The sequence below is a fragment of the Hylobates moloch genome, unplaced genomic scaffold, assembly GCF_009828535.3.
Source record: "Hylobates moloch isolate HMO894 unplaced genomic scaffold, HMol_V3 SCAFFOLD_1, whole genome shotgun sequence".
Taxonomy (NCBI): domain Eukaryota; kingdom Metazoa; phylum Chordata; class Mammalia; order Primates; family Hylobatidae; genus Hylobates; species Hylobates moloch.
In genome coordinates this window covers 17,419,066-17,469,818 of record NW_026652276.1, presented here as the reverse complement: position 1 = coordinate 17,469,818, position 50,753 = coordinate 17,419,066, and the positions used below count along the sequence as shown (strand labels likewise).

General features: G+C 42.6%; 1 protein-coding gene across 2 annotated transcripts; it reads right to left on the bottom strand.

Annotated features, from left to right (window-relative positions):
• Nucleotides 1-23,768: 23,768 nt before the first annotated feature.
• FAM124B (family with sequence similarity 124 member B) lies at nucleotides 23,769-47,481 on the bottom strand. Of its 2 annotated transcripts, none has more exons than XM_032754253.2 (2): nucleotides 46,422-47,481; nucleotides 23,769-25,365 (listed from the first exon to the last, which is right to left on the bottom strand). In XM_032754253.2, exons 1-2 carry the CDS (start codon nucleotides 47,151-47,153, stop codon nucleotides 24,730-24,732), a joined length of 1,368 nt encoding a protein of 455 aa, XP_032610144.1. In that variant the 5' UTR covers nucleotides 47,154-47,481; the 3' UTR covers nucleotides 23,769-24,729. The 2 variants fall into 2 exon arrangements, with proteins under 2 accessions (XP_032610144.1, XP_058280475.1); XM_058424492.1 differs by lacking the exon at nucleotides 23,769-25,365 and adding an exon at nucleotides 45,803-45,889 and having other exon boundaries at nucleotides 46,422-47,348.
• Between the last annotated feature and the right edge of the window lie 3,272 nt (nucleotides 47,482-50,753).

Here is a 50,753-nt window from a genome sequence, read left to right as displayed (position 1 = left end):
ATACATATGTAACAAACCTGCACATTGTGCACATGTACCCTAAAACCCTAAAGTATAATAAAATAAAATAAATAAAATTCTGATAAAAGAAAAAAAAAAAAAAAGAAGAGCAAGTTCCAGAAAAAGAGAAAGCTTGTTAGGAAAAATATAATAGATACTCACCGCACCAGTTAAAGCACAGGTTTCATTAGCAGGGCACTGAATAGTTTGTCTGGTGAACTTCTAGTCTTAGACTGGTTCCCAAACAGACTCTGAGGTGGAAAGTTCAGTGTTTTCAGGAGCACTGTACTCTCCACCTCACCCGCAAGGAGGTGAATAAGCTGCTTCAGCTGTAAGGAGGTGAATAAGCTGCTTCACCTGTAAGGAGGTAAATAAGCTGCTTCACCTGTAAGGAGTTCAATAAGGCAGGAGGGGGCAGAAGGAGAAGCTGATTGCAAAGCAGTTGCAGCTGAGACGCCAGCCCATCTACAGGAGGCTCTGGGTTGGGATGGCCCTGCAGAAGTTGCTCCAAATTGAAGCAAGCAGGTAGATGTTTGTACAACCACATTAGCCAAGAGGAGGCATAAGCTTGGGTGAGGCAGTTACCTGCGGCCGAGGTAAATCACAGTGAAGGACACAGCTGTGAGCCTGGGTATCCCATCCTTTTAGCAGTCACGGAAGTGCCAGCCCTGAAGAGGGAACTGGGTTGGGGCACCGCAGTGTGTCAATATAGTAGAGCAGAAGTGATCTCACTCCCACCTCCTTTCCAAAAGCATAGTAATGAGAAACTTAAAATATTTCAAAGGTATAGCAGTGCTCAAAAATAAAATAAGTTTATCTGTGACCCAGAAAAGAAAATCTAGAGACAAGCAACAGCGGAAAACAAAGACCTACCTACTGGGCTTGGGGATCAAAAACAGGCAATGCGGCCGGGTGCGGTGGCTCACCCCTGTAATCTGTAATCCCAGCACTTTGGGAAGCCGAGGCGGGTGGATCACGAGGTCAGGAGATTGAGACCATCCTGGCTGACACAGTGAAACCCCGTCTTTACTAAAAATATAAAAAATTAGCCAGGCGTGGTGGCGGGCACCTGTGGTCCCAGCTACTCGGAGAGGCTGAGGCAGGAGAAAAAAAAAAAAAAAAGACTTAAAAATCATTTTTTTAAACTAGTACATTCTTAATTCAAGTAAATCATTGCCACCTGACAAGCTTTTTAGCCTCCAATAGAACAAAGTATGAGTCTTTACTGCACACAGTTCCTTCTAAGAGTGAAATGAATCACGAGAACTTGTTATAGTTGGAGAGCTCAATTATATACGTGGGCAACTTACATTCTGTTGCCAACTAACTTGGCCTCGTGACAATCTAGTAGGCTGCAAGTTTGCTTGGCATAAAGTTTAACTAGGAATGAAAATTAGCAAAAGTAGAAATTTTTTATCCTTCTATTATATAGTTTGACTGCTTCTGTGGATTATTGTTTTTCCACTTAAAGATAATTTTTATGATCAATAAAGTATTACACAAACAAGAATCCACTTAACACTAATATCAATTAGGCATCAGCACGTCCCTGTGATGTACATGAGTCATCTTACATAAAAATGACTGCAGTGATTTTTAACAGGAATTCTAGGTAGTCCCACTAAGACTGGGACTTGTGAGGCTCATATGCAATGACAGGTGTCTTTCTTGCCTTTTCTCAGTTGCTGTCTTCACCTCTTCCAGGTAAAAATGGCCTTGATAAGGCCATTGCTTTCTGCCACTGGCCCTTTCCCACCGTGTCTGTGCAAACGCCCTCATGGCCTCTTGTTAGCCTATATGGCATCCTTGTGTAAATTAGAAAAAGGAAAACTTTCTTTGAAACTTTCAACTGCCCCCTCTAAAAAATTATCTTAACAGACATGAATCCAAAAATGCGAAAACAATGAAGGTAGTTCCTCAAGTGTGCACACCCAACCTGTACAATATGATAGGACCCTGGTTGCATGTGCAAAAGAGAAATGTACCTTCTTGTCTATCCCAGTGAACACTGGATATCTGTGTCCATGGCTGTTTGACAAAATGCTAGTGTTTTACGATTAATAATATAGAACCAAAGTTTACAGTTTTTATCAATTAATATTCCAGGTTATTCCAATCATAACCCCACTTCCCATCACTTGCATTCTGATCATCTTAGTTCTGAATTAGAGCTAAAGGATACAGTTTATGCTGGCAGAATGAAAACATCTCTGGACCCCAAGCTCTAATGGTGACCTGGGATTGATGTACAGAATTGTGAATTTTGTTTTTCTGTCCCTTTTCCTCATCCTTCTAACTGTGGATACATCTTTATTAAGAAAAGGACAAGAGGCCAGGTGCAGTGGCTCACACCTATAATCCCAGCACTTTGGGTGGCCAAGGTGGGTGGATTGCTTGAGTCCAGGAGTTTGAGACCAGCCTGGCCAACATGGCAAAACCACATCTCTACTAATACAAAAATTAGCCAGGCATGGTGGTCCACACCTATAGTCCCAGCTACTCAGGGGACTGAGGCAGGAGGATCAATTGAGCCCAGAGGTTGCACAACTGCACTCCATCCTGGCTCATAAAGTGAGACCCTGTCTCAAAAATGAAAGGAAGGAAGGAAGGAAGGAGAGAAAGAAGAAAGAAAAGAAGAAAGAAAGAAAGAGAGACAGAGAGAGAGAGAAAGAAAGAAAGAGAAAAAAGAAAGAAAGAGAAAGAGAGAAAGAAAGGAGGAGGAGGAGAAGAAGGAGGAGGAGGAGGAAAGGAGGAAAGGTGGGAAGGAAGGGAGGGAGGGAAGGAAGAAGAGAGAGAGAAAGAAAGAAATAAAGAAAGAAAGAAAGAGAAAGAAAGAAAGAAAGACAGACAGACAGACAGACAGAAAGAAAGAAAGAAAGAAAGAAAAAAGAAAAGAAAGAAAGGAAGAAGAAAGAAAGACATGGAAAGATAAAAAAGTAGAGTAGACCATCTACATTTACATTTTTACATTTTTTGGAGTGAAAAATAATGCTGAGAACATTTCTGTGGGTGTCAGTGGAAGTTAATTATCACCAAATCAAACTAATAAAGTAAATAATAATGTATATTACTACAAAAAATCAAGTAAGGTTTACATGGATTTATTCTTCAATGCTACCTTGTCTTAGTCCGTTTTGTGTTGCTATAACAGAATACCTGAGACTAGGTCATTTATAAAGAAAGGAGGTTTATTTAGCTCATGGTTCTGCAGCCTGAGAAGTTCATGAATGGGAGATAGCATCTGATGGCTTCTGGTGAGGGCCTCATGCTATATCAAAAGATGGCGGAGAAATGAAAGAGGAACTGGGTATGTGAAAATAGGGAAAAACACAAGAAGCAAACTCATTTTATGACAACTCACTCTTGAAGGAACTAATGTATTCCCTTGAGAACTAACCCAGTCTCATGAGAAAGACATTAATCCATCTTAATGACCCAACTCCCACTTAAAGGCACCACCTACCAACACTGCCACATTGAGACCAGGCCTTAACATGAGTTTTGTTGGGAACAAACCATATTCAAACCATGGCATTAGGTGTGGTAGGTACAAATAGGTATATTTGTTAGTATTTTTTGTGGAGACAAAATAATAAGGTTTAAAATGATGTATTAGAATAATATTCACATTCTCTTAAAAAATGAATTTTCAGATCTTTTATACTACTGAATCACATACTTACAACATGTTTATCATGCCTTGCCCTCACCAAATACACACACACATACGTTTATCCACAAACACTACACACTATGTAATTGGTTGGGAGTCGAGGGTGTTAACATGTGGGTATGCCCATGAACATACATTCACCCTGGGAACATCGTCTCCATGTGTTTTTGTGAAAAGATTTGAGAATTACAGTGTATGAGTTTCCCACAGCTGCTATAAAAAATTACTACAAATTGAGTGACTTAAAACAACATCAATTTATTATCTTACAATTCTGGAGGCCAGAGTCCAACATGTATCCGACAAGGCAAAAATCAGGATGTTGGCCAGCCTAGCTCCTCCTAGAGGCTCTAGGGAAGAATGTGTTTCCTTGGCTTTTCTGCCTTCTAGAAGCCACCTGCATTCCTTGGTTCATGATTCCATCCTCACATCCCACCACCCTCTTCCTCTTCAGTAGTCAAATCTCCCTCTGCCTCCCTCTATAAATTCATTTACACTACAGGATAATCCAGAATAATCTCCCCATCCCAATACCTTTAACTTGATCACATCTGCAAAATCCCTTCTGCCATGTAAAGTAACATTCACAGATCTGGGGATGAGGAACTAGGTATTCTTTGGTGCCGGTGCTCAGCTGGCCACATGTGGCAACGTCATGAAGAGGCAGGAATCAGTGAGTCAGACAGCCTGGGCTCCACTTACTAGTTGGCAACAATTTATACTCTTTTTGCTTCAGTTTCCTCATTTAACCAATGAGGAATATTATAATAGTACTTCCCTTGTAGGGTTGTAAGAATTAAATGAGTTAATAAATGTAAAAATCTTAGACTCTGAATTGTACACTTTAAAAAATCTTGTTTCCTCAGCCATATTGAGTGCCCATCACGATTATTATTATTCTACCAAAGAATTGCACAACCCAAAGACAGACACAGACACACACAACCCAGGCTCATTTTGTCTTTTTATTTTTCTTACCTTGGTTCCAGGCCCACAGCCAATGGGTGCTGGCTCTCCTCTGTGTTTTCCAAGCCCGGTGCTTAAGATGCCCAGAACCCTCCAATTCTCCCGTGGCAGCCCCTCACTGATTGCCAAGGACCTTGGTTCAGCTCCTGTCACACTAAGCAAAAGGTCCTGTGGCCGTTTGGCAGCTGGGAGTGAGATCTTGGACCGATTCCTTGTTCCCCATCCTGCTCCCGTGATCTGATTTCTCTCCCATCAGGCTCAAGCCTTCCTTCTCCCCTCCTCTGCATCACAAAATCACCATCCAGAGACACATACTCCTTTTTTCCTTCAGTGTTTGTCCTGGAACAGACTTGTACCATGCAGTCACTCCCAGCTCCCAAGTCATCCATCCGACAGCAGGTGACCTCACTGGGTCTTTGTGCAACTCTGACTCAGGGGTAACTAAACAGAAAACTGCAGAGCTATCAGCCGGTCGCGGTGGCTCACACCTGCACTTTGAGAGGCCGAGGTGGGCAGATCACGAGGTCAGCAGATCGAGACCATCCTGGCTAACACGGTGAAACCCCGTCTCTACTAAAAATACAAAAAATTAGCCGGGCGTGGTGGCAGGAGCCTGAAGTCCCAGCTATTCGGGAGGCTGAGGCAGGAGAATGGCGTGAACCCGGGAGGCGGAGCTTGCAGTGAGCCTAGATCGCGCCATTGCACTCCAGCCTGGGTAACAGAGAGTGACTCCATCTCAAGAAAAAGAAAAAGAAAAAGAAACTACAGAGCTATCAAATGAAAAAGGAAAGCCTTTGCTTTTGTGTGAAAACTGAGGCTCTAGCACTTCTTTCTTAATACATTTAAAACATGGCCTTCATCTCCTCTTCCTGGATACCCTCCTTTTCACGCCACTCGGGGCAAGAAAACTGGTCACAGCCTCACATGACAGCTGAAAGGATAGAGAATGTAAGTTTATTTCATCACGTACCTTTCTATTTCCATCCACTTCTGTAGGCTTTCTGCAGAAGTAACCCAACAAAAACTAACACAGGCACAGGAACTTAGAATCTTAACGTTACCACGATATAGAGATGTGCTGGTGTGTAGCGTAACTGAATGGTGCCCTACCATATTAAATTCAAGTGCTGATAAAGAGTGCACTTTTTAGACTTAATCAAACCTGCCCAGGACACTGATATACCTTTGCCTTTTTCTTAAATGATGCTCACAGCAAAAGGGAAAAATTTTCGTTATGACGCTGACTTTGGCTGCCTCCCTGGACTATCTCTTCTTTATATGCAAGCTGCAGATATTCACAAAGTCAAATTAGGCATCAAATTCAGACTCGTCCAGACTTTCATGGGTGTGACTGAAAGCAAACTCTGGCCCACGTCGGTGTGGTCAAAACAGATGAGTAACCATCGAAGGAGGTGATATGCTCACTAATTATATATCTCGAGGATCTGATCCCAATCTGGCTTTCATTCCTTAGGTTTTCATTCCTATGGCAGGCTTTTTTAGGGCAACATTTACAAAAAGATGCTTATGTTTTTACACTTTTGCACTTGGGAAACATTTTTGTGGCGTCTGCAGCGCCCTTTTAAAGCTTGCTCATTTAGCACAGCAATGTGCGATGTAATTGAAACCTGTTTCTCTGGAGTACACCTCCTACTTTCTTCAAACATGGGAGAACTGTTCTCTTGCAGAAAGCTCCAAGAATCCATTTAAATCCCTGCGGTTGCAAACCAGGCCAATATTTCCTCAGTGCCCAGCACTGTGTGGCTGCTTGGTAGCAGGCAATCAAGACAGACTTCATGGGAAGCTGGTTGGAAACACTCCATGTACACAGGGTGGACACACACAAACCCTCAAAGCGGTGGGGCATCGGTGCTGTCGTTTAATTATCTTTGTGACTGTGAAGTGTCTCACTAGAAATTACTCCATTAATACTTCTTCCCAGTAGGTGTTTCAGACTGATGAGGCAGCGGCTCAGGTGGTAGAACATGGTAATTATGATTTTTTAAACAACTGGATGGAAGGCAGTCAAAAACAAGTTTTAGTCTCTTACTTTTCAATCTATTAGAACCACTTTACTGCCCATATGAAGGCTTCTTTTCATGCCTCAATTGTTCTGGGCCAATTTAAGAAAATTAAAAATTTGGCAAAGGGATTGACTTGAAAAAGAAGAGTTAGAGTAAAAACATACTTAAAGGCTCTGGCCACACATGGTTCAAGCCTTGGTAGCTTACCCTGTAATTTGATATGAGAAAAATATTGGGAGGAATGGGAGAAAGCCAAAATTATTTATAGCTGGAATCCAAATAAAACCAAATCTATGCAATGTGTGGGCTGTATTTATAGTTGTCTTTATCTATTATTAATAACAAAGTCAGCATGTAGCATAATACTTGGCACATAATTTTATTGCTCTGAATTATGGGACAGAAATGATTGCCTGGAATTATGAAAAACAGGCCTCAGGGAAGTCACATTAAAACCAGGGATCTACACATGTGTACATACATACCCAACACTGACACAATAGGTTAAGAGCAGCACCAAATTTATGGATAAAGTGCTAAGGGGCCACAGTCCAAGGAAATCCAATCTTTCATTCTTTCTTTCCCTGGTTCAGGCACTGATTTATGTCCTATGGATACAGTTATGGAGATGACAGACAGATCCTAGCTCTGATGGAGTGAAAGAGAGAGGAGAGTTGGGTGGGGAGAGAGAGAAAGAGCAAGCAGTGGAGTGGGCAAAGAGAGGGTGACATGTAATACAAATTAATGACTGAACCAGAAAAGATTATATAAGTGCTCTGTTGTAAGTTGATGGTAGCCCCCCAAAAGGTTATGTCCACACCCTAACCCCCAGAACCTGTGAATATGATCTTATTTGGAAAAAGAGTTTTTGCAAATGTTATTAAATTAAGGATCTTGAGATGAGTTCATCCTGGATTATCTGAGTGAGCCCTAAACCAAATGACAAGTGTCCTTATAAGAGACATAGAGAAGACACAAAGAAAAGAAGGCGATCTGAAGATAGGGGCAGAGACTGAAGCTAGGAAAGGCCTGAAGCCTCCAGAAGTTGGAAGAGACAGGGAAGACTCTCCTTGGGTCCCATGAAGGCAAGTGGGCCTGACAGCACCTTAATTTTGGACTTCTGGCCTCCGGAACTATGACAGAATAACTTTAACTTTATGCTGTTTTAAGCCATGAAGTACATAGTCATTTGTTACAACAGCCCTAAGAAAACTAATACAGGTTCTAAAGGAAACAAAACAGATTGAGGGTCACCGTATGCTGGGGGATCTCACAAGGTCAAAAGGCATTGAAAGATAAGCAAAGCCCACATCCCAGGACCCTGATATGGCTTGGCTCTGTCCCCATCCAAATCTCATCTCAAATTGTAATCCCTATAATCCCCATGGGTGGAAGGAAGGACCCAGTGGGAGGTGATTGGATCATGGTGGCGGATCCCCCCAAGCTGTTCTCCTGATAGTGAGTGAGTTCTCACAAGAGCTGATGGTTTCATAAGGGTCTAGCATTTCCCCTGTTTGCACTTCTCTCTCCTGCCACCATGTAGAGAAGGTCCTTGCTTCCCCTTCGCCTTCCGCCATGATTGTAAGTTTCCTGAGGCCTCCCCAGCCATGTGGAACTGTGAGTCAATTAAACTTCCTTTGTTTATAAATTACCCAGTCTCAAGTATTTCTTTATTGTAGTGTGAAATGGACTAATACAGATCCCCTCACAGGGGACATGCAAAGGGTCTTCCTCTCTTATTGCCAGGTACAGTTTTGGCCAGAAATGGATGCCTGATTTTGCTGTCTCCTCTCACTTCTGTCCCTTTCCTGCGCAGGGTCCTTCCCTGTAGCCCTGTGGGGCTGGCTCCCTCCCTTCGGTCCCCCCATCCCTCATTCCAACAAATGGACCCAGAGACACGGCCCCACCAATCAGAGAGCCCTGCCACACAGACCACCCGATTGGCCCAGGAATGGGTGTGTGACTCGGGTCAGGCCAATCAGAGTTCTCCCTGGGGATTTTCTCATGGAGCTCTCTGAAAAGACAAAGTCTTCCCACTCCAGGGTGGAGCTGGTGGGATGTGGCTCTGGGGCTGTGATCCCCTGACGACAGTCTTTTTAGCTACATGACCAATAACTTTCCTTCCCTCTCTTTTTGTCTAAGTAATCCATTCTCAGTCACTCTTGCTTATAAATGAAAGGACCCTACACTAATTTGAGGCTCTGTCCTAGTAACCTAGGCCAGACCACATGTGGCCTGCAGGATTTGTTTTGTGTAGCCTGGACAATAGTTAACAGTAGGACCTACTTCTCTAAAGGGAACCTGCCTCCATCTTTGTGTCCCCTCCTGCTTCCTTCTTACCCTGCTAAAGGAGTAGGAACCGGGTCCCTTACTGTCAAAGCTGTGGAAGAGGAGAAAGGAGCAAACCAAAAGGAAAAGAGTAAAAGAATCAAAGCCAACAGAACATCCAGAACATCAACTTCTTAACATTGTGCCCCAATTTTGTACTTGGCCTTAACCCAATCAGTTTTGCACCTGTATCAGCCTCCGTTATTTGCTGTAAGAGCAGAACTGATTCTGGCTGATTCAGGCTGACAATGAATTTATCAGAAGGCTGGAGAACTGGGCTCAGAAAACACACGAGAACTGTGGCAGAATCACAACCCAAATCAGGCCACAGAACCAGGTGGGTCCAGAGGCTCCGCCGCCCCCACGGTCAAAGACTGGACATCACTTCTTCCTTTGACCAGAGCAATGCTGACCACGTCCTCTCCCCACCCAAAAGAAATCTGCCGCATTCTTGAGTGTGAGCGTCAAAACTCCAGGTGAGACTAGCTGACTGTCCAATTCTAAGTCGTGAGCCCAAGTCAGGGGAGATGGGGATGGGACATCTTTCAGGTGAGCTCTGCCTCCCACCAAGACTCCTATGGGGGAACTTTCTAAGCATTAATTAACTTTTAAATATCTACCATGTCTTCTCTTGGGGTGAAGCGGAGGAGCAAAAAAGGATTTGGTGATTTGACCGCAGTAATTTACATAGTGTTACAACAGTGCCCTCTAGTGACAGACTTTTGATAGGGTGAAAAGCAAGGTAAATAGATACACATCCCATAAAAAGTCCTGCTGAAACTCAGTCCTGCTTAATTCTATGAATTAGATCATTGCACAAAGCAAGAGAAGATTCCCAAATGCAACTGCAATCCCGTGAGAGGACATAAATGAACCATGACTTTTAATGGGTCTTAGCTTGAATCAACCACCGTCATTGCCCGCAGGAACTCAAACAGCCCTATATAACGAGAGTGACAGCATCATTTCTGCTGTGACCCTTGAGCATCGCTTGACAGAAAAGAAAAGCTGCTCCTTAGAAGCCCCCACATCCCCAGATCCCCTCATTTGAGCTGCACCCAGGGCTCCTGCAGTGATTCTGGCTGGTGGAGCCCTGTGAAGCCTGAACGAGCTCTGGGATCTGGCTCACAGGACATGCCTGTGGGACCAATAGAGGAGGCCCAAACCTTGGGGGTGAGCTTCAGATAGAGCACAACAGCACAAACCATGAAAGACACGTGCAGTGATGCTTGTACGCTAATAAGGATGAGATGAGGAAGAAGCTACTGCTGCTGTAATAGCTCTGCAGCCAACAGGCAAACTAGGAAAAGTACATACCTGAGAAAAACAGAAAGGGCTCTCTGGAGTGGGCCCAGAACTTGGGATACAAACATGAATGATATAGTTCATGTCTGCTATGGTCTGAATGTTACCCACCCCCCGCCCCAGAATTCATATGTTGAAGCCTAACCCCCAATATGATGATATTTGGAGGTGGGACCTTTGGGAGGTGATTGGGTCATGAGTGTGGAGTCCTCATAATGGAAGTAGTGCCTTCAATAGAAAAGGCACCAGGGAACTGGCTCTCTCTGTCTCCCTCCACCACATGAAGACACAGTGAGAATGTGGCCACTTGCAGGCCAAGAAGAAAGTCCCCACCAGAACTGGACCATACTGGCAGCCTAAATGCAGATGTCCAGCCTCCAGAACCACAAGAAATAAATTGCTATGGTTTTCCGTGATAGCAGCCTGATATGGTTTGGCTGTGTCCCTATGCAAATCTCACCTTGAATTATGGCTCCTAAAATTCCCATGTGGGAGGGTCCTGGTGGGAGGTGATTGAATCATGGGGATGGGTCTTTCCCCTGCTGTTCGTACAGTATTGAATAAGTGTCATGGTATCTGATGATTTTATAAAGGGGAGTTCCTCTGCATAAGCTATCTTGCCTGCCACCATGTAAGATGTGATTTTGTTCCTCATTCACCTTCCGTTATGATTATGAGACCTTCCCAACCATGTGGAACTGTAAGTCCATTAAACTTCTTTTCTCTATAAATTATCCAGTCTCAGGTATGCCTTTACTAGCAGCGTGAAAACAGACTAATACACAGCCCAAACTCACTAAGACTATATCTTACTTTCTGGCTTCCAGAGAATGGAAGCCTCTTCCACATTCCTATTCCTTGCTGTGCATTTGTTGAACAAACTATTTGTAAAAGCAGCTACTCTGGTCCTGACATTGGGCTAGGGCTTGGGTGCCAGGGTTGCTTTAATAAGGTGTTAGTTGGTCAAGCCCCTGCAGCAGGGATTTTAAACTGAAACTCCATGACAAGGAGTCCACCAGACAGGTCTGGGAAGAAAGCTCCAGGCAGATAGAACAAGTGGGGCATGCTTGAGGAGCAGAAAGGAAACCAGGGTGGTGCCAGTTGTGTGTGTGCATGGTGTGGAGGCAGTATGAACCATGTGAAGCTCAGGTCACTCTTCTTGCACTCCTCTTCCTAATAGATTGAAGCCAGGCTGTGGGCTAGTGGTCAGAGACACAGACTCTAGCCTGACAGCCTGGCTTCCAATCCTAACTGTGCCCATGACTCATCGTGCAGTCCAGGATTAGGCTCTAGACCTCTCTGTGCCTCAATTTTCTCAACTGTAAAGTTTGGATCATCATAGCACCTACCCCACAGGACTTTTGTGAAGACCAAAACGTTCAAGAGAGTGCCTCGCATGTGGGAAGTGCCAGACGGCTCTGTCATCAGTATCAACTCTAATTCAGTATTATTGTCTCTCCTTAGAATTATTGTCCTCAACATAAACAGACACTTTTCGAAAGAAAACATACATGTGGCCGACAATCATATGAAAAAAAGCTCGACATCACTGATCATTAGAGAAACGCAGATCAAAACTGCGATGAGATACCATCTCACACAAGTCAGAATGGCTATCGTTAAAAAGTTAAAAAATAACAGATGCTGGTGAGGTTGTGGAGAAAAAAGAATGCTTATACACCGTTAGTGGGAGTGTAGATTAATTCAACCACTGTGGAAGACGGTGTGGAAAGTCCTCAAAGACCCACAGAAAGAAATACCATTTGACCCAGCAATTCCATTACCAGGTATATGCTCAAAAGAATATAAATCGTTCTATTACAAAGACACACACACACACACATAGGTTCATTGCAGCACTGTTCTCAATAGCAAAGACATGGACTCATCCTAAACGCCCATCAGTGATAGACTGTATAAAGAAAATCTGATACACATACACCATGGAATACTATGCAGCCATATAAAAGAATGAGATCTTTTCCTTTGTAGTGATGTGCATGGAGCTGAAGGTCATTATTCTTAGCAAACTAATGCAGGAAGAGAAAACCAAATACTGCATGTTCTCACTTATAAATGAGAGCTAAATGATAAGAACAAGTGGACACATAGAGGGAACAACAGACACTGAGGCATATCAGAGGGTGAAGTGTGGGAGGAGGGAGAGGATCAGGAAAAATAACTAATGGGTACCAGGCTTAATATCTAGTGTGACGAAATAATCATACAACCAACTCCCATGACACAAGTTTACCTATAAGACAAACCTGCACATGTATCCCTGAACTTAAAAGTTAAAAAAAAGAAATAATCTCAGTTAAGAGCAGCTTTTTGCTTGACAATATAGATGTTTATGTAAGAAAGGCCTAAGTTGCATTTTTGACATATGGAAGAAATTTTATATATGACAAAATTATTTTGAGCTATAATCAATGAAACTAATTATGATAATACTCAGAAGTAAATGTCTAAAAACAAATAAAAATAATAATGTCCAAAAAAGAAATAGACAATGAATACTTCTTTTATTAAATTTTGAATATGGAATCATACCAATTAAAGGTAAAAAGTAATAAAGTACAAAAGAAAAAAAGAATTGTTTTTCTCAAAAGACTCACCTCAGAAACATCTGTGGCAGAACTGGGATTTGTGAAAATAATACATTTCTTCTTCCAATAAGAGAGACCTTGTGTCTCCAATAACCCAGCTAGGTTCTCTGGAATACCAAGACTTTTTAAATAATTATATTAGAAAATAAATTTTGATGAAATCATGTTTTTAATAACATACATCCTAATTATGTGGCCTGGGGACCATAAGCACCTTTTCCTCTTACTTGCTACAGCGAATTTTAAACATTGTGAATTGTGAGAAATGTTTAAGAAACATCTCAAACCTTGGGTAAGGATTTAGTAGGCCCAAAACAAGGGAGCTGTGGATGCAGAGATCAGTTTGTTTCTAGGTGACATGGGTTTCATTGACCCGGAGCAGAATCCTGAAATGAACTGGAAACCAGGGAGAATTTCCCCAGAGATCTCTTCTTTCTCATTCTCTGAGCTTAGGCAAGGAGGCCCATTTAGAAGTTGCAGCTGCGTCTCAGCCCCTTGAGGGAATCCTGGGAGATGCAGCAAAGAAAAAGTATTTTAAAAACAGAGCAAAGAATAAAGAGAGGATCAAATTGAAGCACAAAAAGAAGGGAGAAACAGAGGGAGAGAAGGGAAAAGAAATAAAAAGGGAAGGAAAGGGAAGAGAAAGGAACAGAGCGAAAGGGAAAGACCAATCCATGATGGCTTAGAGAAGATGCTAGGAAGTCACATGGTAGTGAGTTGTTCAGGAAATTCTGAATACATTTTGTAACATGGAAATGTAATTGAGGAGCTTTTAATCAACAGAAAATGCAGTGTGTGCTTGTGGCTCCATTCTTCTGTTTTATGTTTCCCTTCCCCTTTCTCCATCTTTCTCTGGGAGGGAAGGAAGAAGCCTTTCCACCAGCACCCCTTCCATGCATAACTGGAGTGACCGAGCATGTTGTTGAAGGGCAATGGAAAGACCAAGGCTGGCTTGCAAAGTTCCCTTTAAGCAGAAGGCACATGGCAGCTGCTGCTGAGGCTCCAGCTTCACCTGCCTTTGAAAACCAAGTGTGTCCATCTCTTCCTATCGTCTCCTGTTCCACCCTCAAATCTCACATCCCTTGCTCTACTTCCACTCACAGACTAATATGTTTGCAAGCTTCCAAATGTTACCATCTCTGTTAACGTTTAGCAATGAACAAATAATACCTGCAAAAAGTGTGAAATATTATTAATAGGGTTAAAAATAACCAAACAACTGCAATGCAACTGATTGCCTACACAGGCATACCTTGTTTTATTGTGTTTGCTTCATTGTTTTTCTGCAGATTTTGGGTTTTCTTTTTTTTTATTTTACAAAGTGAAGGTTTGTGGCAACCCTGCACCGAGTGAGTCTGTTGGCACCATTTTTCCAACAGCATGGGCTCACCTCATGTCTCTGGGTCACATTTCAGTAATCATCACAATAGTTTAAACTTTTTCATTAGTATTATATCTGTTATGGTGATCTGTGATCCTTGATCTTTGATGTTACTATTGTAATTATTTGGGGGCACCACAAATAGCGCCCATATCCATCAATGTCATATGTGTTGTAACTGCTCCACTGAACGGCCATTCCCATCCCTCTCCCTCTCCTCAGCCCTTCCTACTCCTTGAGACAAAACAGTGTTGAAATTAGGCCAATTAATAACCCTACAGTGGCTCCTAAGTGTTCAAGTGAAAGAAAGAGTTGCACCTCTCTCACTTAAATTAAAAGCTAGAGGCTGGGCGTGGTGGCTCATGCCTGTAATCCCAGCAATTTGGGAGGCTGAGGTGGGCGGATCACCTGAGGTCAGGAATTTGAGACCAGCCTAGCCAACATGGCAAAACCCTGTTTCTACTAAAAAAAAAAAAAAAAAAAAAAAATACAAAAATTAGCCAGGCATGGTGGTAAGCACCTGTAATCCCAGCTACTTAGAAGGCTGAGGCAAGAGAATTGCTTGAACCCGGGAGGCGGAGGCTGCAGTGAGCACTCCAGCCTGGGTGACAGAGTGAGAGACTCTGTCTCAAAAACAAATAAGTAAATAAATAAATAAATAAATCAAAAGCTAGAAATGGTGCAGCTTAGTGAAGATGACATGTCAAAAGCTGAAATAAGTGAGGTTTCTTGCACCACACAGCCAAGTTGTGAATGCAAAAAAAAAAAAGTTCTTAAAGAAAATAAAAAGTGTGACTCCTGTGAACACATGAATGATAAGAAAGCAAGACAGTCGTATTGCTATGTAGAGAAAGTTTGAATGGTCTGAGTAAAAGATCAAACCAGCCACAATATCACTTTAAGACAAAGCCTAATCCAGAACAAGGCCCTAACTCTCTTCTATTCTGTGGAGGCTGAGAGAGGTGAGGAAGCTGCAGAAGGCAAGTTTGAAGCTAACAGTGGTTGGCTTGTGAGTCTGAAAGAAGGAAGCCGTCTCCATAACATAAAAGTACAAGGTGAAGCAGCAAGAGCTGATACACAATCTGCAGCAAGTTGTCTGTGAGATCCAGCTAAGATCGTTAATAAAGGGGCCACACTAAACAAAATATTTTCAATGTACATGAAACAACCTTTCATTGGAAGAAGATGCCATCTAGGACTTACACAGAGGAAAAGTCAATGCTTGGCTTCAAAGCTTCAAAGGACAGGTTGACTGCCTTGTTAGGAGCCAGTGCAGCTGGTGACTTAAAGTTGAAACCAATGCCCGTATACCATTCCGCAAATCCTAGGATCCTGAAGAAGTATGCTAAATCTACAGTCTGTGCTCTATAAATGGAAAAAGAAAGCCTGGATGACAGCACATCTGTTTGCAGTTTTACTGCAATATCCACTGTTTACTAAATATTTTAAGCCCACTGTTGAGACCTATTGCTCAGAAAAAAAAAAGTTCCTTTCAAAATATTACTGTTAATTGACAATGCACTTGGTCACTCAAGAGCTCTGACGGAGATGTACAAAGAGATAAACGTTGTTTTCATGCTTGTTAACACAACATCCATTCTAGCCCATGGATCAAGGAGTCATTTCTACTTTCAAGTCTTAGGATTTTAAAAATCTAATTTGTAAGGCTATAGCTGCCATAGACAGTGATTTCTCTGAAAGATTTGAGCAAAGTAAATTGAAAACCTTCTGGAAGGGATTCACTATGCCAGATGCCATTAAGAACGTTTGTGATTCATGAGAGGAAGTCAAAATAGCAACTTGAACAGGAGTTTGGAAGAAACTGATTCCAGCCCTCATGATTGACTTTGAGGGGTTCAAGACTTCAGTGAAGGAAGTAACTGCAGACTTGAAAGTAGAACTGACTCTTTGAACCATGGGCTAGAATGGATGTTATGTGAGCAGCATGAAAACAACAGTCATTTCCTTGTACATCTCCATCAGAGCTCTTGAGTGACCAAGAGCTTTGACAATTAGCAGAAGAATAGCAAGAGAACTAGAATTAGAAGTGGAGCCTGAAGATGTGACTGAATTGCTTCAGTGTCATAATAAGACTTGAACAGATGAGGAGTTGCTTTTTGTGGATGAGCAAAGAAAGTGGTTTCTTTAGATGGAAATTATTCTTGATGAAGATGCTGTGAACATTGTTGAAATGACAACAAAGGCTTTAGAATATTCCATAAACTTAGTTGATGAAGCAACAACAGGGTTTAAGAGGATTGACTTCAATTTTGAGAGAAGTTCTACTGTGGGCAAAAGGCTACCAAACAGCCTCACATGCTACAGAGAAATCTTTCGTGAAAGGAAGAGTCCTGATTGACGTAGCAAACTTCACTGTTGTCTTATTTTAAGAAATTGCCACAGCCACCCCAGTCTTCAGCAACCACCACCCTGATCAGTCAGAAGCCATCAACATCAAGGCAAGACGCCTCACCAGCAAAAAGATTATGACTCCTTGAAGGCTCAGATGATCATTAGCATTTAGAAATAAAATATTTTTTAATTAAAGTATGTACATTGGTTTCTTTCAGACATAATGCTATTGCACACTTAATAGGCTACTGCATATTGTAAACATAATTTTATATGCACTGGGAAACCAAAAAATTCCTGGAACTTGCTTTATTGCAATATCTGCTTTATTGCAGCAGTCTAGGACTGAACCCACAATAGATGTGGATTTTATTTATAGAAAAATAAAGTATTCTGGCCGGGCGCGGTGGCTCACGCTTGTAATCCCAGCACTTTGGGAGGCCGAGGTGGGTGGATCACGAGGTCAGGAGATCGAGACCACAGTGAAACCCTGTCTCTACTAAAAATACAAAAAATTAGCCGGGCGTGGTGGCGGGCGCCTGTAGTCCCAGCTACTCGGAGAGGCTGAGGCAGGAGAATGGCGTGAACCCAGGAGGCGGAGCTTGCAGTGAGCCGAGATTGTGCCACTGCACTCCAGCCTGGGCAACAGAGCGAGACTCCATCTCAAAAAAAAAAAAAAAGAAAGTATTCTGATCATCAGAAGACTTTCAGATTTAAAAGGTGACACATTATACATTTTAGGGAATACCATATAATTAATTAAGTCTAATTAATTTGATAAATTGGATTGATCTAGTTCATAGTTTATCCCTGTTGTGTATAATCTCTATTGAACTTTGGGATGTATTTGATTATTTGTTATAAACAATTTTCCTCTTAGCTATAGAAACATAAAGTAAATGGCACATGTAGTACAAATCTTAGAAAGGTGGATTTATTTTTTATTGCCTCATTGATTTCACTAAAACTTGTTTCAAAAAAAGTCCTTTGTTCTCATGACATTTTTAAACTGTGGGTCTGAAGGACCAATGGTATTAATAATACATTATATTATATAATATACAATATAATACAATAATCATAAAAAACTCACATTTATAATGCTTCATGAAATCCAGATGCTTTCATATACATCATCTTGATTCCCCTAACAATCTTTTGTTACAGTTGATAAAGCAACAGAGGACAAAGGAGCCTGACATGTTCAAGGTCACATCAATAGTAAATTTAAAAAGTGAAACCAAAATCTGGCCTCCCCCACCCAGTCCACTAGTATTTCCATCCCATCATGTCGTAAATTGAATTCCTGTGTTGAGTAGTGTGATGGTTAATATTGAGGGTCACCTTGATTGGATTGAAGGATGCAAAGTATTGTTCCTGGGTGTGTCTGTGAAGCTGTTGCCAAAGGAAATTAACATTTGAGTCAGTGGACTGGGAGAGGCTGACTCACCCCCAGTCTGGGTGGGCACCATCTAATCAGCTGCCAGCATGGTTAAAATAGAGCAGGCAGAAGAATGTGGAAAGACTAGACTGGCTGAGTCTTCTGGTCTTCATCATTCTCCCATGCTGGATGTTTCCTGCCCTTGAACAACAGACTCCAAGTTCTTCAGCTTTGGACTCTTGGACTTACACCAGTGATTCGCCAGGGGTTCTAGGGCCTTCGGCCATAGACCGAAGGCTGCTCTGTCGGCTTCCTTACTTTTGAGGTTTTGGGACTTGGACTGGCTTTCTTGCTCCTCAGCTTGCAGACAGCCTATTGTGGGACTTCACCTTGTGATTGTGTGAGTCAATTCTCCTTAATAAACTCCCTTTCATATATACATCTATCTATCCTACTAGTTCTGTTCCTCTGGGAACCCTGCATAATACAAGTAGGATAGAATAGATGACATTTTCTTTTTTTTTTTTTTTTTTTGAGACGGAGTCTCGCTCTGTTGCCCAGGCTGGAGTGCAGTGGCGCAATCTCGGCTCACTGCAAGCTCCACCTCCCGGGGTTCATGCCATTCTCCTGCCTCAGCCTCTCCGAGTAGCTGGGACTACAGGTGCCCATCACCACGCCCGGTTAATTTTTTGTATTTTTAGTAGAGACGGGGTTTCACCATGGTCTTGATCTCCTGACCTCGTGATCTGCCCACCTCGGCCTCCCAAAGTGCTGGGATTACAAGCGTGAGCCACCGCGCCCGGCCGAATAGATGACATTTTCAACTAACGAGCAAAATAACCAACTAACATCATAATGACAGGATCAGATTCACACATAACAATATTAACGTTAAATATAAATGGGCTAAATGCTCCAATTAAAAGACACAGACTGGCAAACTGGATAAGGAGTCAGGACCCATCAGTGTGCTGTATTCAGGAAACCCATCTCACGTGCAGAGACACACATAGACTCAAAATAAAGGGATGGAGGAAGATCTATCAAGCAAATGGAAAACAAAAAAAGGCAGGAGTTGCAATCCTAGTCTCTGATAAAATAGACTTTAAACCAACAAAGATCAAAAGAGACAAAGAAGGCCATTACATAATGGTAAAGGGATCAATTCAACAAGAAGAGCTAACTATCCTAAATATATATGCACCCAACATAGGAGCACCCAGATTCATAAAGCAAGTCCTCAGTGACCTACAAAGGGACTTAAACTCCCACACAATAATAATGGGAGATTTTAACACCCCACTGTCAACATTAGACAGATCAACGAGACAGAAAGTTAACAAGGATATCCAGGAATTGAACTCAGCTCTACATAAAGTGGACCTAATAGACATCTACAGAACTCTCCACCCCAAGTCAACAGAATATACATTTTTTTCAGCACCACACCACACCTATTCCAAAATTGACCACATAGTTGGAAGTAAAGCTCTCCTCAGCAAATGTAAAAGAACAGAAATTATAACAAACTGTCTCTCAGACCACAGTGCAATCAAACTAGAACTCAGGATTAAGAAACTCACTCAAAACTGCTCAACTACATGGAAACTGAACAACCTGCTTCTGAATGACTATTGGGTACATAATGAAATGAAGGCAGAAATAAAGATGTTCTTTGAACCCAACGAGAACAAAGACACAACATACCAGAATCTCTGGGACACATTCAAAGCAGTGTGTAGAGGGAAATTTATAGCACTAAATGCCCACGAGAGAAAGCAGGAAAGATCCGAAATTGACACCCTAACATCACAATTAAAAGAACTAGAAAAGCAAGAGCAAACACATTCAAAAGCTAGCAGAAGGCTAGAAATAACTAAAATCAGAGCAGAACTGAAGGAAATAGAGACACAAAAAACCCTTCAAAAAATTAATGAATCCAGGAGCTGGTTTTTTGAAAAGATCAATAAAATTGATAGACTGCTAGCAAGACTAATAAAGAAAAGAGAGAAGAATCAAATAGATGCAATAAAAAATGAAAAAGGGGATATCACCACCGATCCCACAGAAATACAATCTACCATCAGAGAATACTACAAACACCTCTATGCAAATAAACTAGAAAATCTAGAAGAAATGGATAAATTCCTCGACACATACACCCTCCCAAGACTAAATCAGGAAGAAGCTGAAACTCTGAATAGACCAATAACAGATTCTGAAATTGTGGCAATAATCAATAGCTTACCAACCAAAAAGAGTCCAGGACCTGATGGATTCACAGCTGAATTCTACCAGAGGTACAAGGAGGAACTGGTACCATTCCTTCTGAAACTATTCCAATCGATAGAAAAAGAGGGACTCCTCCCTAACACATTTTATGAAGCCAGCATCGTCCTGATACCAAAGCCTGGCAGAGACATAACCAAAAAAGAGAATTTCAGACCAATATCCTTGATGAACATTGATGCAAAAATCCTCAATAAAATACTGGCAAACCGAATCCAGCAGCACATCAAAAAGCTTATCCACCATAATCAAGTGGGCCTCATCCCTGGGATGCAAGGCTGGTTCAACATACGCAAATCAATAAATGTAATCCAGCATATAAACAGAACCAAAGACAAAAACCATATGATTATCTCAATAGATGCAGAAAAGGCCTTTGACAAAATTCAACAACCCTTCATGCTAAAAACTCTCAATAAATTAGGTATTGATGGGATGTATCTCAAAATAATAAGAGCTATCTACGACAAGCCCACAGCCAATATCATACTGAATGGGCAAAAACTGGAAGCATTCCCTCTGAAAAATGGCACAAGACAGGGATGCCCTCTCTCACCACTCCTATTCAACATAGTGCTGGAAGTTCTGGCGAGAGCAATCAGGCAGGAGAAAGAAATAAAGGGTATTCAATAAGGAAAAGAGGAAGTCAAATTATCCCTGTTTGCAGATGACATGATTGTATATCTAGAAAACCCCATTGTCTCAGCCCAAAATCTCCTTAAGCTGATTAGCAACTTCAGCAAAGTCTCAGGATACAAAATCAATGTACAAAAATCACAAGCATTCTTGTACACCAATCACAGACAAACAGAGAGCCAAATCATGAGTGAACTCCCATTCACAATTGCTTCAAAGAGAATAAAATACCTAGGAATCCAACTTACAAGGGATGTGAAGGACCTCTTCAAGGAGAACTACAAACCACTGCTCAATGAAATCAAAGAGGATACAAACAAATGGAAGAACATTCCATGCTCATGGGTTGGAAGAATCAATATCGTGAAAATGGCCATACTGCCCAAGGTCATTTATAGATTCAATGCCATCCCCATCAAGCTACCAATGACTTTCTTCACAGAATTGGAAAAAACTACTTTAAAGTTCATATGGAACCAAAAAAGAGCCCGCATCGCCAAGTCAATCCTAAGCCAAAAGAACAAAGCTGGAGGCATCACGCTACCTGACTTTAAACTATACTACAAGGCTACAGTAACCAAAACAGCATGGTACTGGTACCACAACAGAGACATAGATCAATGGAACAGAACAGAGCCCTCAGAAATGATGCCGCATAGCTACAACTATCTGATCTTTGACAAACCTGACAAAAACAAGAAATGGGGAAAGGATTCCCTATTTAATAAATGATGCTGGGAAAACTGGCTAGCCATATGTAGAAAGCTGAAACTGGATCCCTTCCTTACACCTTATACAAAAATTAATTCAAGATGGATTAAAGACTTAAATGTTAGACCTAAAACCATTAAAATCCTACAAGAAAACCTAGACAATACCATTCAGGACATAGGCATGGGCAAGGACTTCATGTCTAAAACACCAAAAGCAATGGCAACAAAAGCCAAAATTGACAAATGGGATCTCATTAAACTAAAGAGCTTCTGCACAGCCAAAGAAACTACCATCAGAGTGAACAGGCAACCTACAGAATCGGAGAAAATTTTTGCAACCTACTCATCTGACAAAGGGCTAATATCCAGAATCTACAAAGAACTCAGACAAATTTACAAGAAAAAAACAAACAACCCCATCAAAAAGTGGGCAAAGGACATGAACAGACACTTCTCAAAAGAAGACAATTATGCAGCCAAAAAACACATGAAGAAATGCTCATCATCACTGGCCATCAGAGAAATGCAAATCAAAACCACAGTGAGATACCATCTCACACCAGTTAGAATGGCCATCATTAAAAAATCAGGAAACAACAAGTGCTGGAGAGGATGTGGAGAAATAGGAACACTTTTACACTGTTGGTGGGACTGTAAACTAATTCAACCATTGTGGAAGTCAGTGTGGCGATTCCTCAGGGATCTAGAACTAGAAATACCATTTGACCCAGCCATCCCATTACTGGGTATATACCCAAAGGACTATAAATCATGCTGCTATAAAGACACATGCACAGGTATGTTTATTGCGGCACTATTCACAATAGCAAAGAGTTGGAACCAACCCAAATGTCCAACAACGATAGACTGGATTAAGAAAATGTGGCACATATACACCGTGGAATACTATGCAGCCATAAAAAATGATGAGTTCATGTCCTTTGTAGGGACATGGATGAAACTGGAAAACATCATTCTCAGTAAACTATCACAAGGACAAAAAACCAAACACCGCATGTTCTCACTCATAGGTGGAAATTGAACAATGAGAACTCATGGACACAGGAAGGGGAACATCACACTCCGGAGACTGTTGTGGGGTTAGGGGAGCGGGGAGGGACAGCATTAGGAGATATACCTAATGCTAAATGACGAGTTAATGGGTGCAGGAAATCAACATGGCACATGGATACATATGTAACAAACCTGCACATTGTGCACATGTACCCTAAAACCTAAAGTATAATAATAATAAAAAAAGAATAGATGACATTTTAAGGGTATATTATTTTACAAGTCAATTTTGTAAGGTGACTAATTCACATTTCTCAATATTCTTTCTAATTTTCAGGTACTTATATTCTTACCTATGTATTATATTAAGAAAATTTAGGTAACATCAAAAAAAAGTGGGAAGGAAATTTCAAAACTTCTTCCTGCTGTGCTTATTCAAAGTTCAGTAGTTCAACTTCCTTTTTTGTTTTAACTCTTATTATAGAAAGCCATACAAAGCTCTTCATCCCATTTTCTAAAATCAAATTGTAGTCTAGGGGAGAGAGAGAGAGAAAATGGGAATGAGAATATGTTGATGTTTTAAGGACAAAAAATATCAGTTGAGGAGTCTTGTCTTTGTCCATTTACAACTCTCCTCCGTTTCTATCCCTTTTGCCGAGAAGAGCAACCAATATCAGCCTAGACTCACTTTTGCAAGATTTGACTTTAGGGCTAAACTCATCTCTGTGTCCAGTTAGGTGTAGTAAGTCTCCAAGTCTCCAAAAGATCCAGCTAAATCAACATTTACACTCTTATGTAACATCTGTTCTGAGAGTGAAGTTCGTGGAATTGAATAACCTTATAAATGAACTGAAACACAGGCCTCGGGTTTTTAAAAAATGTGTGTACAGACATAACCAAAAAATTCAGCATATGGGCAATGAGAATTTTTCCATTGCAATTATAATTGCAATTCATAATATGCCCAGTCTCCACCTGCAGGTTGCAAATGCTTATTATACCATTACGTGGCCAGTGTGGGCCTCAACTGTGGAAAAAGCTTTTGGAGGAATATATTTGGAATTCAGTATCTTTTTAAAAGTTGGTAGAATGAATTTATCATAGCGGTGAAACCATAAACAATTTTTGGGTTTCATGGCCCCAGAATGTATACGTACCATATACACAATGTCTTATTCAAATATAGGTATTCAAAAAATGTTTATTGAATGAACATGTATAAATGAATGAATGAGTGCATTTTGTAAAGGAATCTGGGGGTCAAAATGTGGCCAGAAGAACCTAAGTCCTGCTCCAGTGACCAGATCAACCAGTCCAATTTTCCCACTGTGCTCAACATTCCTCTTTGGTTTGTAACAAGAACCACTGTCCTCTTTGACATAGTGCAGAAACAAATGAGAAGCAGATGAGCAGGAAAGCCCTAGAGCCTAGCATTCATGTTTAACCTGATTTTCTGGCTTCCAGTATTTTGGCTCATTAAACAGGAAAACAAAATTAACTGTTTATAATTTTCAAAACGCTTTGCATTTTCACTCATTCCAGATACAAACAACTTTAAAGGCAAAAATCACAAGGAGGTTATGTGAACAAGGCCTAGTTACCAAAAGAGGTCACATGAAATTTAAAAAGTATTCGAGAATAAATAGCAGTCCATATTGTCCAGGGGGATGAGCTATGCAACCTAAGTAAAAATTAAAAGCAAATTAAAGACACTAATTAGTGTTGTATAACATACTGATTCATTTGCATACAATGCAATTATCCTGATAGGTGCTGGATTCAACACATCCAGCTGGGTGAGTGCATCTCCAGGGAACAAAAACATTCGGTTTTTTCCCTGTGTGTTGGCTGTGTTCTCTTATGACTGTGATGGCAAATAAACAATCATTTCCAGCACCTTTAGACTTTGAACATTTGAAATAAAATCAATACACATTGCACATGGGGAGCATTCAGCCCCTCTCAGATGAACAACTAACAGGCTGATTCTGGGTCAGTACTCCATTTCTAGAACATTTTATCTGATCTTGTGTTTTAGAAAACCACATTTATTTTATGCTATATAAAGAATTCTTCTTCATCTTCTTCTTTTTCTTCACCCTGAACTTGCAGATGAAGGAGACATTTTGAAATTGTCTTCCTGGTACCAAGGTCCCTTTGGCCAGCAAGCGGCAAAGGAGAGACTCTTTCCTTAAGGACACTGTTGTTTTGGGAGGTAGCCACCCCCAAGGAAGAGGCTGGCAAGCAGAATGGTGGCTGGCTGGTCTGCAAATCCCTTGGAAATCTGCCAAAATAAGTCTGCCTGGGTTCAGAATTTATGATGGTCAACCCTGTGTCAACATTCGTCTCGGCCTCAAGCTTCTGAAAGCTGTTTTCCTGGTTGAGGACCTTCATTCTGGCCTCGGATTCAAGGTGATGAGAAGACAGGTGCAGGTGGGCACCCATAGCTGGGCTGCTGACCTGGAATGACCGGCCACAGCTTTTCCACGAAGTGCCAGCACACCTGTCTGTTGTGGGGCTCCCACTGGGCTCAGAAAGCTCCAGAGAATGCCCCTGGGACCTCTTGCCCTGGTTCCTCTGGCTCCTGGGTTCTAAGGTCCTCTTTGCAGAGACAGAAGTCAGCCTGGAGCCCAGGGGAAGCATGCCAGCTCCCGAGGTGCCATTCTTAACACCAAGTTCTGGATTCAGCTGGACCTATGGGAAAAGGAAAGGAGGAATATATGAAACATAATTTCCATTAACTAAGTGCCAAGAGCTGACTATGCCTCATTCACCCTCTGCCATGCCATGCCCATAGCAGACTTTCAGTAAATTTGGTTGAATTGAATAGAAGTGATAAGTACAATATAGTTATGAGATATCTAATCAGACCCAGCTCCAAATACCTCTCTCTGGGACTCCCTAAATTAAATTTTTGACAAGGAATCAAATGGCCAATTGACAACAACACACTTCTGGTAGAGCAAGTTGTTCAAACGATGCAGACATTCACAGATGTCATTCGGTGACCTCACTGGATGTTGTAAATGATGTATTTATTAGCAACCACGCAAAAAAAGAAATTTAAAAAGCCACCAAACCATGTGGTTAAAGTTAAGATAAGGATTGAAGTAAGAATTCAATCTTCCAAAGCTGGTGATCCTTCTTTTAGATCATGCTAATAAAAAGATGTATCTTGGGCCATTCTAAGACGTGTGACCACTCCAGGCAGGCCAATAACTTGGCAGCAATATTCTTTAAATTCTTAGGGCACCATTTATTTAGATTAGAGGCCTGGTATTGTGTGAGAAAACAAAAAGGGGGCGTGGCTTATATGGAAGTTTAGGTGTTTTAATCCTTAGCAATTCCACTCTGGTTACAAACTTACAGACCCCACTCAGCAAAACCCTCACCCTGCAGTTGACTGCACTCTCCCTCCACAGAATGGAGTTCACTGACCCCCCTTTAAGATTTCGACCCTTGGGAGCCTTGCATCCTATTCCATGCACAACACTCTTCCCAAGAAGGTTTCTGGAAAAAGGCAATTCTTTCCATTTCGATAACAGCCCTTGGAAACTGGTATCCAGGATCCATCCCTACCTGGCCCAGCCCTAAATCAAATATCAAGAAGAATGGTACGGAAGAACTTGAAATAAATACTACTAACTGAAAGAAGCCTGTCTGGGCTGATGCCTGTAATCCTAGCCCTTTGGGAAGCTGAGGTGGGAAGATTACTTGAGGCCAGGAATTCAAGACCAGCTTGGGCAACTAGCAAGACCCCATCTTTACAAAAAATAAAAACATTAGCCAGACGTGTGGTTCATACTTATAGTCCCAGCTATTTAGAAGGCAGAAGAGGGAGGATCCCTCGAGCCTAGGAGTTCGAGGTTAAATTGAGTTATGACTGCACCACTGCACTCCAGCCTGGGTGACAGAGAGAGACTATATGATGCCAACTATATGACACTTTGGAAAAGGCAAAACTATGAAGACAGTAAAAAGATCAGTGGTTGCCAGGGGTTGGGGGGAGGGAGGGATGAATAAGTGGAGCACGGAGGACTTTAGGGCAGTGAAACTACTCTGCATGATACTGTAATGGTGGATGCACATGCTTATACATTTGTCCACACCCACAGAATGTACGACACCGAGAATGAACCCTAATGTACCCTATGGGCTTTGGGTGACAGTGATGTGTCATTGCAGGTTCATCAGTTGTAACACGTGTACCACTCTGATAAGGGATGCTGACAGGAATGGAGGCTCTTTTCGGGGGGAAGGTGGTATATGGGAACTCTCTGTTCTTTCTGCTTAATTCTGCTGTGAACCTACCACTGCTGTAAAAAATAAAGTCTATTTCAAGGGAGAAAAAATAATGATACATATTTATCTTACAAGGCAAGGCAGAAATGAGGGCAGTGAGAAAACAGGTCTAGAAATGAGTAAATTCTGTCATACACACACACACACACACACACAGAGCATATTTGTTTGTATAGATGACGCACAGTACATCTCAATTTTCTGATAGAAATGGTGAGGTGCCTATTACCAAGCTGCAAAAACAAACACACAAAAAAACAAGGACTTCCATTGATTCTTTTAGAATAGAAGTTGGCAAATATTTTCGGTGAGGAGCCAGACAGTAAATATCTGAGGGTTTGCCGGCCATATGGTCTTTATCCTAACTACCCAACTCTGCCGCAGAGCAGCCATAGACCATGTATAAATGAATGGTTGTGTTCAGTAAAACTCTATGTATGAACAGTGAAATTTGAACCTCATTTTTTTTATGTGTCATGAATTTTTTTCCAACCATATAAAAATAGAAAACTATTTTTAGTTCCCGGGCCACAGTTGACCAAGTCCTATTCTAGATCAATGATTCTCTCTCTCTTTTTTTTTTTGAGACAGAGTTTCGCTGTTGTTGCCCAGTCTGCAGTGCAGTGGCGCAATCTCAGCTCACTGCAAACTCCACCTCCCAGGTTCAAGTGATTCTCCTGCCTTGGCCCCCCTAGTAGCTAGGATTACAGACATGCACCACCACGCCCAGCTAATTCTGTATTTTCAGTAAAGACTAGGTTTCTCCATAATGGTCAGGCTGGTCTCAAACTCCCGACCTCAGGTGATCCACCCGCGTTGGCCTCCCAAAATGCTGGGATTATAGGAGTGAGCCATCTCTCTATCTTAAGAAGTTTTTTTCCAAACAATTTCTTACCTGGAAGCCCAAAATATGAAGCAATCTAATTAGAGCAGCCCTGGTTGAAGTACAGAGGGTAGCCTCTGTCTACTGGACCCCCTCTCTACTTCCCCAGGGCTTCACAGAACCAGCTTGAAAACCGCTATTCTAGAATATCTAAATTCTACCCCTGGGTCAAGCCAGTTCACTAGAGAGCCACACACACACCTGAAACCCCCATCCCACATGTGCTTGCACTGAACCACAGCTGAGTGCGGTGCCCCAGAGTGTGAAGAGAGCTTCCGCCAGCAACAGAAACTCTCTCTAGGGGTGACATTGTTGAAGGGATGCTCACTGCACCGCAGGACCTGTCCTTATGCAAACCCATAGGAGAAATTTCTGTTCCCAAACTTTGCTGCACAAGGGAACGTCCTGGGATCATTAAAAAACAATGATGCCTGCTCCCAGCCCATGACTTCCGGATTTCATCAGGTCAGAGTACACCTGGCTATCAGAATTGATAAATCTCCCCAGGTAATTCTAATGTGCAACAAAGTTAGGGAACTACTGCCATGGACCCAGAAAAGCTAGGCTTCAAGTAGTCAGTTAACTTGTGATCGCTGTGAGTCTGTTTCTTATCACATACAGCCGACCTCCTCCTCCACATTTCTGATAAATTCTTTGCCTAATTTCATTTTCCTCTCTCTCTCTACATTTCCCTTTGCCCTAATTCCACAACCCCGCCCTCCCTCCCTTTCTTCCTTCTCTCCTTCCTTCCTCCTGCCCTTCCTTTCCTTTCTTTCCTTTTCATCTGTTTGTTTTTTAAAAAAAGTCTTATTATAAAAGTAGTAATTTATCACCATAAAAATAATTTGATTGTACAAATGTGTAAAATAAAAAGTAAAGCCTTCTCCCCACCCCAACCTCAAATCACCCCCAAATTCTCACTTTCCAATGAAAACTATTTGCTTATCCTTTCAAAATCAGGAGGAAAAAATACTATCTCCGAAATGTCAGCTGGGGTTTCCCTTCCCCTGGAGAACAAACTCCCTCAGTCCTTCAAAGGGCCAACTGCCATCATTGCCTCTTGGAGAATCATTTGACACTGTACCCTTGTATCATAATGTACCTTTTTATTTGACCCAATGACATCTTCTTCTTCCAGAAATGGAAACTGGCATGGATATTTCCATACTCAGAAATGGTTCAGGGTTGATATTAGATTATCCAATCTGGAGAAAGAAATCAATAACTTTGACTCTGGGGCTTGTATTTCATTCTCTAGCAACTGTGAACAGAGAGAGAAGCCTGAGTAATCTCCCCCTTGCCACCTAAATCAATGTCAGATCATAATGAAATTGGTCCTGAAGCCCCAAGCAGTGCCGAGACATCTCAGGGCAGCCAGGAAGCGCCCTCCTGGGCCAGCCCAGCTCACCCCTCCACTCCCCTCTGTCACCCAGTCCCACAGCCCCTCCACTGGGCCTTCTCCACCTGCAAATGTCCCATCTTTGAAAGATTCTATTTAAGCCGGGCATTCTGAGGCCACAGGCTCTGGCACTCGATTCCCCATCACATCTGCTCTTCAACATCAATACTCCCAATCCCCAGCTTCTCCCTCTCAGCCCCTCCCATCCACACTGCCTTTCAGAGCCAATTTTAGTCCAAAGACTATCACTTCAACCACTTCTTCACCAATACCTCCAACTCCATTTGCTATTCCCATTCTGTCACAGACTTCCACAAAAATCTCCTCACCTTTCATCCATCTACCTGCCCACATTTTCTGAACATGTGCTCAGGATGCCACAGAAATGCATGGGTCTGTGAAATGGGTGCCCCATGATGGCGTGGTTTCCAGCCTCTCCCAGGCTACCTGCCAGTCCGCCTGCTTCCTTAGTCACCTCTCTCCATTCACCCAGCAGCTGTTCAAACCTTCAAAACTGTCCTGAAACCTTCAGCAGCACCATCGCCCCTGCTCTCTCTCATCAGGTGGTCTCGCCATCTAGATTACCAAGGAAGCAGACGCTGTCACCAGTTAGCAACACTCTCACTGCTACCGTGAAACTTACCTGCAGCTTCACCATTGTCTCTGGGTGAAAGTGACCGGTCCCTGGGCCAAGATTCCCATCACCTCCCGCCTTCTTGGTGACCCTGACCTATCAATTATTCATTTTTCCCACTTTCTTATCTTCGATGTTTAATCTCTCTCCCTCTCCTTCTCTTTCTCTCTCTCTGCCTATTCCTTTCCAACAGCAATTAAACTTGTTCAAATCTCCTGTCTTGAAAAACACATTATTTCCACCTTCTCTTTGCCTCTAAGTTTCTCTCTCCTCCCCCTTCACTGTCAAACCTCTATATAAAATTTGTGTACAGTCACATTTTTCTACAAACCTCCCCTTATTTTCTCTACCCATGCCACTGACAAGATAAAATCTAAGCCCTTGGATGTGGCCTGCCTCACCCTTTACTGTCTGCCTCTTCTTACACCATGCTGGTAATTCCCTCCTACCACTCCATTGAAATTGTTCTTGCCAAGGTCATCTACAATCAGCCCGCTTGTCATTCATTTTTCTTGAGCTCTTGGTAGAATTTGACCTTGCAGTCTGTACTCTATCCTGAAGTCTTTTTCTTCAGCTTCTTGGCCAACAAATTCCACTGAATTTTCTCCTGCCTTTCCCTCCACCCCTTCTCCGTTTCCACTGAGGGAGCCTCTTCCCTTGTTGGTTCATTTAATGTTGTCATTCTTCAGAGCTGGCCTGGGTCCTCTTTTCTTCTCACTGTACCTGCCCCAGGGCAATCTCATGGGCATCTAGGCCTTCAGTTATCATCTAAATGATGAAGGCTCCCAAAAGTGTAACTACACCTCAGATCTGTCCCTTAAGCTTCATCGCCTCTTAAGCTTCATACTTATCTATCCAACTGCCTTCCAGCCACCAATCCCTCAAACAAAACATGCCCCAAATAATCTGCACCAGGAACTCATCTCCCACCTCACACCAAGTCTGTTCTGCTTTCTCTTTTCCCTATCTTAGAAGATGGCATCATTAGCTCCCACATGACCCAAGGAAAAGCATCAGTCACCCTTCTCCATACCCTGGGTACAACCAGCCACCCATCCCCATGGACACTTCCTCTTATAGATTGCTGACATTCCACTCTCTCTGCTCCCATTGTCATTCACCCCGGAGCAGGCCATCATCACCTCTTGTCTGAATTACAGAAATAGCCATCCAATGGAAGTCCCCACAGATGCTGTCACCTCCCACAAATCCATTCTCCACTCCCCTACCAGAGGATTGGATCACACCCTCGTCCTGCTTCAATGATGCCCTACTCTTCTTAAGATAAAATCTAAGCCCTTGGATGTGGCCTGCTTCACCCTTTACTGTCTGCCTCTTCTTACACCATGCTGGTAATTCACCACTTTCTCCCTTTCAGCCTCCACATGCTGAAATTGAACATGATTTGCCCTTTCCTATGCCAGGGTTCATATATATTATTTCCTCTATGTGGGATGTGCCTCCTCTAGCCCTTTTTCCTGAAACTTCCTCTCATTGTTAGCTCCAAGCTTACACAGCATTGAGAAGGAAGCCTTCTCAATATCACTAATCTGATTTAGGTGTCACTAAATATCAACTCTGCCATTTATTAGCAGTAGGATTTTAGACCACTTACTTAATATTTCTGTCCCTCAGTTTCCTTATATGGAAAAGAAGATAAATAAGTGCCAATATCATAGAGTTGCTGTGAAGATTAAATGATAGTTCTGCCATGCATGCATTTCTTACTATCATCATCAGTAGTATTATTACTAGCTCTCACAGCACAGTCTGAACTTCTCGTATCTGAGTACTCGCCACACCATTTTGTACTTGGCTATTTACTCCTCTGTATCTTCCCATAGAGTTTGCAATCTGGAATAGCAGGGTTATATACACCTTCTTTGTTATCATATGTCCAGTGCCTAGCACAGTGCCTAACATTCAATAAGTAATCACTAAATATCTGTTATATAAATAAATAAATAAAGCTTAATGCTTAACAAAGTATGAATTTTTGCACATAGAAATGAATGAGAATGTACCATCTATAAACTAGGCCCCAAATTATTTTACATTAGGTGGACGTAAAGTCTTAAGAAAATTCATAATGATTTTTATTACTATGGCTAGACATTTGTGCAATCTTCTTAAGAGAGGGGAATGTCCACTTTTTTAAAAGAGAAGTCTAAGATCCTTAAATCATAGGGCAAAAGTGAGTGTAACGTTATTAACATAGAAATGCAGATGTTTGGCATTGGAATGAAGAACTTCCAGCAGAAACATAATGCTGAGTGATTGAGATGAATCCCTTCAGGGAGAATTAAGCTCTTGCCAAAAAACAAATTGAAATGCATTTGTAGGAATTCTGACCATTTAGAAATCATCTGTCTAAGAAATATTTGTAAAATGTTACAGATTGAGAGCTAGGTTCTTCAAGTTCAAGGAACATCAGCATTATGTGATTAACAGGAAGATGGTCACTCATTTATAACTCTAAACTCTTGAAAAACAAGTGAAAATACATCACTGAAAAATGATTAAGCTGTTAAGGGGCAGACTCGTATCATGAAGGGAAAATAATGTTTCTCTGTAAGTGATTCCAAGAAGATAGCAAGAGAGGATTTCTTCAACACTGGGGGAAAATAATGACTGCATGGAAACAATTTAGGTAGATAATAAGAAACCTCTAAACAGTGCCAGGCTCACTTAAGGGCTGAAACCAGACTTTTGCAATTAACTGATCCTTTGAAAAGTACTTATCTTCATCAATTGGCCAAAACCACCAATGGCAACGTGCTCTCCTATAATAGCAGGACCCTCCTGAGCAATGCCTCTTTCACAGCAACATAAAGCATTGAGCGAGGGTGTAGAAGTGGGAGTGTGTGTGTGTGCTGGGGGTGGGGTATGTTGGAGTGGAGCTGGAGAATGGGAGGGGAATGAGGGAAACTAAGAGGGAGTTAACAGAGCCTGAGAGCGTACAGCTGAGAGACTCAGAAATGAGAACATGGAGCCCTCAAGAAATGAAGGCTCCATGAAGAAAATAAATTACTTACTTGCAGGGACATTATGTTCTTTTATTTTAAATGGCTAACAAAGAAAATGGAAATGAACACAGCTAAATATCTGTTGATAAAACAAAATGAAACACACGCTTGCTTATGCCAAACCAGTTTCTGTATATACCTTCTTTAAAGAGATAAACTTATTTCCTGAAAACAAATAGTCAGTCAATCAACAAGTATTTCAGAACCAGCTATCTGCCAAGTACTCTACTGGAAATAAACATGTGTAATAAAATACTGAAAAGAGAAGGAGAGTCATAAAGTCCCACATTGTAAAATACAAGAATGGGACAATATATAATCAGTTACATGTTACAAAGATTTATGTATGAAATGTTCTAGTTAGAAATGGGAATTAACGTGCCCTTGCGCTTCATGAGAGGTTTCAAAGAGGAAGTGGAATTTGATCAGAGCCTTAAAATTGGATAATTGAAGATTAAATGAATGGCACCCTTGGATAAGGAGTAGCTCAGGCAATGCATGGATACAGATGTACATACCATGGAATAGTATTCAGCCATAAAAGTAAATGAAATTGTAATAAATGCTACAGCACTGATTAACCTTGCAAACATCATGGTAAGTGAAGTCAAACACAAAGAGACAAATATTGTATGATTTCATTTATATGAGGTACCAAGAATAGGCAAACTCATAGAGACAGAAAGTAGAATCGAGGATACCAAGGGCAGGGGAGAATGGTGAGTTTGATTTAACGGGAACAGAGTTTCTGTTTGGGATGACGAGAAAGTTCTGGAAATGGATAGTGGTGATGGTCGCCCAACACTGTGAATGTGCTTAATGCCACTGAATCATACCCTCGAAAAATAGTTAAGATGGTAAATGTATTGTTATGTGTATTTTACCACAATTTTTTTTAAAAGAAAGAAGGCTTCCTAATTTTTTTTTTAAAGGTGAAAATCGTAAGTTTTTGTCTTGCGTATTTTACCACAATACATTAAATATGGAAAGCAAAGGTGTGGGAGTGAGCCCAGAGCTCTGGAGGGAAGAGGAGGGTAAGAAGGCTGGGATGGCGAAGAAGTGAAGCAGCAAAGGGAGATTCTATTTTTTTAATTTATTTTTTGAGATGGAGTCTCGCTCTGTTACCCAGGCTGGAGTGCCGTGGCATGATCTCAGCTTACTGCAGCCTCCACCTCCCAGGCTCAACCAATTCTCTGCCTCAGCCTCCCGTGTAGCTGGGATTACAGGCAGGCGCCACCGCATCCAGCTAATTTTTATATTTTTAGTAGAGACGGGGTTTCACCATGTTGGCCAGGCTGGTCTCAAACTGCTGGCCTCAAGTGATCCGCCTGCCTCGGCCTCCCAAAGTGCTGGGATTACAGGCATGAGCCACCACAACTGGCCTGCAAAGAGAGATTCTAGTAGGGGTCTGATGTGAAGGTCTTTAAAGCCAGGCAGGGGTATTTTAATTTGATTTTCTCACCTTTTGTTATTGAACTGAGAAGGAACATAAATTTGGCAGTCATTTAAAAATGTATTTTGATAGCGCTGTGCAAGATGAAACAGAATGCCTGGAGCCAGGGCAAAGGCATTATAATGCCGTAATAATAATGTGCATTTGAAGCAATGTGGGCTTAAAGCAGGAAGGCAGGAAGCAGAAATGATTCCCAAGGAAAATTAGAACAGCTGGGGACTGATTGAATGTGAGGGTTCTGAGAAAAAAGGAGGCTTTAACAACAACTGATGTTTCAAAACCTGGGCAACTGGGAGAAAAATGAACTGAGCTGGAGAAGTCGGGGGCAGGGAGAGGAGGGCTGCAGATGATGACTTGGTTTTGCCTGGATTGAGTCTGGGATGGGGATGAGACATTATGTTTAAATGGTCTTATAGGGAGTAGGAAAGAGGCTAAAACCTCAAGAGACAGAGGAAATTCAAGTACAGGATTAAGTTGAACAAAGTGATAACCAACCCCACAAGGCGATTTTTATTTCGTAACCTCAGTGGGGAAATCTTTGGTGCATGGCAGTGGTCCTCATTTGGGGTGATTTTTGTCTCCCAAGGGCCATTTGGCAAAGTCTAGAAATATTTTTGGTTGTCACAACTCAGGGGTGAGTGGGCCAGTGTTACTGACATTCAACTGAGAGAGATCAGGGCTGCCAGCAAACATTCTGCAATGCACAGGACACCCCTCACAACAAATAATTATCTCATCCAGAATATGTCAACGGTGCCAAGGTTGAGAAAACATGATTTAGAGAGAGGAAAAAACAGTTGAGTCTTTGAAAACACACACACACACACACACACACACACACACACACAGACACACAAAAAAGGAATAGTCAGAGAGAATGAACCCCTTAATTAAAAGAACTGGGTTATGGCAGCCCACAGAGGAGAGGATTTCAAGAAGGCAGGAGTGGCCCACATGTACCAATGCTGCTGATGTCTTGTCCTCAAGCACAGCTGGCCCTCCAGAGAGCAGATTCATCAACTGCTAGAGGAAGACTCAGGGTGCAGAATGGCAGGTGGAGAAGCACCATCAGTTTGTAGCGGAAGGTGGCAAAAACAGACAGCTCAACTGAGAAGCCAGACATAGAAAGAAGGCAAGACACCAGAGCCATCGAGCCAAGGAAAATCTGCTTGTTTGAGTTTCAAGGAGATGACGAGGGCCTCTGGTAACAGAGAAGAGAGACTGAAAATGCCGTGAGCTCATCGAGTGAGCAAACAAATGGGAGAGAAAGGCCCACAGAGAGGAGAAACCTCACAGGAAGGAATCCCACCAGCGGGCGTGAACATACACCGCTCGGACGTTTACCAATTAAGTCAGTTGGAGGAAAGATTCCCCCAATACGTGTCAACAAACTTAATTTTTTTTTTTTTTTTTTAAAGACAGAGTCTCGCTCAGTCGCCCAGGCTGGAGTGCAGTGATGTGATCTCGGCTCACTGCAAGCTCCACCTCCCGGGTTCACACCATTCTCCTGCCTCAGCCTCCCGAGTAGCTGGGACTACAGACGCCCGCCACCACGCCCGGCTAATTTTTTTGTATTTTTTTGGTAGAGACGGGGTTTCACCATGTTAGCCAGGATGGTTGCGATATCCTGACCTCGTGATCCACCCACCTTGGCCTCCCAAAGTGCTGGGATTACAGGCGTGAGCCACCGTGTCCAGCCAACAACTTATTTTTAATTAGAAGCTGGAAAAGAGCCTCTAATGAAAAAGAAACACTTGGCAGGGTGCGGTGGCTCACGCCTGTAATCCTAGCACTTTGGGAGGCCAAGGTGGGTGGATCACGAGGTCAGGAGTTCCAGATCAGCCTGGCCAAGATGGTGAAATTCCATCTCTACTAAAAATACAAAAATTAGCTGGGCATGGTGCTGCACACCTGTAGTCCTAGCTACTGGGGAGGCTGGGGCAGGAGAATAGCTTGAACCCAGGAGGCGGAGGTTGCAATGAGCGGAGATCACACCACTGCACTCCAGCCCAGGTGACAAGAGCAAGATTCTGTCTCAAAAAAAAGAAACATTTGTTAGTAATCTTGCAATTTTAAAAAACTCTGTTTGCAACCTTATCCAGTAGGTTATTCTTATTAACATCTTGCTAAGATATGAAACGGAAAGTGTCATCAGATAAACTGTCATTAAACTTGGTAAGAGGAAAAAGTATCAAGTTTCGCTACAGTGTTAGAAATAAAAGAAGTAGATTATCTAAAACAGGCTGAATTATCTTGTTTTAAACGATCAATTCTATGTACTATATTCTTTAAAATTGTAATGGAAATCAAAACACTATATATTCGCAAATATTCTTTTTAAAAGAAATCAAAAATTGTGTGTTAAAAGCTTGAACTTTGGAGACAGAGAGACCTGAGTTTGAAACCTGACTTTATCCTTGCTTCCTGGGTGACTATAGGCAAGTTGTTTAAACTTTCTAAACCTCGATTTCCTGTCTTTAAAGTGCAGATATTTATAATGAAACAACACAACACAGTGGCTGGCATATAAATGTTCATTAAATGTTATATATAATATCATATTATTAGATTATCTGTTGTCCTTAGGTAGATTATGAAAAGCTATACACAGGCACTTAAAAGATTGATAATTGTGTCAAATATTTTTGGAACTTTTTTTAGCAATCTGACTTTCAGAGTCAGCATAGTCTCAGTATAGGGAGGTAACATATGTTGTAATCTTAAAATATAATATTAAAATCTCTTCAACTATGTACCATACTCAATACGATTAATGCTAAATATATTTTGATTGTTTCCAAAAATTGAACTGAATTCTACCCTTAAGAGATGAGGATTTGGGCCTGGCACAGTGGCTCACATGCCTGTTATCACAGTACTTTGAGGCCAAGGCAGGAAGATTGCTTGAGGCCAGGAGTTCAAGTTCAGCCTGGGCAACATAGCAAGACTCCCATCTCTACAAAACATTAAAAAATTATCCAGGCATGGTAATGCACACCTAGAGTTTCAGCTACTCAGGAGGCTGAAATGAGAAGATCACTAGAACCCAAGAGTTTAAAGCTGCAGTGAGCTATGATCATGCCGTTAATGCTCCAACCTGGGTGACAGGATCAGACCCTCTCTCTAAAAAAGCAAAGAAAAAAGATGAGACAGGCCAGGCATGGTGGCTCATGCCTGTAATCCCAGCACTTTAGGATGCTGAGGCTGGCAGATCACTGAAGCTCAGGAGTTTGAGACCAGCCTGGGCAACATGGCAAAACCCGGTCTCTACAAAAAATACAAAAATTAGCCGGGCATGATGGTGCACATCTGTAGTCCCAGCTACTCCGGAGACTGAGGCAGGAGGATAGCTTGAGCCTGGGAGAGGGAGGTTGCAATGAGCCGAGATCACACTACTGCACTTCAGTCTGGGCAACAGACCAAGACTCTGTCTCAAAACAAACAAACAAACAACCAAAAAAACGGGTGAGATAAGAGATAAAGTTTTGTCACCAACTAGGCTATACACAGTATAGTTACAGAAGCTTCAAGATGCAGGAGACCTTAGAAAATGACCTAGGCCAGGGTAGTCCAATACAGTAGTCACCAACCACATAAGGCCATTTAAATTGTTAAAATATAATAAAATTAATAATTCTGTTCATCAGTCTCTCCAGCCATATTTCTAATGCTCAGTCGCCACATGTGGCGAATGGCCACCATATTGAATAGCACAGATATAGAATATTTTCATCATCACAGAAAGTCCTGGAGGACAGTGCATTCGTCTAGAGAAATGGGTCTCAGTTGAGAAATGGGTCTCCATTGAGAGCATATGTGTGAAACCAAATCTTTCAAAATCACATGACTTTCTCCCACATGGCTGTCTTGGAGAGTTATGTGGATTCTAGCTCAGGTGCTGATTGCAGAGGATCCAGAGGTGAGGCCCCAGGACTGCAAGAAGGCTACACAGGCATGAGTTTCAGCTCATCCATATAATTAAGTCGGGAAAAGCCTTCAGAATGGATGGCTGGCAACCAACATGTGTTGTCGAGATGGCACACCCCAGATTGTACTGATGTTATACTCTTGTTCTGTTACTGATCTGTCCTGCCCAGGTCGCAAGAATAGGACACCACCCTATTCTAAAACCTCCCTAGCTTCCAGGGAGGTTTTATCTTGTAATTTATAAAGTTTTCCTACAGAACATCAAACAATGGGGGTAGGAGGCGAGATGTGTGTGACTCTTCCCATTTAGTCAACTTGGGAAGCAGTCACTCTTATCAAGGAAAGAAGACCTAGAAGGTGGACCTCAGAGAGGAAGGGTGAAAACCATCCTCCTTCACTGTGTGAGTTTGGCCTGGAGCACCTCCAGGAGAAGGGGGTACAGAAGACTTGGAGGAGACCTGGGAGGGACCTCAAGGCCATAGCTTGCCTGGGAGCTCTGAGAATAGCGACATCTAGAGGTGCTTGTAAGTTATTCTTCTAGCCTAGAATTCTTTTGGGGGGTTTTTCCCCACCTCTTTATCCTCAACTCTTCAGAAAGATCTCGTTGAAATTGCAGCTTGGTCTCAGCAGTGTTTGGGGATAGTTCCATAAGCCAGGAGTGGTGGCAGCAGCAGTTACTGGTGGAGGACACAGGGCCTGCAGCAGGTGCTGATCTCTCCAGGGGCAATGGCAACACACAAGCAACTGGGGGCCCAGTGAGGAGACCAGGACAGAACCTGAAGGACCTGCTCTAGCACACCTGAGAAGCCACATCTTAGGGACTGAAAGCCACCAAGCGACACCGACTTCCATGACACCACGATCTCCTCGTCCTCCTGGCTTTGTGGTTGCTTCTTCTCAGCATCTTTCACTGGTTCTTCTTCCCTCTCCTCCAGAAGTGCACACATTTTCCAGGCACTGTCTTTACCTCTTCTCTCTCTACACTCTCTTCCTTGGTAATGTTGATCCTTCCCAGGGCTTCAGCCACCAACCCCACCTATGCCCCTAGCCCATGCCCTCTCCTGAGTTCCAGCCCTCAGAGACCACCTGACCATGGAATCTCTTCATCTGAAAGACCTGCAAGCACTTCAAGCCCAATGTGTCCAGACTCATCATCACCTTCCTCTTCTTCACCCTCCATGTCCAATTACTGCCAAATTCAGTCAAGTCTACCCATGCAATTTAACCTCCTATTTCCATTACGAGTTCCCTATTTCAAAACTGCACCGGCTTTGACTGGAAAACTGAAGTCCCCTCTGAAGTGGTCAGTCAAGCCCCCTTCCAACCTGTCCTATTTGATGCTAACAGGATTATAGTCCTAAATTATATATTATAGATATGAGCATGTCTGCCCCTTCTCTAAACACCATAATAAATGGATTTCTTCAAATCCCATTTTGTGTCCTCCTGCACCCATTTTCAGTGGACCAAAAATTCTCTAAACTCCTTTGAACTCTCCAGCCTTACACTTCGCTACAGCCCATTCAGTCAGTCTCCCAAGTCACACTTCCTCCATGTTACTTGACATCCTCGGTCAATTTCACCTTCTCCTTCCCTACACACAAGGTGGGTGGCTGCAGCTCTACAGTGCATTTCCTGCAGGCTGCCTGGTACTGCAGGCACTTGCAGGAGGGTCCAGCTCCTCATTAGACCACGAGGGCAGCGTGATCCCACACAGAGCACCCACCCAAAGGCTAACAAGGTCATGGCTGTCACATCTCCCACGGGGCCATGAAATATAGAGCTTGCTGAGCGTTTCAAGTGGCTTTGAGGAAGGTTTATCATTTAATTTATAAAGTTTGCCTACTGTACATCAAACAGTATGAGAAGATCACCAATGCTAACTCAGTGACCTAGAATTCAGAGTCTGCCAGAGCCCGACACCAAAGTCATGGCCTCTACCCTTGGATTGCCCATGCTGGGGGCGGGCGGCAGGAGATGAATGCATCAGCAGGTAACTCAGGGGAGAAGAGTCATAATGCAAAAAATTGAAAAAAAATCTATAAAAAGTACAAAAAATACAACTTTGGACACGGGTCTCAACTGTTGAAAGCTGAAAGCCAGCAGTAGTTGACTAGAGATACTGCATGTGGTTGATTTGACAAAATAGCTTATTCGACTGAGGGCACAGTTTAAGTTGCAGGAGGTTTAAAAAAAGAGGTGGACATCTTCACCCATGTTACCTTCCCCCAGAACACAAAGACACTGTCACTACCACCAGAGGCAAAAGCACAGGGAGAAAGGCAGAGGGACTGTTTGAACGAATAAAGGGAAGGTTGAACCCACTATCATTTTGCACCCACTAAGAATTGAGACAGCAGAATTAAAACTGCCAAAGGAAAAACAATGTCTAGCCCAGAGCAAGAACTCAACAAAGTTCTGAGGAATGAATAAACATGGACTTGCCTTCTCATGTACTCGTACATTCATTTACTGAGCATCTATTTGATACGCTCATATCACTGTCATCAAAACCATCCATTCTAGACTCTGAGAGGCATCAGACGGTCTGTAATGGCAAGAGGTCATGCGGAAAACGCATTGCTCACTGGGCGCGCTGGCAGAGACAGCTGACAGCCTCTCACATGCACAGATCACAACTGCACCACAGTTACATGGTCTCCAGGAGCTTCTACTTTACCAAGCACCACTATGTACATTCTCTCATTTGACCCTCATAACACAAATAATCCATGTCAGTTCCATCCATAGGACTCATCAGTGACTGCTCATTACATCAAGGATAGAATAGAAGCTACTTAGCCAGGGTTCATTCATAGAAGGATGTTTTTGCCTACCATGTGCCAGACACTGACCTTAGGTTCTATGTTCACGGGAGTGAGCCCAAAAGGTCTCCCCGCTCTCAGCACTTACATTCCATGGCTGACCATGTTCCCGCTGATCCAGCCTCAGGTCACCTGCCCATCCTCTTCCCCTGACTCCCCCTCCCTTCACTCCAGCCACATGAAACCTCAGGAAGTTTGCTGAGCATGGCCTGCTAAGCAGCACCACACCAACATCGTCACCCACGGTCACCTGTTTGAGACACCCTTGCTCCCTTCTCCAACTGGCTAATTCCTCCTGGGCCATCCAGCTCAGGCAGATCTGGGCATTGCTCCTCAGGAAAGCTTTCTCACCGCACCCCCTCAGCCTAGCTCCCCTCACATGCAGGTCTTCTGCACACATGCCTCCATCCTGGCCATGTGGAGGGATGGTCTGCAGAGAGGTTAGTTTGTGGTTATGGTTCTTCCTTTAATAGGTATCATTTTCTTACTTTTGCTGAACATCAGCCATTTGGGGCCACTTTATATTTGTCTCCTCCGCCCTGATCTTCTCTGGAGACCCACAACCTTCCCTAAGAGTCCCACAGAACACCACACAGCATCTAGGGGTAGAAGGCAGAGCCTTTGCCTCGGGGCTAAACTGATTCATATAATCTCACTTTCCTGCATGTAATAATTGTTTTAGAGAAGAGAATCTGATCCCAGTTGGTCTAACTGAAATCCAGACATTTTGTTGGGCCATGGTGGTGCAAGGCACTTGGAATCCACATGAAGGATGTAGCCCTCAGAGCTGCTGGCAGCCAGCTGGCGACCCTGGCAGATGCCTGGCTGAGGATAGGGCCAAGACAGCAGTAACAGAGCTGGGATCTGGATCCTGAGCACACAGTGTAAGGCCTGGACTACTCACTTACAGAAGCCAGACTCGCTACCCAGCCCCTCTCCCCAGGACCCAAGGAAGTTTAGGCTGGATTTTCTTTTCTTTTCTTTTCTTCTCTGCTCTTCTCTTCTCTTCTCTCCTCTTTTCTTCTTTTCGAAACAGAGTGATATGGTTTGGCTGTGTCCTCACCCCAGTTTCATCTTGAATTGTAACTGCCACAATTCCCATGTGTCGTGGGAGGAACCCAGTGGGAGGTGATTGAATTATGGGAGCGGGTCTTTCCTGTGCTGTTCTCGTGATAGTGAATGAGTCTCATGAGATCTGATGGTTTTAAAGATGAGAGTTCTCTGCACAAGCCCTCTCTTTGCCGCCTACCACTATCCATGTAAGATGTGACTTGCTCTTCCTTGCCTTCTGCCACGATTTTGAGGCCTCCCCAGCCACGTGGAACTATGAGTTCATTAAACCTCTTTCTTTTGTAAATTCCCCAGTCTCGGGTATGTCTTTATCAGCAGCATGAAAACAAACTAATACAGTAAATTGGTATCAGTAGAGTGGGGCATTGCTGAACAGATACCTGAAAATGTGGAAGCGACTTTGGAACTGGGTAACAGGCAGAAGTTGGAACAATTTGGAGGGCTCAGAAGAAGATAGGAAGATGTGGGAAAGTTTGGAACTTCCTGGAGATTTGTTGAATGACTTTGACAAAAATGCTGATAGTGATATGAACAATAAGGTCTAGGCTGAGGTGGTCTTAGATGGGGATAAGGAGCTTATTGGGAACTGGAACAAAGGTGACTCTTGTTATGTTTTAGCAAAGAGACTGGCAGCATTTTGCCCCTGCCCTAGAGATTTGTGGAACTTTGAACTTGAGGGAGATGATTTAGGGTATCTGGCAGAAGAAATTTCTAAGCAGCAAAGCATTCAAGAGGTGACTTGGGTGCTATTTAAGGCATGAGTGAATAGTGAATGAATTCACTCATAGTAAATGAGTCTCCCAATATCTGATGGTTTTAAAAACAAGAGTTTTCTGCACAAGCTCTCTCTTTGTTTGCACCATCCATGTAAGATGCGACTGCTCCTCCTTGCCTTCTGCATGATTGTGAGGCCTCCCAAGCCACGTGGAACTGTGAGTCTAATTAAACCTCTTTCTTTTGTAAATTTCCCAGTCTCTGGCATGTCTTTATCAGCAGCGTGAAACAAACTAGTACACAGAGTCTTGCTCTGTCATCTAGGCTGGAGTTCACTGGCAGAATCTCGGCTCACTGCAACCTCCACCTCCCTGGTTCAAGCGATTCTCCTGCTTCAGCCTCCTGAGTAGCTGGGACTACAGGTGTGCACCATCATGCCCAGCTAGTTTTTGTATTTTCAGTAGACAGGGGGATTTGCCATGTTGGCCAGGCTGGTCTCAAGCTCCTGGCCTCAAGTGATCCACCTGCCTCAGCCTCCCAAAGTGCTTGGGTTACAGGCCCAAGCCACCACGCCCAAGAATTTTCTATCCTGAAAAATTCACTCCATTTGAAGAATGAAAAGCTATCTGGGAGCTACAATGTGTTGTCTTTGGATTATGGCTGAGCCTTTACACACTTTCCTCAGGCACTTTTATTATATGACACCAGAAGCAGAATTTTCCAGAAGGCGATCTCTCACTCTGTTTGCAAAAGCTTAGACTCATTGACTTAACAAGAGGAGATCAAAGCGTGTTTTGGAGTGAGGAAGCAGAAGTCCCTGAGGTTTGGAGGTCAGGACAAAGGTGATGTCCAAGGGAGCTATCAAGAGTGAGAGGCAGCTGGCCGGGCATGGTGGCTCAAGCCTGTTATCCCAGCACTTTGGGAGGCCGAGGCGGGCAGATCACGAGGTCAGGAGATCAAGACCATCCTGGCTAACACGGTGAAACCCCGTCTCTACTAAAAAATACAAAAAATTAGCCAGGCCTGTGGTGCATGTCTGTAGTCCCAGCTACTCGGGAGGCTGAGGCAGGAGAATGGCGTGAACCCGGGAGGCGGAGCTTGCAGTGAGCCAAGATCGCACCACTGCACTCCAGCCTGGGGGACAGAGCAAGACTTCGTCTCAAAAAAAAAAAAAAAAGAGTGAGAGGCAGCTGGGTGTGGTAGCTCATGCCTATAATCCCAGCACTTTGGGAGGCTGAAGCAGGTGGTCACTTGAGGCCAGATGTTTGAGACCAGCCTGGGCAACATAGTGAAACCCCATCTCTACTAAAAATACAAAAATTAGCTGGGCATGTTGGCAGGCACCTGTAGTCTCAGCCACTTGGGAAAGCTGAGGCACAAGAATTGCTTGAACCCGGGAGGCAGAGGTTGCAGTGAGCTGAGATCACATCATTGCACTCCAGCCTGAGCAACAGAGTGAGACTCTGTCTCAAAAACAAAAGAGTGAGGGGCTGATGCCCCATTCACACCTGAGAAGTGGCCAGGCTCCTGGGACAATCCAGAGAGGAAGAGGGCTCTCTTCATACAGTTTCTCTTTATCCAAAAAACCCTTCTACACTCCCCAAATGTGACTCAACTTTCCAAAGTAACTAAGTTGTTTAAACTGTGGTTCCATAGCAAAAATGTCAGTCAGCCTTAAAGACAGGAATGATTAATATCATGTCCCTTGCTGCACACACACATTACATTTTTGTTTGACCATGAGGTTGATTTTAAGTACTAGAGAGTCGATAAAACTGAAAGAAATTTTAGATGCCTTGGAAATTATGGGGTTTTATAATAGGCAACTAACAGAAACAGTGCCTCTCTACCTTATGTGAACAAGAAGGTGAATAATTTAGAAATCGTTTAATATAGAATCAATATGATTCATATTTTATTAAAAAGTCAAAGTGATGACAACAAAATCAACCAAATGGAAAGACATCTCATCTTGTAGTCTCTTATTACTTTATCCAATAGGCCTTAAGGAGCTTCTGACCATTTCTTAAGGACAGAAGCCACAGGATATTTTGCTGTGAACATCACATTCATCCCCCTGCTTGCACATTTACACACATACACTGGACTGCAGCGGCTGACCACATGAACTTTGAGGGTAGATAGATACTTCCTATCTTGGGCAAATAACTGACCCCCTGGAAAGCTCAGTTTTCTTATCTCCAAAATGGGAAAAATAGTAACTTCATAGGTTGTTATAAGTATTAAATAAAATTATCAATTTAAGAGAATCTTTAGTATAGGGCATAATATGAACAATAATAGCTAAAATTGAGTTCTTGGCACTATCTTAATTATGTACTTTATAAGTGTCAGGTCATTTCCTGTAAATAAGTATGAGAGAGGAAGATGCTAATTCTCTGGTGCCTTTATTGTGCTAATGAAGAAACTGAGGCCCACAGTCATACAGCTACTAAGTGCCCAGGCTCACATACCATGAAAGGCAATGCACGGCAGCTATCATGACTAAATACACACATGCTATGTTAGGTTTTCGAGGATGTTTACAAAGGAAGGCTTTAATTTCAAGATTTTTTTAAGAAAGCATTCTATCTAACTTGGTATGTGGTAAAATTTGACAGTGACGCAAGATGCTTAAAAATTAAATCAATACGAGTTGATGGGTGCAGCAAACCAACATGGCACATGTAACAAACCTGCATTTTCTGCACATGTACCCCAGAACTTAAAGTATAATAATAAAAAATAAAAATTAAGTCAATAGCACTGCAAACTTAACATCCCTAAACAAGCTCGGCCAACATAGTGAGACCCCGTCTCTAGAAATAAAATAAAATAGCCAGACATGGCGGCATGTGCCTGTAGTCCCAGCTAATCAGGAGGCTAAGGTAGGAGGATCACTTGAACCCAGAAGTTGAAGACCTCAGGGAGCTATGATGGCACCACCGCACTCCAGTCTGGGCAACAGAGGAAGACTCCCATCTCTAAAAAGTAAAAAAATTAAAAATTATAAAAACCATCTCTAAACACAAGTATGACTTCAACTTCCTTAGGTCGGATGAAAAGAGCTTGTGACATTCCTGAGCCCAAAGAGTAAACAAAGGATAGGGGTATAGTTGATGGGCATTTAAACGGCAAGCCTGAGAAAGGAGGCTGATTCTTTATAAAGATTCTGATCTTTATAAGTAGAATCCTGTCTGATTCTACTATAAAGTACTTGTGTCAGCTGCAAATTCATGGAATCTGAACTTTCTTGTCTGTCAGATGAGATTTTATGAGATCAGTGATTCTTGACCCTGTTACAGATTAGAGTCATCCAAGAAGCTGTAAAAAAGTTACCTAGGCCTGGATGCTCCCAGAGATTCAGATCAAACTGGGCTGGGGTGGGAATTTATGAAAGGCCCTAAGGGACGCTAATGTGCAACCAAGTCTGAGAACCACTAGCTTAGGCTCATTCCGATGTAAAATTACACAACTCCATAAGCCTCTACAAGATCTGAGACAAAACAGAAATACCTGAAGCAGAATCTTGTTGCCATCATAGTCCTGAGTCTGCCACCTGGTGCTGCTGATGGGAATGCATGGATTGGGTAGCAGAGGCACTAATTGGCCGATCTCTTGAACCTTAAACTGCAGCACCGAAGACTCTTTGGGGTCTACTGACATTCCCGGGGGCAGCTGCTTCAGGGAGAGCTGCAGAGCAAAGCTCTTGGAGGCATATAGCACGAAGAAACAAAAATTGCTCTTTTGCAAGGTCGCTTCTCTCTGCAGGATCATCTCGTAGAGTCTGATGGCGTCTTCATAGTTATCAAAACTGCAGTACAGCGTCACCCTCAGGATCTCGGAGCCACAGTGCACCTGCCTCACCCCCCAGATGGGCATCTGGCTGTCCAGGCTGTAGAACTCCTGATTGGCAAAAAGGTAGGGACACAGCCTTCCCCGAGTGTCCTGGGTGGGGTAGCACTGCCATGGCGAATGCTGGAGAGAGTCCAGGACGCGAAATAGCCGATCCTCTCCCGGGCTTTCCTGCAGGAAGAGCAACACGGACATCCCTGGAAACCGGGACCGCTTGGAATGGGACTTCTCACAGTATTTCACAGGACTGGCCCGTTCAGACACCTGAAAGAGCCGGACCTCTGGGCAAATGCAATCCAGGAGCTGGTCCAGAGTCCTCTGCAGAAGCGAGCCGTGCCCAGAGTTGGCAAGAAGATGGACAGTCATGGCCAGAGGCCCCTGTGTCTCATCCATGGAGGAACTGCCTGAGGATGACAAAGACAGCGTGTGTAGAAGGCCCACTGTTCAAGTTTCTGAAATGAATGAAGAAGCGGCCCAGCCTTCAGCCAGCCCGAAAACCTTCAGCTGCAGCGGCTACTTCTGAGCAGAGCTCTTAACACGTGCTCCTGGCCACCCGTGGACTTGCCGCAAGAGCTCACACCAGCTCGGGTTCAGCAGCCTCCGCTCTCCACACAGCAGCAGTGGGGTCACGTCATCCAGCTTGTGCATAATGTAACTGCTTGTGTTTAGCCTTTTCAGGCGTTCCCCAGGGTTTCTGTATGACCTAAAAACCTATAATCCTGAGAAACACCCAAATGGGCGGCTCTTACAGACACTTAGTAAAGGAAATGACCGGGCAAAAAGGAACATGAGTTGGCTCTGTTAGGCTGATAGCAATCTGTTTAGTTGAAAAGACACCCATCTTATCAACCTACAACGGGTTCTCATTTCCTACTTATGGTTTACAGTAGCCTGCTCCACCAATCTGAATACAATGACTTCTTGAAAACAATTCTCAAAACTTGACCCTTTGCCAGTTTTTTTTTTTTTTCCTTTATCTCTTTGTTTCATTTTGTTTCTGAACATTTTCTGCTAGGGCATGAAGAGAAGACTTTATCTAAATAATTTTGATTTCACTGAAAATTATTTGCTGTACTGAAAATTCTGAGTGTACTAAAAAGACACTGAGAAAATTAGTCTTCCTTTATTCACGCAAATTCTTTAGAAAGAGTGAGAGCTTTCCAATAATTGCTCATATAATTATAATAATAAATAATTATAATTAACAATTGTAATTATAATTTTTAGTGTCTGTTGAGGATCTACTATGTACCAGTCATAAACTGTTCTAATTCTTAAAGTAATTTTTTTTGCTTTGTTTTGGAGATAGAGTCTTGCTCTGTCGCCCAGGCTGGAGTGCAGTGGCGTGATCTTGGCTCACTGCAACCTCCACCTCCCAGGTTCAAGAGATTCCCCTGCCTCAGCCTCGCCAGTACCTGGGACTACAGGTGCACCATCACGCTCGGCTAATTTTTTTGTATTTTTAGTAGAGACTGGGTTTTGCCATGTTGATCAGACTGGTCTCGAACTCCTGACCTCAGGTGATCTGCCCGCATTGGCCTCCCAAAGTGCTGGGATTATAGGCATGAGTCACCACACCTGGCCCTTAATGTAAATTAAATTAATCTTGCAACAAACCTATGAAGAAGAGATTATGAGCCCCAAATTACTGATGAAGAAACTGGGGCATAGAAAGGCTAGGTAACTTGCCCAAGGTCTTACAGCTAAGAAGTAGCTGAGGGATGATTTGAACCCAGGAACTTGCTGCACTGCCTCTCTGGGGCCTTGAAGTCCCAGCCTGGTATTCTTCTTCTTGTAAGGAAAAGATACAAAAGCCAGTTCTGGTTAAAGATCTAGATTTGCAGACTCTTGAGCTGTTGAATCTTAAATGGAATAATCTTCAATGAGAATGTTGTCAAGCTCTAAACAACACTCACCCTAAATATGTTCTAAATACTGATTTAAAAATTATTTGTGGCCACGCACAGTGGCTCATGCCTGTAATCCTAGCACTTTGGGAGGCTGAGGCGGGCGGATCACCCGAGGTCAGGAGTTCGAGACCAGCCTAGGCAACATGGCAAAACCCCGTCTGTACTAAAAATACAAAAATTAGCCAGGCAAAGTGGAGCGTGCCTGTAGTCCCAGCTACTCAGGAGGCTAAGGCACAAGAATCACTTGAATCCAGGAAGTGGAAGTTGCAGATCCCACTACTGCACTCCAGCCTGGGTGATAGAGTGAGACTCCGTCTCAGAAAATAAAAAATAATAAAAATAAATAAATAAATAAATAATAAAAATATTTTTAAAAAATCATTTGCTCTCCTGATAGCTGTGCTCCTCAACAGGTATGAACAAGCACTTTTTCTAAACACAATTCTTCTTAAAAGAGGCAATTGGACCAGGCGAAGTGGCTCACAACTGTAATTTCAACACTTTGGGAGGCCAAAGCAGGACAATCGCTTGAGCCCAGGAGTTCCAGGCTGTGCGGACCTAAGTTCATGCCACTGCACTCCAGCCTGGACAACAGAGCAAGACCCTGTCTCAAAGAAAAAAAATGTACTTTAAAAAGGGCTGTAAAAAATTAAAATAAAAGAGGCAATTTATGAATCCTTATAATGAAACACAGTGTGACAATTTTTTACATTAAAAAATACTTTTGTGATAAAAATATAACAACTTTTACTTTATATATCTGGATTCCTCTAATAGTATAATACTCTAATTTAAAGTAAAATATTACTGTTCAAGGAAAGGAGTTATTTCTATTCAGATTCACCATGTAAATCTAACCTACAATTCTAATCATTTGTGTTTCATAATTCCTATACTTTTTGCATGGGAAAAATACATAAATACAATTTATAACAGAGGAATTGTTTCCTAGTTATTGTGAGCAGCTCAGTAATTAAATTCATCTTGTTTCAACTTTTCAAAAAATCATTAGAGGTTTTTTTTTTTGGCATTACAGATCTCAAGCTTTTTAAAGAAAACTCAACAGCATTCATGTTATGCATTGGCATTGGAAGCAGATAACTTTCTCATCTCTCAGTGTGAACACTCTCCCTTCCGCAACCCTTCCATTCACAGAGCTGATTGTACTTTAGACAAAACTATAGTTTTTGAAATAGGCTTTGAAATTCTGGAAATAACTCCAAAGAATTGAGGAGAAAAATTGTTCCCCTGAAACCACAATATTAACTCACAACATTTTGTACAAGGTAAGTGTTAAAGCTCTTACATAGGAAAAGATTTTGTTTCTTGATATTACCTTCCATCTAATGTGAAAACACACTTTTTTCCTCATGAGGTTGTCATTTCTTTCAGGATTGAAAAGATTTCATTAATCTGTTGGCAGCCGAAGTGCCAACAAATCCAGGGGCAGGAGGCCAGGGAAGAGGGGGACAAGCCTCATTTCTGACTGGCTGTCTCTGTGATTATTTCCCCAGGAACAACGTGAAATACTGACCTTCCCTAAACCGCCTCCACCTTTGGTCACTGCCTTCCACCCACAACAAATGCCAGATTCTCAGCTGTGCACCACAACACTGTTTTAGCATGGTGCTTCTGTTGAAGGCACAGACGAAAATACTAAGGGAAATCATCAGCTTTGACTCTCAGCACCCAGACAGCTGTCACTTCAATTCTCTATCTTATTTTTCTTAAACTTGGCAATGATGCCCAGGTTTCTGCAGTCATCAGCTCCTGGATGGCAGATGGTTGGTCCACTCCTCACAGCAAATGAAGGGGCTGGTGATGAGTCTCTCAAGCAAACCTAGAAAATTTGAGGCTCTGTTGGAACCCATGAAAATCCTTGGGGATTTGTCCTTTCTACAAAATACAATGGGATGCATTATAACCTCGAGATTCCCACCCACCCCCAACCCAGGAAAACTGTGAGAAAAAGTTTCTTTCCATCTTTAATTTATAAAATATGTTTATCTCACATGCCGAGAGCCAGGCGTTGCACCAGGAGCAGAAGATAGAATCATCACCATCCCCCACTTTGGAGGGGCAC

What these genes read in the sequence shown, in the direction of transcription:
- FAM124B (XM_032754253.2), bottom strand. Translation starts at nt 47,153, where the DNA reads ATGGATGAGACACAGGGGCCTCTGGCCATGACTGTCCATCTTCTTGCC. An exon ending in GCAACAAGATTCTGCTTCAG is followed by an intron (nt 25,366 to 46,421) that starts GTATTTCTGTTT and finishes CTTTTCCCATAG; the next exon opens with GTCCAGCTGAATCCAGAACT.